The following is a 72089-nucleotide window of genomic DNA, read 5'->3' on the forward strand; positions in this document are numbered from 1 at the left end:
AGAAAAAATACTCAGGAAAAGCCAACTAAAAGTATTCACAGCTATATCATCTTCCTCATGAAAAAGGCTTACATGGCTGAAATGTTTTGATTAGAAGCCATGGAAAATCATGACCAGTGTACAGGGAGTAAATAAAGGAGTGATTCACATGTAACACTAACCCATTGTTTATTTAAACCACAATTGGTTCCCCTATCCAGTTTGTCTCACGGATGATCAAACAAACTATGGCTTGTTTTCTCAGTCCCTTGGTTATCTGTTTTCCTCCACCCACTCTATCCCTGTTATTTCAAGGCAATTCTGGCACAAATTTGTGTAAAATCTGTGACTTCAGTACTGTAGAACTGGCATGTAAAGGGGCTAGGACTATTATTATTTTACTGCTCTTGGCCTGCCAAACCAGCAAATCTGTGTTTGCATGTGATAATATCCCATAATGTAAACAACTCAACAACAAACCATGGCTACTATTCATGGGTTGTTGGCAGTTAACCCATATGTATCAACAATCCAGTTGAACAATTGTCGTTATGTGCAAACCAGGTCAATGAGTTATTCACCTTCCAAAATACACAAAGAATTGGATAATTCAGTAATATTGATAGGATTCAGACAAAGGCAAGATCTTCACTGAATTAGGCTGATACTCATTGAATCCAAATATTGTGAAACGCAACCTGCATAAATTACTTGTGATTGAGACCGATGTATTATGGTCCTAGCCTAACATGGCTGTTCTTATATTGGGAAAACGAAGGTTTTATAAATTTAAATAATGGCTATCTATTGCAATAGAATTTTGAGACATTTTCCTTTTAAGAAAATGTTACATTATTAAACAGCTTCTTTAAAATAAAATAAAAACTGCATGATTAGCATACCTAGTCTGTTTTAGAAAGAGCTAAATGTAAGGTTAGAAAAGAAATTGTTTTGCGACAAAAAGGGAAATGCTGCAGTATCTGCAAACCACACCATTAAAACACTTTTGATGTCAAATGTTGTTGCAATTGCTACAACGAATTCAATATTAACATTTTTGCAAAAAGACCTAATCTCATTCTCTCTGCTGACTGCTAGACAAGTGCAACAGGCTCCCTGATTTGAGTGCTTAGTATGGGAGAGTGTGGAGCTTGGCATTATTGAAGAAACGGACTCAGCAAGTTAAGACATTTAAGAGACCAATCAGATATTGGTACATTTGAATGTACATGGTCACCATTCATTATCGATCAAGAACGTGATGGACTTTCGTCTGCCCCGGTGACACATGGATAGGTCTACTTAGTTCTATAAGATCTGGACAGTAAGATTATCTCCAACTGCTTTCCTCGCTTTGAGACTTCCTCTCAGAACGTCTGGCACCAATGACATTCGTCTACCATGTGTTATGGGTTTGTTGAACTAGTTGTATATTCTTTGCATTACAGATTTGGATGAATTTGTACTTTTTATATATATTAATAAAGGAAATATATATTATATATAAACACTGTTGTAATTGTCATTGAAAAATCTTTTCACACGAACTGATGGAAGTTTAATACTTTTCTGATTGAAAAGTTCCCTATGCAAGAGATAAGTATGCAGCAATTTAGAGACCTAAATATCTCATGTTCCTTTCACTCCCCCAACTCCTATTTTTCACCAAAGTATGTCATATTTATGGCTGTTTTACATAAACGTTTGTCTCCAAAGATATGGCTTCAATTCATAAAAGCATTGTGTATCTTTGTATACTGACTGGATGGCCTCCATCTGTGCTGCTGGTCTTAAAATGTGTCAGGTAATACAGCACTAAAACGCTCAACACATTTCCTAGTCAAAGTCTGTAGACTCACTTATACATTTAATGTTTCGGATCAAAATGGCCTTCACTTTGTCAGTCTCAATAGAAGCTACAATGTGTTTGTGCTTCTGACCAAGCATAAAAACGTGGGGGGGGGGGGGCGGGAGGAGGGTTAAGCCTTAAAAAGTACACACAATATATGTACTTGGGTTTTCATTAAAGCTTGTACAGGTTTACAGATGGCAGGATGGTATGTATGCAATTCTCTTGGGTGCAATATGCAAGTCCCAGTTGGAGTGTTTCCAACAGGATGTATAGCATAGTCCTTGAGTTTGCCCTCTAAAAAACATATTACTTAGCCCAGTGCCAGCAAATGTTGATACAAAAATAGACTGCAGGAACAACTTCAACACATATACAACAGTTGTTTGTACAGAAAATACTTAAATGTAGTTAGGTAAAAATAATTCCAATTACAAAAAATATTACAAAATATTTATTTTCAAAAAAATGATTAACTTGAAATAATTTTAATCACAGAGAAATCACAAAAGGATTCAAAGAGCTCTAAAAATTTTACAGACATACATAATTGCTTTCAGAGATCTGGCTGCATAGGGCAGAATAGTCTTAAGAGGTGTTACTTGAGGTCTTCAACAACTCTGAGGTTTCTTCAATCCTGAGAATATTATACAAATAGGCTGGTTAAACAGGCCAAACCAAATTTGCTTCTTACAGAATAGTTACATTACATAAGCACTAAATGATTTGTTCCATCTATATGAAAGAATCAATAAGCTTGAACAGACAATGTAAATATGATAACAGAAAAACAAATTATGTCAAACACTTATTTTTTAAAACACACACATAAAAAACTGATCAGCAACTCCTTCTGAAACAGAATTATGTTAAAGTGAACAACTGCAATGTAAACTTTAACAATCGGACACTACTACGGCAAAATACAGAAAATATTATAATTTTGAATCCAAGAGCAAATGTTTGAAGGAAGATATGATCTCCTTCAGTAAAGTGTTACTAGAAATATCTAATAAATAAAATTAGCAATCTAAACTCTAGAAACTCCCACTAAATTCACCTAATGTTCTGTTTTGTTGGAAATAAAAATAGTGCCTTATCCCACAAACAAAGAACTGTAACTAGGTTTATTATCCAATACAGTCTTAAGGAAATTTCACACCTGATACAGAGACCTTTGAGGTTTGGGAAAACATCGAACAATTCCCTACTGGGAAATAAATTTTCTTGCCCCCTTTTTTTTATCCTATTACTTACATTTTGCTTATTCTTTCCATTCTTTGTATTGTTGTTTCCTGCAATTTAAAAACAGGTTAAAATGCATTCTTCAAAAACAATGCTTTTAAGTTTAAACATATATACATACTGCAAGTTTACACAAGCACGTATTTTACCAAAAGTATTTTGCAATAAAATTTTACTGCTACTCACCAGCCCCCAAAACAACAAACATTAATAAACACATTGACTCTGCCAACGCAAATGAGCTAGTATTTGCCAGTTTAACTTACTTTTGAAACCTCTGACAGTGCAGGATTATTAACGACCATGGCTTTGGGAGATGGATCTCCAGATAATAGTGAACTGTACCCAGATGACTGTTGAAGACTTTCTGGCAACTCCACCTTCTCTTTCTCTATGAAGACGTAACCATTATAAAGATGACCTTTGCCTTTTTGCTTTCACACATCAAGTCTGCTATTACATAACTTTTATATATATTGACAAGAGAAATTTAGAGAGAAGAACTAGCAAAACTCTCAAGCTATTTTGGAGTGGTACAAAGTAATTATAATATAGAGACAATCTGCTAAGGTTGTGCATGAATGTCGTGATTATTGTTCTAATTATTATCAATGCAACCTGATGCAAATGCCATTACTGAAAGATCATTTCTTCCAATATAAACTGTTTCCTAAGAGCTTAGAGCCAATATTAAATGCAGAAATTACACCCTTTTTTTGTTATAAAGACTTTAGCATTACCCTAAAGAGTTTTTACATACTAACACAAAAGTATTCTATACAAAAACATTAAACTTTCCATACAGATCATAGCAACTAGTTTTGCTCTACAGTGAAAAAACTTCTCATTTTGTAAAAGGTATTACTCACTGATGGATCTTGAAGCCAACAGACAGCAACTGAACTGTATCATATAATAAAGCAATTCTAACTTGCATAGACTAGGAATGAACTTATTGCTAAGTACTCATAAAGCATACCAATCACATAGTTCATATGTTTTAGAGAAGATGGGATTTTTAAAATATTTTAAATATTTTCTAAATATTTTTTAAATATTTTCTTCAGATCTAAGTTTTAAATGTGTCTCTTGCAGATGAGATTGGAAAACTGAAAAATGAGATGATGATGATGATGATTTCTGTACTGCTCAATAGCTGTGTTGTTTTTTGAAAGGGTAACCAACACAAGTCAGAGAAGAAGGGACAAAAGCTATAGGAACATATGCAAAGAGGAAGCAACACATAGTGACAAAAGCAGCACTTTCAAAAGTGATTATCCTGTGTAGTAAGTGAAATTTGAGATTGATTAGATTACAGTTTGATATAGCACATTTAAAATGACAATATTACAGCAAAGTTTTAGAAACAGACTCAGGAAAGCTGCATCAAACACTCACCAGGAGAAACTGGAGTAATATTTCTGCTAGAAGTAATTTCTTCACTCATGTTATTAAATTCTGTTGATAAGTCATCCTGAAATTATAAGACATTTTGCCATTTATAACAGTGTGTTCTTCAATAAAATAGCTAGCAGTCCCAAGATTTATTTAGCTAACTACTTCAGTATCTTACAATGAATGAACTATGTCATAATATACTCCGACAAAACTATTAAAATATTCCAGAATAGAAAATGGATCTTTTCAGACATTCCCTATCAGGAAGATGCCATGGGTTTATTTGCCAATTCCATAATCCTGCTTTCCTGCAACTACAGCTTACCACAGAATCCAAATTGGACAAAGGCCTTTTCTGACTTACTGCAAGATCCTTTTGTGAGAAAAGATAACTCAAATCCTGCTAGCAATTCTCTGAATCAAATGCATGGTTTAAAACACACAGAAACTCTGCATCCAGCCGACAGGTCCTCCTTGGGCTCCTTCAGGGGGCATGGCTTGGCCTCTAAGCCCCACTCCCTGGTGGAACCCTGCCCATCTCTGATCGGAGATAACAGCGGGGATGTAGGCAGCAGGGGCTCAGCTGGCACTGGGAGGAACAGCCAGTCTTCCCCGCACTGAGAGGCTTTGAACGGTACATGTTACCACCATGGAGACAGTTCATGTTCTGCACACTGAGAATAGTGACACTAGTCGAGTCCCTTTCTCTGCGCTGAGAGAGGCACAGAAATCTGTTCCTCTTCCAACATGAAGAAAGGCAAAATGGGGGAGAGGGGATTGCTGGATAACCAAAAGCTAATATGCCTTCATAAGAATACATACATATTTCACCAATCAGGTAAATTACTGAAGATGCAGGAAAAAAGAAAAATTATCCTAATCAATCCTACATAGTAAACATTACAAGTACCAACATGTATGAATATTTTCATTAAACAGCGTAACAAATGTACCCATAATGGAAGTTATTAAAAACAAGAGATAATTCTTGTACTTTGCACAGGCTTGTCATAAGGATAGCAATTATAAAGGAAGGTTCATGCCTTAGAAGGAATTAAGTTTTGATAAGACACTGCCATCATTTTCCAGTAAAAGCTATTACAGTGCATGATGAATACCATCATTTTGATCATTTGCACCATTTTGATATGAAGGTAGTTACAGATCCTCTTAAACCCAGAAAGAAATAGTGGAAGTTCGACACTCCTATTGTTTCTAGGATGCGGATGGCAAAACGTTACCTTTTGGGACTGAAGTACCAGCTGTGTTTCAAGGAGCAAGACCCTGCCCAGTAGATTATTCCAGTCCTTCTCATCTATAACAATCTTCCCCTGCAATCTCTCTTCTAAAGCTAGTAACTTATCTTCCACCCAGTTCACTTTCTTAAACTTCTCCTGCAGTTCAGCAAGTTGGTGCTTTAATTCTTCCAATTCATTACTATCTTCTAAGACCTGCAAATGAAATGGCTTCATTTACCCAAGATATAACACACAGTTTTAGACAGCCCTCACTCATTAGTCCCCTTCATGTGTTCACACAATACAGGGCCATGTGGCTCGCCCCACCTGCACAGACATCTGCACCCTGGAAACCTACATTCAGGTCACAAGGCCAGTGGTGCAGTACCATTTCCTGCATAAAAGGGCCAAAGACACCATTAATATAGCTGTTCTCCCAGCTATCTGCTTATGTTTTTCAACCAAGCATTAAATTTATTAATCTTTTCTAAAGATTATGGAAGGGTTTTGGATACCACCACTTGACTTTGCAGAATCTGGGGCCGGATCTACACTTACTGCTTTAAAGCGCTTTATAACAGTTTTATAGCGCTTTAAAGCAGTTAAAGCGCTTTATAACTGTTATAAAGCGCTTTAAAGCAGTAATGTAGATCCGGCCCAGGTTATTCCAATTGATACTTGAACTTGGATTCAAATCCATATTCAACCATGGAATCAACAGAGTTTATGGGAAGTTATTGCCTCTCACAGCACAGTCCTGAAGACTCTGGATCCAACCCAGATTACATTGTTGACAGTATACAATCTGTAGACTTTAACTGGTACACTTTAAGTCATGCACAAGCTATATTATCTAAAATGTTCTGCTCACCTCAGCATAGTTAAATGCCCATTTACTTCCTTTTGCCACAAAAATGACAATACTTTTCAATCTCATTTTAACAGACAGAAAATAGCTAAATAAACTTAAAATATTTATTTATTTATTTATTACATTTCTATACCGCCCAATAGCCGGAGCTCTCTGGGCAGTTCACAAAAATTAAAACCATTCAAAGTATAAAACAACAGTATAAACCCATAACATAAACTACAATATAAAAATAGCTTTACCTGTTCATGTACACTGCCCAAAACATCAGCACCACTGTCCAAAACATCAGCAACACAGACATCTGCATCCTCCTTTACATCCAATGCTTCACTGATTACATCGTGAGGGATCCTTGCATCCAATATACTTTTATGACGTTCTATTTGAGGTTTCTTTGCATGTAAAAGACCCACACACAAAATAAGAGCAAAGGCATTTTAACAAAATCAGAGAAGTCAATACAAGATACCCTTTGACACAAACTGCCTGTGGAATATATCAACTTGATGCATAAAACTCAAATTCAGCAGGAGATGTTTCCAACAATTTCTCACTGGTAACCATCACCGCTGGCAATGGTTGTAGAACAGCTTCTTTCTTTGTTTTCTCTAAGGGTTTGGGTTGTTGTTGTTTTTTGCACTGACACTGCAAGTGGCAACTATGTCAACTGTGTTGCACCCCATTTTGCATTCTCCACAATGCTCATATACCTAGCATTGAGAGGAGGGAATGTAGCCACCACACACACACACACACACACAAAAAAAAATACGGTGAAGAAAATGTGGAGAAAATTCTGAAAAGTGACCTGTTATTTCCAGGGTGTAAGAAAAAAAAATCTAAGGAATTTCCTGAAAGTTTTCTTTCCCCATGAAAGGGACTTCTATTTTTCTGCTTCATTCTCAGGGGAGTTTACCATTTCTTTTGAATGTGTGTTGGTGGTATTTTTGATCTTACCTAATCACTATGAGGTGGCTGAGGGTACTGATTATATTTTTCTTTCTATTACACATCTCACCATTGCTCTATTGGCTCCTAGGCTGTCTACACTTCCTGATCTGAAAACGCCCTATGGGAGGAATAAATTTAAGGTGCCTTCCCCTGGACAGAAAGCCAAGGAGGCTACAGGCTGTCAGAGTGGTGTTGTTGTTGACTGTAAAATCAACAACAACAACAGTTTATTGCTTATTAGCCAGTCAGGCCATGCACATACAGAAACATAATAAAACACGCCTCACGCACGGCAGAGGTAATACCAAAATACAAAGTATTACTAAAATGGCTAACAAGAGCAGGTTAAAACATCTTGTAATCCTGGGACAATATTATATTAATAAGTTTAGTCTTTTATGGCTGCCAGTGACTTTTGTTTCTCCAGAGCCCATTTGACAAACTTGGCAGTCCTATATGACATGCAATAATCTGTCCCAGCCAGTAGAGTTATGCTTGCAGCAGAGATATAATTGAACCCAACAATTAAGAGCGCAAGATATTGTTTCATCAGCTCTGCATACTATGGGGACTCTGCTAGGAAGTGTACCATGTCCTCTGCCTTAAGACAGCAGGCTGGGCAATCTGCTTTTACACTGTTGTGGGACCTATAGCATGCATTCACCTCCATCAGCTGGAGTGAATTCAGTCTGCACCGAGTCATAAGCCATCTCAGCTCATAGAAGGTGACAGAAGTTAAGTACGGGAGGGGGGGGGACACCTTCCCTAAGAAGGTAATAATACTTTTATAGATCATATTGGAATGACTCCCAGCATCGACAGCCATTGCTGTCTGAATGTCAATATCATGTTGCCTTTTAAAGATCTCCTCTCTCGCTCTATTGTACTCCCTTGCTAGTAGGTATGTTTGCAAAAAGCCCAGCTCAGAGATATTCTTATCTTGTCTGCCCATGTGTCTTTCCCCATATCTTCATATACTGATAAAACCAAGGGTGAGACCAGTTGGAACACTATCTTTAGCCAAAACAAGATGGCTGCTTTTTTGGACAAGTGTTCCCACTGAATGACAAGCTGTTTCTAATCGAACAATGGCCTTGGAGGTGGGGATCTAGGTACCCCGAGTACTCTGGATTGGAATTTATGCTGCGTTGACTCCAATGAGGTAATGTCTGCATGGGCCAAGGCAGGTGCCCCATATAAAATCTGGGGGAGTAATTTACTTTTGAATAGCTCTATTGAGGGGGCTACCATCTTTCCACCTGGTCCTGCTGCAAAGTGAAGAGTGACATTGCTAGTTGCATTAGCTGTCAAAACTATTGATTTCAAATGCTTGTTGTCACTCCTAGATATTTATATTTATTGACCTGATCAAGTAGCTATCTAGCTGCCATCGGTATTTCTTCCTCCTTTTGCTGAAAACTAAGATTTTAGTTTTATTGTAATTGACCTGAAGGGCTTCCCTCATACAATATGAGCTTAAGGCTCTTAGAAGCCTATGCATCCCCACCTAGGTGTATGACAGGAGAACAACATCATCTGCATATAATTACACTGAGATGCTCCTGTCCTTTAGATGAGGTGGGGAGAAATCAGGACTAGATAAGACGGAAACTATGTCATTAAGATAAGAGAAGTGCTAGCAGACATCCCTGGTGTGCTCCTTTGTTGATAATAATAGGATCTGAAAGATCTCCACCCAAAGAGATTCTCACACATAGACTAGAGTTTTCATACAGCCCCTGCATTCTCCTGAGCAACTTATGATCAACCTTTAAAAGTGTAAGCTTGTGCCAAAGGCGGGGTCTGGATATAGAATCGAAGGCTGCTCAGAGATCTACAAATGCAGCAATAAGTGAGTGATTGGGGGGGGATGTATATTTCCCTACCAAGTGTTTTAATAGAAAGAAATGGTTAAGTTTAGATCTACCACACCGGAAGCCTGCTTGTTCTTCAGCCAGGAGGTTCTCCCCAAATACCCACTTTTCTAACTTCTCTAGAAGTCTTGCATATAATTTACTAATAACATCTAGTAGACTTACAGGGTGATAATTTTGGTGGTCTGACCAGTTGCCTTTTTTATAAATAGGCACCACAATAGCCACTGCCCAATCTTGGGGAAATTTCCAAGTTCTATCGATAGATGTAAATAAGGCTGCTAACATTGGGATCCAACGTACAATCAAAGAAGGATGCTCACACACTCCTCAGCCATCTCATAAGTATGGTGGGCACAAGAAACCTGAACCCAACCCATGAGAATTTCTCCTATATGTCTTCTCCTTTGAATTTCTTTTCGAAAGCAATTTCTTTTCTATCAAATTGAATGAGAATGGTTGAATTTTTTACATAGGAGAAATTTTCGACACAGCACTAGTCTGAAATAATGCTGAGTGTTCCTACCTGCTGAAAATCTGTAGTACAGATAGTTGAAGCATCAAGAAGGTTAGAATGGTTTACTTGTGGTTGCGGTTTAACAGAATGGATTCTCTTTTGTGTTTGAAATTTCACCTGTAAAATACACAGAAGTCCCATTCACATTGTTAGCGATGCCAACATGTTTACACAGCATGGAATATGTTCTAATAAGTCACATTGGTGAAATAAAGTATAGGACTCCCAAAGCAGAAGACAAACACAGAAGGTTGTATCCAATTGTGTCCATCTGCCCATGGAACAGCATCTCTCACAGCAGATTTACCCTCCCATGCTCCAGCTTTAGCCTAAACAAACCATTGGGGGAGGGGTACTCAGAGCAGGTTATTTGGGTGCAGAAAGAAAAGGAAAAGTTCTGTTGTGTAAGTGGAAGTTCTAACTGAAGTGGAGTCAAAGCCTAGCACTATGTAATTGTAAAAGTAAAGCTGTAAATTAAGTTCACAGGCTGCAGGGGGTGGGGAGCAAGGTAGAAAGAATTATGTGATTTTAACCATTCACCTATTAACAACAGAAGAGAAAATTAAAAAAAAAACACCAACCAAATCTCAAGCCACTTCAATAAACTGCCTTAAGAGCTTAGCCAATAGGGTGACCATACATTATTAATAAAATAGAAAATTATAAAAAAAAATAATGCAAACGCAAACACTAAAAATAACTAATTTTCAGTACCTTATTTATGTTACTTAATTCTTTATGCCTTCTACAAACAGAACTAATAATGTCACAAACAATCTGAATTTTTCTCTCTGCAAAGCCATATTGGAGGAACTGCTGTTTTGATAAGACTGGCTTATACTGAAATTGATCACGGAGAAGCTGCAAGTGACACAGAAAAAGGAATTAGCTTTCAGTCATTATAACTGTATATTTTAACTAGCATGCCAGCTATTCGGAATTGGTGCTTTTTTCTCCCATTCCTGTGTAATCCCTCATCCTGAACAGCAGTGAGGCCTGGCTTAAATCATCTTCCATTCAAAAATATCTGGGAGAAGAAATGAAGGCACAGCATAATCGTTTTATTTATGGTTTAGATTCTTTATCTGAGGTAGTGTTCATTTTTGTTTTTAAAAAGACAATTTGGCTTGAAAAAGGGTAGGAGCTTTATGATTTATCCCAATTCCATGCAGCCTTGGATTTCTGTGTTGTTGTTTTTTTATTCTTTTTAAATTTTGTTTTAACTGTTTTTTTCTGTTTTTATTTTCATTTTACCTTGTACACCGCTCCGAAATTTTTCTATGGGGAGCGGTATATAAATATTCTAAATAAATAAATAAATAATAAATAATGCCCACATTGTAATTTGGTTTGTATTATAGTTGCTTGTTTATGGAATTTACTGTTGCCATATCACATATTTTGTGCTTTATTGTTGACAGCAATCTACAGCATTTATAACAGGCAGAAATGTATTGATTAATTTTTTAAAAAAAATACAGTTGATAATCCTCTACTATGCCTGAACCCACGGAGCATTCTGTGTGTTTGTTCACTATGGTAAGTATGTCACTGGCTTCTGCTGAACATAACAAGTCTCACCCCTCTTCTCAACCTCTCCATAACTTCCCTTCCTCCCAATTCATAGACGTTTGGGGTAAGACTGAGAGAGTTGTTTGGTTACAGCATTGCAGAGCCATTTGGAGTGCCATAGCAGCAGAGGGCCAAACTGGCAAGCCCACACCAACCTCTCTACCTCTGGAGCCAGGTTAAACAGGCCAAACCACCTCCCAGGTTAAACAGGCCAAACCACCCTTTTCAGCTCCAAACCTGGGAAGGGGAGCAGATAGAAATGACCTCACACAGAGACACAATGACTTGGTTTGCATAATACAACAGCCCAACATGGGTTAATTGATCCGCAGGAACTGTCGCATTGTGCCAGGGGTCATTTTTGCACAGCGCCTAAAGGTTCTTGTCTTACTGTGCGAACCCCGGCAGCAGGGGTTGTTTGAGGGTTATTTTTAAGCTTATTTGAGGGTTGTCTAACTCTCAAACAACTCCTGCTACCTTGGTTCGCATAACATGGCTAGACACATACAGCCCATCAAGGGTAAATTAACCTATGGTGGGCTGTCATGTCAAGCAAGGCAGGCTAGTACAAGACGAGGGGCAAAGATAAAAGCAGTGTCATGGAGAGCACATTTTGGCTTGGCTATCAAGACCAGTTGTGAATCCATGTGTGCATAGACATACATACTTCACATTCTCTTTCCACTTAATATATCTGGCTAGAGTATTGCTGATAAAAACTCATGACATAGTAAATGTTGAGGCGGTACAGTCATGAAAAAGCACTGTACCATGAGTGAATTAGCAATTTATGTTTGTTTGTAGTATCCAAGATGCCACAGCACTTTTTTACCTTTTCATTACTATAAGGAAGTAGTGTCACATTAGCATACTTATATTTTATTTATTTAAAACATTTCTTTGCTGCCTTTCAGGGCAAAGCCCTCACAAGACAGCTTACAATAAAATAAAGAAAATATTAAAAGCAATAAAATATTAATATCAGAAGCAATAAAACAGCAATTAAAACAGTAAGACCAACAATAAATCCAGCAGGAACAACAGTAGCAGCAATAATAACAGTAACAGCAATAACAATACTCACCATGCAAAGCCCATGGTAAAATAAAATGTTTTAAGGCCTTTTTAAAGCCTGCAAGGAAGGTGCATGGCGGACCTCCAATGGAAGTTTGTTCCAGAGGTTTGGGGCCACCACAGAGAAGGCCCTCTCCCGTGTGGACACCCAACTAATGAGAAAGGGCTCTCTTTCTGATGCAGGCAGGCTGATATGGGTGAAGGCATTCCTTCAAGTAACTTGGTCCCAAACCATTTAGGGCTTTAAAGGTCAAAACTAGCACTTCGATTTGGGCTCGGAAATACGCAGGTAACCAGTGCAGCTGGCACATTATAGGTGTTATGTGGTCAGATCACTTTGTCCCCACCAATACCCAGGCAGCTGCATTCTGTACCAGCTGAAGCTTCCAAACCATCTTCAAAGGCAGCCCCATATACAGAAAATTACAGTAGTCCAGCCTGGATGTGACTAATGTATAGACAACTGAAGCCAGGCCCATCCTCTCCAGATAGGGCCACAGCTAACATACCAGCCTAAACTGGTAGAATGCACTCCTGGACACCAGTCACCTTGGCTTCCCCAGTTAGCTCAGAGTCCAGGAGGACTCCCAGATTGCATACTTGGTCTTTTAGGGCAAGTGCAACCCCATTTAAGACCAGTTGTAAACCTCCATTTAAAGTACTTGGTTTCCCAACCCACAGTACCTCCATCTTGTCTAGATTAAGTTTCAGCTTGTTCACTCTCATCCATCCCAAAACAGCCTCCAGACACTGGTTCAAGAGTCACACAGCCTCCCTGGGATGTGCAGATGTTAACGAGAGGTAGAGCTGAGTATCACCCACATACTGATGACACTTCAGCCCACTTCCTGATGACTTCCCCCAGCTGTTTCATGTAGATGTGAAAAAAGCATGAGGGACAAGATCGAACCTTGAGTCACCCCACAGGCTAATGGCCAAAGGGTGGAACAGAAGTCCCCCAGCACCACCTTTTGAGACCGCTCCTCCATCATCAATGAAACTTGAATTATAGATACCTTATAAACGGCATCAATAAAACGCAAGTCACTCTTTGCTGTCAACTCCACACCTGATTCCACCAGAAGTTCCGTAATATATGTTGAAAAAGATGTGAAACAATAGCTGATGATAGGCAAAAATACAGATGGATCACCCTTTGCTAATCTGTAATGGAGGATAAAACTACATAGTAAATTATAGAAAATTCAAGAGCTTTGAATCATGCTCTAGTTGAATCATGAAACTAGTTGAAGTGCATGATAGTGACAGACTATCAATAAATTCGGAGCTGACACAATTTTATACTTAAAGTTAAGGGATAGTTTAAGTTTCCAAAGCATAACCCAGTCATTATCTTTATATGAGATAACTACTATTGGTAATTGTTACTGTTCTCCATATAAAAAAAACACAGGAAGTAGAAGTAGGGTTGTGTATAATCAGACCCTTCCCAAATTAGGACTTGGATTTGCTTTCCAGCTTTAAGCGAAGCATTCAACATGCAAGCAGACTGTATAGACCTAACCGCATAGTACAATTTCTGCTATTACCTCCAAACAGGGGCTCTGTCTAGGACTGCTGCATCTTTTAAAAAATGTTTTTCAATGGCTTTCACTTTATTATGTTTGTTTTAATTGCATGACTGTAGGCTGTTACTTGGTGTTCCAGGTTCAAGCCAACGAGAATAAATGTTCCCTAAATCACTGATTTACAGAAACATTACCTACTGCTGTTAAAACTTAAAATTCATTTCAATTTTTAAGAGTTATTTTGTTTCATAACAGTTTAATTTGGTTTAACAAATATTTTTAAAAGTATCAAATCTGTTGATTACTCTAATATTACTGTTATTCTAATTGCCTGCTTTAAAATGCTTGCCTCTTCTTCAGTGAGTCAGTTTATCATATTTATTATCAATTTTGACTGGTCTAAGGCCCGAGCCTGGTATTGAGAATGTATGAAGAGCCCTGCTAGATCAGACTAAAGGCCTATATTGTGCAGCATTCTATTCCCACAGTCACCAAACAGATTCTTATGGGAAGCTCACAAGTAACTGCACAGTCCTACCCATGTTCCCCAGCTACTGGTACTGATACAGGAGGTAATATATAAGCATCATAATATAGTCATAATGGCTACATCAATAGCCATTGATAAACTTATCCTTCATAAGTTTGTCCAACCATTTTTTAAAACCATCCAAGTTAGTGGCTGCTACTACATCATGTAGTAGAGAATTCCATAGTCTGACTCTTAACAGATGTTTTCACACTGTTCTGTTATGAGAATTGTAGACACCTTCCCATCAAATCATAGGAATGATTTTTTTTTTAGTAACAAAAAACAAATATATGCTTCCACTTACCCATTGTAGTCCACATCTCTGGGATAATTTAAAAGCCGAAGTTCTTGTTCTATCTTACGCAAGTTTCCTTTTAAGTCTCCTGTAGCCATGTTATAATTCTTCTTTCAATAACACAGGCTGGAAAAACAGAGAGGAGTTGCATTTTAAAAATCAGACGTATGTTACAAGTCGTATTTATATTCACATTACATAACTAGTTAAGCAAAAACTTGATTAGGCCTGGGTTGCAATATTGCATTTGCTTACCTGGGAGTAAGCCCCGCTGAACTCAATGGAACTTACTTTGGAGTTACAGATTGTACTGTTAAGGTTCATTTTATCCACCTCCTTCCTACCTTACATTTATTTAGGAAGGATGCATTTCTGATTAAAAGTAATTTTAGAGTTGTGAAAACTATGAAAAATAAATCTGTCAAAACCACCAATTTGTGACTCTGGAAACACAAGCTGCAATCCTACACACATTAACCTGGGACTAAGTCCCACTGAACTCAGTGGAACTGTGAAGACATGCACAGGATCGGGCTGTGATGGCTGCAGTCCCATGCACACTTATTCCATTGATTTCAGTGGGTGCTACTTCCAAGGAAACAGAGGAAGGATCAGGCTGCAAGAAATATAAATAGGTAAGTATGTGTAAGATGACAGCCTGGTAGTAAGTTTCATTGAACTCTGCAGTTCTTACTTCTGCAGTAGAACTATATACAGGTCGCATGTCTGGTCTGATGTAGATGGAGGTGGCCTTGCCATTCACTTACTTACTAAATCCTAGTTGCATATATGACCCCCCACCCACCCCCAAAGCACCTATCTCTTTTCTACCTCGCGTTTAGAAGGGACACATTTCCCTCTCCTAAGTATCAGCGGCGCTGGAGCCTGGTGCAATCCAATCATCTAAGCAAGAAAGACAAAAACTAAGCAACCAAACTTCAGCCAAGTTGCAGGTAAGCAAATGGCAAACCCATCCTCCTGCTTCCAGTAATTTCAATAGATTTTAATGAAATAGATTTCAACCTGCGGCCAGAGGCGTGGCTGGCAGGGCAACTGCAGAAGAGATGGGTGCAGGAGGACTGTGTTGACGGGTACGGCTGCCTCTGTGGCTTTCCATGCATTCTGTTGTGTGTGGGGTATGTGTGTGTGTGCGGGGGGTGGGGTCGCCTTTGCTCCCCAAAGCAACACCACCCCTTGGCCAGCAACTAAGGGGCTTAGAGTCTCTTGCTTCATGTAGGGTGACCATATGAAAAGGAGGACAGGGCTCCTGTATCTTTAACAGTTGCATAGAAAAGGGAATTTCAGCAGGTGTCATTTGTATGCATATCACACCTGGTGAAATTTCCTCTTCATCACAAAGTTGCAGGAGCTATACTGCAACTGTACTGTGCCCAGTTACAAAAGAGGGGCAGGGCACCTGCAGCTTTAGCTGTTGTGATTAAGAGGAAATTTCCTTCAGGTTCTCCATATGTACAAATGACACCTACTGAAATTCCTTTTTCAATACCTGTTAGAGACACAGGAGCCCTGTCCTCCTTTTCATATGGTCACCCTAGCTTCATGCCCACTACTATCACTGCCTCAGCCTGACATTTCAATAAATTCAGCAGCGAAACGCGGAAGGCTCCACAGGGTGGCTTTGCTTAGGGTAGGGTGGGGTGGGGGGGGTGGCGGTAGTAGTGCTACTGCTGGGCCTTCGCCCCCAGCCGAGCCGAGCCGAGCCGGTACCTTTAGTTTCGGGGAAGCTCTGCCCTCGCGCGCCCGGCGGCGGTTTGCCTTCCTCCGCCTGCCTCTCTTCCATTGAGCGGGCGTTTGAAGCTCTCCCGCGGGAAATCCCAACCACCTTTCGTTTCACCCCAGCAGATTCCACACCCGTCCGCGCCCCGCTGCAAACCCCACCTCCTTTCGCTCCAAGGTCCTCGCAAACGCGGTGCTCTCTTCTGCCGAAGGCCGCCTTCCTCCAAAAAAAGACAATCCTTCCGAGACCGTTAAACCGGTCGGGGTCGCCGGCGAATCTGCCGAGGCGAATCCGTCGGCGAATTCCACGCTCTGCAAGAACCAAAACGCCACTTCCGGTAACAACATATAAGCGGCGGCAGCTGCAGCAGCAGCGATCCCAAACGTCAAGATCCAGGCGCGTGTGTGTGTGTATGTGTGGCAGAGGTGACGACTCATGTTTTTGCGCAGGAACCCGGAAGCCCATTGGCAGGCTGGTTTCCTCCACCGGCTGCGCGAGGCTGCCTGACACGCTTCCCTCCGGCTTATAAGGCTCGCGCACCCGACTCCAGCCCGACTCGTCGCGGCGGCGGTTGGGACCAGAGCTCGCACAGGTGAGGTGAGTTTTAGACGCGCGCCCCCCTCGCAGAATGGAGCGGCAGGGGCTTGGACCAATTGTTGGCCTCGGCTGGTGTGCAGGTCGTCTTCGAGGCCAATCGCAAAGCGAGGGTGGGACTTGTTGATGCTCCTCTCTCTTCCCCCCCCCCGTTCCCCCTCACCCGCGCTGAGAGAATTATAGTGTAGTTGGGATCATCTCCAAGTGGGCTTTTGCGGATGAGAAGTCTCGACCTACTTATGCCCGCTCGCTTTTAAGCCCCGCTAGGCATTTAATGTGGAAGCGTCTCTCCATTACACAAACTGGCTCTTCCCGTAAGCCTTAAGGGAGCCACATGCTTGAAGTCCCACTTGGAGTGGTTCCATGTGGGAGTGGAGTGGATTTTCACCAGCTCATCTGATGCATACAGGAAATAAAATAAACCCACAGGCCTGACTGGAACTGGGGAAAGGGAATACAACTTGTATTAAAGTTAACTTAGGGATGTGTCTCTAGCCATAACAATCTGCCTTTCTTCAGTTCAATTTGCTTTACTTTGTGTTAAGGGTCTCGAAATCATTGATAAGTGGAATATGAAGATTTTCAATTTTTTTAAAAAAATACCCTTTAGGGCTTTACTGAAAGGAACCTTGTTATATTAAGGGCACCTTGCCTCAAAAGTACTTTTCAAATACCTCAGAAGTATTTGAAAATACTTTGGCAGTATCTTCAAGTGCCTCTAAAGGTGTAGACAAAAGACAAAACCTCTTATTTCATATCAGTACCTTTGTTTATTTCAGTTATAAAGTACTACTAGATTCCTACTCTACCATAATTATGCCCTTCATGTGGGGCTGTGTGCAAGTCTTTCAACCTGACTGGCATCTCTCCCTGTTCAACCTTTAGGCAGAGCTTCAGAAATCATCTCATTGGCACGATGTTGTCTGTGGACTGTCTATTCCTGCTATGAATGATGGTTTTAATCAATCTTTAACTCACCAATGCATTCATTTGTAGTTTCCAGATGGCCTGATGCATGACATGTCACCTTCCTTGTTCTTTGTCTCTTTGGGTTTGTGCATGCTTGAACCTCTGTGGCCATGTTGTCCATTATGGCAAGTGTTTAGGGAGTGGTCACAATAAAGTGGTACCTGAAATTAATTTCTGGTTTTGCTACCTTGTAGGATCCTGGACAGCCTCTGCCAAAGTAGTCTAGAGTAGGAGTATCAGGCTTGTAAAATCTATTTTGTTTTATACGGGAATCTTGAGATCAACCAAGAGCCAGTACAAAAGAAATACGCTTAGAACAATTTCTGGGCCCAAAATTTATTTCTGAGTACTAAAGCTGAACTAGACATTCCACACACAAATCCACTCATGGTTACAAGTTTTCTTCATTTAGGGTAGGGAATAATTTTGTTACTATTGTTAAACAATTTGGGGTCAAAACACCTTGCCAATCTACTGCAAATCACCCAGTTGTCTGCTGGATCCAGATCTAACTTCTACCCTCTCCTGGTCTAGTGATACCAGTGCCTTAGGCCTCAGCTGGGTAACCCACGGGCTGCATGTAGTCCTCGGTTCTATTTAATACACCTCCAGGTGGCTTCCCCAAGCATCTCCAGGATTTCCCCAAATTTTTGATTGCCTTTGTGTGTCTTGCTTGCATTGTGCTGCTAGCGGCCGGGGATGGACGGACAGACAGACGGGACACCTGAGCAGTTGGGACTCTGCTATTTAAGCATAGAATCATATGAGACTGGCAGCTCTGCCTTTCCTCCACCAGCTCACTTGTTTTCTTTGGAGGCTGCAGAGTCAGGAGCTCTTATGCTGTGGAAGAGAACCAGAAGCAGCAGCAGGAGACCCTCCTTTCAAAGCTAAGCATCGAGCTTTGCCTGCCTGCAGCCAGTCCTTGGTGCTTGATCTGCCCCTAATTTTCCACACACTTCTAGTCTCTTCTGCTTGTTTGCCTGGCTCTCACTTCTTTTTCTCCCTACCCTCACCCAACCTATGTGTCCATTGCTCTCTTGTCTTTTCTGTCTTGTTCTTTCTGTTTGTGTCCATCTGACACATTTTTTCTCTTTTTTTATTCCTCTTCCCCATCTTTCCTGCTCTTCTAACACTCATTCTTTTTATCTCATCTTTTTTATGTGATTTGTTTTTCTCCTTTCTAATTTTTCAGCTTCTTTCTCTTTAGCCCCATTTGTACTGGCAATCCTGTTTATACTCACCTTCCCTTTGTCTTTTCTCCCGTTGTGACACTAACAAAGAGCTTCACCATATTAGAACCTCAAGAAGGGAAAAATGGTTCTGGGTGACCTCTGGGTAAGATATTAAATTATAGTATTAATTAATATTAAGGTTTTGTATCTTTAAAAAAGCAAACTCATGCTTCTGTTGGCCAGTGTAGAATTGGTAGATGCAACATCTACATTTCATGTGTTACTGCTTCTTAATCTTCAGTGTTTGTTTTTCCTTCCCTTTCCATTTGAGAAGGGTAAAGGTGTGGCATGGATGCTGTTTGTCATTGAATTTGTTTATGTATCAATGCTGTGGTACAAGATGGGGTTCTAGTCCTGAACTCTTCTCTTGTACCCTTTCTTTGCTTGTACCCTTTATTTGCCCACTTCTAAGACTTCTACAATACAATTTATTTAATTATTTAAAGCATTTTTACCCTACTTTTGGTTGAGAAGCTTCCAGAGTGGTTTCCAGGACAATGAAAACCAAAAGAGGCCATGTCCTTAGGAACACAAAAGGAAAAAAGGGAAGGGGGAAGAAGGAGAAGGCGGAAAAAAGTAGTTCCAGACACTAATTCTTCAAGATGCAGAGTTCTTATAATGACCAGCCAGGATGGGAACAGTTCAAGGACAGAAGGAGCCAAAGGCAGCTCATCTCTCTGCAGAGCTGGTGGAATGGAGCTGCTTCCCTCTCTCCCTATCATAAGCCTGGTGGAATAGCTGCTGCTAGTTGAACTGATGTCCCATCTATGTTTTTTGTTTAGGCACAGTATCAGGGCTGTGTAGTTGTGTCAGTGGAAGGTGATGACTGATGAACTGTACTTGCACAAGGTTGCTTAGACAAAGGTTCCTTTCCAACTTATGCAGAGTTGACCATGCCTAGCTCTTCATATGATTGAGGTGTTCATAAATAATGCCATGTTGATTTCAGCTTCAACTGGCAGATGTCAGTTATTTTATTAAATTTGTATACCGCCCAGCTGGCAAATGCTCTCGGATTCAGTATGTAGTAGTTTGGCATGCTTTTAGATAGATTTGAGCAATCTTTATGTTTGCACTCCATGAAATGTAATTTAGGCTTGGTTGGGCTGCAATCCTATGCAACGTTACCTGGGAGTAAGCCCCATTGAAAACAATGGAGCATTCTTTTAAGTAGACCTGTATAGAATTGTACTGTTAGTCATTTAATTTTAACTTTTATTTAGCTTCTTTTCAAACTTGCCCAAGGTGATATTTAGAAATTAGACAATAAATGACCTACTAAGTTAAAATAAATAGAACCAGAATCAGCTAAACGACTAAGAAATTGACATAATTATATATTAAATGACTTAAAATAGTGGTGCAAAAACTGCATGTTACAAATGAGTGCTATAATGTTCTTTGGCCAAGCCACAATCCATCCATCCTATATGACTTGAATTTATAATTTGGTATATGTTTTCACATTTCAATAAATCAAATAAATACATTTTGGGTACAGGTGTAGCATGTGTGATATTTTTGGCGCTATTGGAGCCTTCTTCTGTGTCACAGGTAAGATCGGGAATGGGAGCTCCCATTCTAAACTTTAGAATAATGCATAATGTTGCTGTCAGAGAAGTTAAGAGGGAAAGGGTTATGACTTGTTTTGCATGCAACAAAATAACCCATCAGTTAAATAAACTATGGGCTGTCATGCATGATTGGAAAAGAGCAGATTTGCTGCCTGCAGTGCACCTGCCAATTCCACTTTTACTCCACAACCCACAATCAGTTGCAAAGTGTGACATATGAATCCAGATCAGTGGTTTGTTTGGCAGCTAAACAACCCAGCAGTTAATCCAGGGTTTGTCTCATCCTCTTATCACCAACGTAAACAGCATTTGTTTTATTTATTTTCTTTTTATTGTGAATATTAACACAACAGAACAAAAATATATCATGAAAAAGAAAAAAGTGTTACATATATAGAAATACTTTTCATCAGGTATACTATTCATAAAAAAGAGTTATACACAGGTTTCAAGAAAAGCAGACCATATAGCCATGCATTTATCCACTTGCAAGTTGCATCTGTATTACACTAATTCAAATGTTGATAGTGTTGTTAAGTCCTCAATCCATTGTGTTATGGGAGGTGAGCATCTGTCCTTCCAACATGATAATATAAGTCTTTTAGCTGTCATAAGGGCTCTGAAAATCCATTTGCGCTGACCATGTGTTAACTTCCAGGAAGTCGGTAGGTAGTTTAGGAGCAACTACTGGGCATTGCCAAAACATATGAATTAAAGAAGTATTAGGTGTGTTACATCTCCAACAGTTATGTAAGTTAGACAAATCCTTATTGAAAAGACGTTGTGGAGTCCAATAGATCTGAAACAAGATTTTTTTTGCTGAATAAGACGTAGCCTAAGATCAATGGACGCTTCAGATACAGACTCTAAAGCAACTATCCATTGATTAGGCAAAATAGGACACTCCAATTCTCTGTTCCAATCCTGTCTTAAACCAGGGGTGTCATATTTATTTCCTACTACTAAATGCTGGGTCATGGGTAGATGTGTCTGTTCAGCTGTTATAAGTATTTCTAACAATAATGGAGGCTCTGAAGCTGTAAAAGCAACTGGACCAAACCTGGATTCCAGGAAATGTTACAATTGCAAGTATTGCCATTCAGCAGTAGTAGATAAATTATAATTCACACATAAATCAGAAAATGACAAAAACTTGTTGGCTGGACCTATTAATTGATCCAAAGTCAAAATCATCCGTTGAAGAGTGTCTTGAAAGTTGGATGGCATTGGAGATGGGGACTTTTTAAAGCAAAACTGCATAAATCTACACTTAAAAAAAAACAACTTTTTTTTTTTGGCTATGTGGTATTTTTGATAGGCAATGGAGTTTTACCCAATGTATTCTAATTGTGAGTTTCTGCTTTTTCCATTTTGGGATTACTGGAAAGCTAAAAATAACTGGTAGGGAAAAATGCAGAGATAAATCTTTGGACATGCTGCAGACTATCAGTTTATAGTTTCATAGCAATCATTGGCTGACTAGTGGCTATATGTGTCAATCTGTTTTTATCTGTGTGCCTGTTCAGTTTGTACTTAATATAAAGTAGGACAGAATCTATTTTTAGTATCACTGTTAACATGTTTCAATCCTTTAAAGTGCTTTTTTATTAGAGCCTCTTGTCATATTCAGTAACCATTTCAGAAACCTTAGTTTTTAATCTTCATTTTACCTTTTACAGTTTGATCCTATGCATATTCAGTGACGCTTTCTCTAAAGTAAGTATGCATAGGATTATAGTGTTATACTCCTAGTTTCCCTTACAAAACATTATATATGATGATACTGACTGTTGGGAAAAGTGACCCTTAATAGCGGCTTCTAAGCTCCGCATTCCTCTAAAATCTAATCCTGAACACTTCCCAAAAGCAGCGCATAAGCTTTTATTTCGGCAGGCCGGTAATAATTAGTGAGATACATGTGGCATTTATCTTCTGTATATTTCTGCTTGCATTTTAGTAGGTTCTTGCCACCTAAATTTAGCAAGAGAGAATTGATTTATAAATAAAACATGATTTTTTTCTTCTGTTTAAAGCATGTTATAAAATCCTTTTGAACGCTACTGATTGAGTGCAGAAAAAAGTGGCATAGTTACTAACTCTGAAAAAGAGAAGCTTTTGTTCCATTAATAGTTGATACAAAAGCGTCTTTTGTTTCTAGACCACATATAGCATGTGATCTGGTTTTGCAGAGGATCAGCAGTCTCACAAAAATAAGTCAAAACACATTTGAATTATTAATTTCTCAAAGTACCATGGATAATAGTAAAGAACTTCACCAACTGAAATACCCAAACTTAAACCAGTTTAGTCCTATACTCAAAACCTGTTTAATAGAAGTGACAGGAAAGTGTTTTGGATATGGTGGTGATGCAAAGTTGATGATACAAAGGAACAGAAGACACAAGTTTCTCATGTGGTCTATTCATTCACATCTCCATTGTCTGAAAAAGACCTTTTGTATCTCTTCCCCTAAGAATTGAACAAGTTGTCTCTACTGTCTTCAGTGTTGCTTCATATTTGATTTTTTTTAATATTGAAATCTAAAGGATATAAACTGTGCTCTATATAGTTAGCAGTGGTTGCAATGAGTGTTTCGTCTATAAAGTCCTAGTTGGATCACCTGTTTACCTTAAGGTGTGTCTGCCTCTATTGGTGCTTATGCATATGTTTATGAAAATTATTAGAACAGTATTACAATTACATCAAAGTTCCATGATTGAAATTGGCTGGTTTGATCTGGGATGGGCAATATAAGGCTTTCAGCCTCATTAAGCCCTCAAGGCTTCACTCTTTCCTGACACATGCAGTCTGTACGACAAATGTGAGTTCATTTGCTGGTTGACCAGCAAATAAATTCAGGATTGCACTCTTGGGATTGGAAGACAAGGTCTTGGTGGGCCATATAATATAGTTTGTGAACTTCTGATTACTCCTATGCTACATTATTGGGCATCTTACTTTTTCTGTGGTGTTGATCATTTTTATATATCTAAATAAAGCTGATAGACTTGGATTATAATAACTGATTTGTCAAATACTACTTTTGTCATCTTAACATACACACATTTTAAACAATATTTTTTAATTGTCTAGGTCTGCATAGGTTGCAAGTTAGAACGGATCACTGGATTGGAGTTCTGGGATTGAATTTAGAAGGTCTGACTTGCCTGCACATGCCTCACTAAAATGATCGGATTTTATGATGAGGAACTCTGAGCTTACACAGCTTTCCTTCTCGTTTTTAGTAAATACAAGCTATTATTGAAATACTTACTGTAGGTGCCTAATTTACAAGGTGGCTGAACTAGACTTCAGGGAGGATGTTGTTTTTAATTGCATTCTGCAACAGAAGCCACGGGCAGGAATTATATATATAAGTCACACAAGTCTGCATCTGGACTCCTGGTTTTTTTAAAACTTTTTTTTTAAAAAAACTAAGTTGATGTTTGGAGTTCTTTACAAAATGTTTGTGCTGCAGTTATGACTTGCGTTGTCTCTTCTAACTCATAAGCACCAGCAGTGCAAAAATGAAATGGCTGTTTATCCCGAAATGTTGGAAATAGATCTTTAGGGTGCACAGCTAGGCTAAGGCTACTTAAATTCCATTGAAATCAACAGGATTTAAGCAACCTAGTTATATACAAAATTGCATGCTAGTGTGTATTGCATGACTCCATTCCCAGTGCAGTTTGTTTATATAAGCAATGTCATTGCTCCCTTTCTTGTATATAGTGCCAGAGAGAAAATCAGATTCCTAAACAGCAGCTTAGAAATAGCCACCAGAGCAAAAAGAATATTTTGGCAAAAAGTGTATTTGGAAATAATTGTCTCCTCTGAAAGTGCTTCTCAAACCACACACACACACACACGGTGCTATTTCCTTCCACTGCTATCCCCTTGCACCTTATGAGGTGCCACTGATCTTGGTAGGAGCTGCTGCTGGAAAGGGGAGCTGGAAACCACTATTAGAAGACCCTAACATCACCTGCAGTATTTTATTCTAGCCCATAGAAGAGAAAGAATGAGGGTGGGAATATGGTGTGGGCAGAGGGATTAAGCAGGTGTGTGTGTATGTATATGTATGTGCCTGCCTGCATGCAGATCAGCTTACTGTGACACAGGAGCAAGCATGTATAGGATCTTTCACCAGGTCGTTTCAATAAAGATTTTCCAGTTTTCTCAAACACCTCTGGTTAAAAGTGTGTATGGATATACATGCACACACTCTTTGTGTTAATACGCATAATAACAAATGTCCAATAGTTTTATTTATATACTAGGAACTCACAAATTTAAAATACCCTGTCTTATAATAAACTTGGAAGAGAGAAACATATTTCATACAAGGTCACATAGAAGTGTTCTTGGTGTCTGCCCTCAGCCTGTTAAATTTTCTTCCCCAGAGGCTTACCAAAATGCAAGTCTGAGTGTTTTCAAGAAGAATTGCAAGACTTTAGTGTTGTTTGCTTACATTGGCATTTTATGGCTTGCAGATGTGTCAAAAGTTAAGGTACCATAATTGATTTCTCAGTGTAGAGGGATGAGAAATTTTCTTTCTGATTTCTTGATATCAAGATCTGATTTCTAGACCACCTGGTGCCTGAGATTTTTTCAACTTTATTGTCCGCCTTTAGCAATAGCAGTTTCTTTACAGAACACATTACTTGGGAAAATACTTCTCATCTGCTGAACTAGTTATAGGACTAGGAAGATTCCATCACATCAGCAACAAGGCTATTTATCAATTTCCAGAGGGAAAATCATGTTAACCTATTGTAGAAAAAACAACCAAGCATCTTGTGGGACCTTAAAAAACGAACACATATTATGGTATAAGTGGCCCATGAAAGCTTGAGCCATAACTATTACATTTATAGTAACTCTTTAAGGTGCAACAGAAAAAATGTTTGTACTACATAAGCATCTCTGAGCTGTGCCAAGCTGACACGTGAACCTGTCACATTTTCTGTAGGTCAGGTTCTAGTAATATCAGACTTTAGATCAGGAGTGGTTTTTGAAAATAGGAAGCCTTTTTTGAAACAATCTGCTGAGGTTTTTCTAGATTAGCTACTTCTGACTTTGTGATTTATTTATTATTAAATGCTTGTAGAAAAGCTATTTGTTTCTTTTTCAATTGCTGTTCACACTTACATAACTGAGACTGTTTACAAGACTTTTTCTGCAATTGCGTGGATAGAGTGGTCAAAATTTGCAATTTGCAGCGGCTTAAGTGTACACAGAAAACAAAATAGTTAAGATATCCTGCCCAGCATTTTTGAAATTGTGTGCCCCATCCCTAACATATATTTTCTGTCATTATCTGGAATTGCTTCATGTCACGAAGGTTTGTTTTTGTGATTCAGGGATTGTATTCACAATTGTATCACAGCATTAGATGAAGTATTAAAGGCGTATCTGCTTCCTGGGGATTTTTGGGATTGGTAAGAGCCATGTTGGATCAGACCAAGGGTCCATGTAGTCAAGCACTCTGGTCACATAATAGCCAACCAGCTGTTAACCAGGGACCCACAAGCAGGACATGGTGCAATAGCACCTTCCCACCCATGTTCCCCAGCAACTGGTGAATATAGGCTTCCTGTCTCTGATACTGGAGGTAGCACATAGCATCACAGCTAGTAGCCATTGATAGTCCTCGCCTCCAGAAATTTATCCAACCTCCTTTTAAAGCCATCCAAATTGGTGGCCATCTCCACATCTTGTGGTAGTGAATTCCTTTTACCTTTCCTGAATCTTCCACCAATCAACTTCATGGGATAACCCCAGGTTCTGGTATTATGGGAGAGGGAGTAAAATGTCTCCATCTCCATGTTCTCCACGCTATGCAGAACTTGGTATACCTCTATCAGGTCTCCTCCTTAGCCTCCTTTTTTCCAAGCTAAACAATCCCAGCTGTTGTTACCTTCCCTCATAGAGAAGATGCTGCAATCCCTTGATCATGTTAGTTGCCCTTTTCTGCACTTTTTCCAGCTCTCTCTCTCTCTCTCTCTCTCTCTCTCTCTCTCTCTGTGTGTGTGTGTGTGTGTGTGTGTGTGTGTGTGTGTGTGGTGACCAGAACTGTACACAGTAGTGTGGTTGCACCATAGATTTCTATAAAGGCAGTATGATACTAGCAGTTTTATTCTCAATTCCTTTTCTAATAATGCCTAACAGGGAGTTTGCCTTCTTTACAGTGGCCATGCACTGGGTTGACATTTTCATCGAGCTGTCCACCACAATCCCAAGATCTCTTTCTTGGTTGGTAACCAACTATCAAACTCCTGGATAGTCCTCATTGTTTTCTAATAGTTCCCTCCTTCCTCAAATTAGTAGATGAACCTTTCTACAACACAATGACTTGGGAGAAATTGATAGCACACTCTGACCAGTGTCTGTAAATATCAGAGTTGTAACGTCAGCTGCCAGTTTGAAGTTCTGTTAAGGATAACTAGCATTGCTTTGAAAAGCTTAAGCTCTGTGGAAATTATGTAAACATTAGTTTTAACAAATACTGAAACAATTCTGAAGAGTTCTGCTGAAATTTCCTCATAACGATATATAACAAACTTTCCTTATAGAGCCATTGTTCATTTCATATTTTTTTTTAAAAAAATCACTTTAATCCTGTGCATTGTTGTGCCTGTTCAACAGGATTTAAGTTAATTGACTGCAGCCTTTATTTTCTTGCTCTTGCAAATATGACTATGAAATAGATATACATATATGTAATGAATTTGTTTGAATTCCCCCCCCCCCCCAGGTTTACAACCTGCAGGCTTGCAGATGGGTCAAGGGCTGTGGAGAGTGGCCAGGAACCAGCAGCTGCAACACCAGGGATACACAGGGCAAAGCTATCTTTCCAGAGAACATGGTAGACAGATAGCTGCTAATAATGTTTCAAACACGAATCATCGGAAACATGCCCAAGGAAGCATTGACATTTACCATCTGTTGAAAACTCGGAAATCAAAAGAACAAGAAGGGTTCATCAACCTGGAAATGTTGCCTCCTGAACTTAGCTTTACCATTCTGTCCTACCTGAATGCAACAGACCTCTGCCTGGCTTCATGTGTTTGGCAGGATCTTGCTAATGATGAGCTTCTGTGGCAAGGGTAAGTTAATGAGAGGTCATGAACACAGGCTACAACAGGCAATGAGTTCCGGGATTTCTTGTCCACACCACTTGCTTCCTTATACAAAACATCAGAAGTGAAAAATTGCTGGGTAATTATAATTAACATTAGTCAACTTTTTTTTTCTTTGAAAATGTGGACTTAAACTTGATAATGAGAGCAGAGAAAAATAAAAATTCAGAAGCAGTTATGTTATATTTTAAAACCTGATGTTACAAAAGGAATGTTTCTAGTTATACAGAGGCATTTCTAGGATGTTTAGTGTTTCTGCAGGTGATTTCCACTATTATGGAAGCTATTAAAGCTCTATTAATAAGCTAGGTACATAATGGTCTAAAGGAGTGACAGCTAAATGTTTGCTTAGGACGCTCTGAATAGTGGCTCATTAAGGCTACCTCTAGAGCTGCAATTCAGCTTAGCAATCATGACTGTAATGCCTTTGCTCAATAAAACTGAGAGCTAGCCCTGGTCTACATAAGGTTTGCTGAATGCTGTTAGTGCAAATGTTTTGCAGATCAGCACTTGGGACTATAAAGTTATCATTCCAACTGTAAAAAGCCCCCCCCTTTTTTTTTTTTTTTTTTTTGTATAGAGAACAGCACAAACCAGTAATATTTAGAAGCAGAAAACCAGTTGGCTTCATCGTCATTATACTCACAAATTGCTGGTTGTGTCACTGGAACTTGATTTGGTGTTAAAAAGGAAGGGAGACGAAGGAAATTATTTTTGCATGTACAGCTTTCAAATACTCTATGGATGTGCATTATCATATTTGCACAGAGCAAATTAAAAGCCTGAAAAAGCCTTTAGAGGATAAAAGGAAGGAGTTCAGCCACACAATTGGAATTGCTTCTGTTTTTCTCCATGGGATTTATTACAGTTAACTTCATAGCATAAATTGGGCTTGACAGTGAGGTCAAAATTTTGTTTAAAATGTATTTGACATGTTGATTGGTTGGCAAAATAAGCACTCATTGGTATCAATCAGTAAGAGATTACTTTGTTCAAATAAAATGGTTGTGCTGATGTTATTAAATTGCTGAGAGGCGCACCTTCTGGCAGATGTCCTCATATGCCATGATGCAAGGGCGTTGCTTTAGAATCTGTAACTTGCACCTTATAATATAATTTAACAAAATGTTAAAATTGTTTTACTATGAAGAATAATTTTCAATGATTTTCCCTCCAATTTTACTGCAAATGCAATAATTTAGAGTGCATAGAAAATAACTACAGTAATTGTGGAGCACAATTTATTTGTAGAAGCCCCTCAAATTTGAATGGGAATATATACAAACATCTTGCACAGCTCCTATTACTTTTAGCAGCGTTTGTGCTGAGATGTTCTCAGTGGGTGACTCACTGGACTTAACAGAATTCTGGAACTAACAGTGCTACCCTATGCATGTCAAAGGCAAAAAGGGGGAAAGCCCTCAGGGAAGATCACCAAAAAAGGAGGGAAGACCTTTTTTTGGTACACTTTGCATGCCTACGTAGAAGTAAACCCAACTGAGTTCATTGAGACTTACTCCCAGGTAAGCATGTATAGGCTTGCTGCCTGAAGTACAAATTCTAGGTTTAGGTATTCTGCACTGAATAAATACACAGTTTTGTTGAAGGGTAGAGGGTAATAGGTTGTAGGTAATGTATGAAGCATCCCAGGTGACATGTGCATAAAACCACATCCTAGATCACATTCCTTCTCTGTGGAATGATTATTCTCTTGAATAAAAGCTGCTCTCTCCTAATGCGTCATAGGTTTATTATTTTTAAAGTTACAGGTTAGGGTCAACTGACGTTTACATTTACTTACCCAGTCCGTATCTAAAATATTAATGAGACTCTTAGGATGAGAAGGCAAGTATTCGATAGCACCATTCATTAAGCCCCTTACCCAACAAAGGCAATATGGTTGTTCTACTCCTAACTGCAGAATTGGTTCCAGATGGCAGCATGTAGAGCGGGCAGCATTGACCCCATGGCATTGGTCCTGTGGGATTCTGTAGTGCTCCATCTTATTCCTCCATGTTTTCTAACATGCATATGAAGCTGCTGGGAGAGTTCAACAGGGGATCATAGGTATGCTGATGATACCTAGCTCTAATTCTCTGTGACATTGAGACAGATGAGACTGTGAAGGTGCTGAATTGGTGCAGAGATGGGCTGGATGATGGCCAATAAACTAAAATTGAATCCTGACAAGATAAAGGCACTGTGATTCTTCAGTCCAGGAAATTGGTGTTTCAGCACTTTGAAAGGAGTTTGACGGTAACTCCTAAATCCAAGCCTTAGTTTCACAGAGTGCCAGCTTTGGCTGATTGGCCAGCTGCAGTATTTAATTAATTACTTATTATTGCATTTATATCCCGCCTTTTCTCCTGCAAGGAACCCAAGGTGGTGTACATAATCCTCCTCCTCTCCACTTTATCCTCACAACAACAACCCTGTCAGGTGGGTTGGGCTGAGAGTCTGTGACTGGTCCAAAGTCACCCAGTGGGTTTCCATGGCTGAGTGCAGACTAGAACCCGGATCTCCGAACTCCCAATCTGACACTCTAGCCACTACACCACACTGGCAGTCTTTCTGGACAGGGGTATTCCTGCAGTAGTAATCCACGCTCTACTAACTTCCTGGTTGGGAACTCCATGCAGCTACCCTTAAGGACAACTCAGAAACTTCAATTGGTTGGATTTTGGCTGGTAAGGCCAACTTCATACATATTATGTCAACTTTGAAAGAACTTCATTGGCAGCCTATTTGCTTTTGCGCTCAATTCAGTGTGTTGGTACTAACCTTTAATGCCCTAAATGGCCAAATCTTCCCATATCCCATGTGCTTAAAGATGAAATGCCTTGGCGTTTCTCCAGATGTACCTTTATTGGGGGTATGTTATGCAACAACAAAGGGAATAGGTTTCTCAGCACAGGCACTCCAGCAATATCCTCCCTAAAGAGACTTGCTGGTACCTATATTGCAATCCTTTTCGTACACCCAGGCATTTTAATTTGTTGTAAACTGTTGAATTGTTAATGATTTTATCTGTTGTTCTATTGTAATGTGATATAACTGATTTTTATGCCACCCTAAACTCCTAATGGGTTGAAGAGTGGTATATAAATATTTTAAATAAATAACAGTAGTCAGTTTTTAGTTTTGGGGTAAATCCTAGGCACATGAAAGATAACTTACTGTTGGTGAAATCCAACATTACGTGAGCATACTTTTGCAACAGCGCCTTTCCTGTTTCTCCACCCACTGCAGTTCTCCATTCCCCAACACCCCATCTGTTCCAGAAGGTCCTCCAAACCTCTGGAGCAGGTGTTGTGGGCATGCATTGGGCTGCAGGGGAGAGGAGGGATCTTCCCACCTCTCTTCTGCTGACAGAAGCCACTCAGCTATTGGGCAGTATAGAAATGTAATAAATAAATTCTGTCAGTGGGAGGGATTAATTGGAAACAACCCACTTGTTTGTATCTCATCAACTATTTACTCTATAGAAATCCCATCAAAGTATTGGAGTAACTTGTTTGGGATGAATACATTAAGCAGTACTTTCAAAATATTACTGTAATAATTCATAACAATATTTGGAGAGTTCTTGGAATCCTGATTTTTTAAACTTTCCTACAGCTTTGAATATTGAATAGAACATGGCATTATATATTACATTGAATGTGCTTCTTCTGTGTTTTTTTTAGATTGTGCAAATCCACTTGGGGTCACTGTTCCATATACAATAAGAATCCGCCTCTTGGATTTTCTTTTAGAAAATTGTATATGCAGTTGGATGAAGGCAGTCTCACCTTTAATGCCAATCCTGAAGAGGTAAGTAGAACACTGATGACATTAGCAACTGTTGGCAATAGTTCTGATGCTCTTGTTAATTTTCCAAGTGCTGTGCAGATCCCAAGTTATTGGAGCACAGAAGTGTCTATGTGATGGGAGCAACTGAAGAAAATCCATCACCAGAAGAACAAAAGTGACAACTCTAAGCATACATTTTTGGATGTACGTTCTGTTGCAATCCATTTGTTCTTTTTCCAAGCAAATGTTTTAGAATTGGAACTTAAGAAAGAGAAACTGCATTATATTTACTTCTATTTCTGATTCAAGCTTTGTGGTATAGTACAGAAAGCATGTACAATTGCTAAATGCTAATGAGGTCCATTGTAGTAGAATGTTAGCTTTGATTCTTTGTTCCATTGATTCTTTGTTTTACTTTACAAAAGGACAAAGTTGTCTCTGGTAGCATTTTAATCTGGAAACATTTTTTAAAATGTATTTATTTATTGCATTTCTATACCGCCCAATAGCTGAAGCTCTCTTTGTATAGAGGCTTGATAAAATACCGTATGCATGATGTTTCTGTGTAGCGTTTTTTTATGTCTGTTTAGAGCTCTTAGTTTTTGGATCACGTGCATTTTTTATTATTGCATTTATATCCTGCCTTTTTTCCTCCAAGGAACCCAAGGCAGCATATATAATCCTCCTCTCCATTTTTTTCCTCACAGCAACAACCCTGTGAGGTGGGTTGGGCTGAGAGCCTATGAGTGGCCCAAAGTCACCCAGTGGGTTTCCATGGCCAAGTGGGGACTAGAACCCAGCTCCCCCGACTCCCAGTTCGACACTCTAGGCACTACACCACATTTTCTCATTTCCTGTTTGCTTTTTCTGTCTTGTAAAACTGTTTTGTTATAATAAACGACACTTTACCCTAAAAGATACAGTTTACATCAGCAAGGACCAATAGCAAGTTTGCATCTCTCCATAGGGCCAGGTTGGCACCTATGTCTTGATATAACGAATTTGAGTGGACTAATGCCACTATATTTTATATCTAAATATGTAGTAAAAACAATACAGAGCAGCTAGTTTTGAAAGATCCATGGTGCTTAAATCTCATCTTTGAAATTTGAGAAAGAGCAGACTGACGTATTGTGGACTATTGCAGTGACAGAAGAAAGAGAGGGGCAATAGTAAAAGGACTGAAAGGCAAAAGAAAGCAAAGGCAAAGCCTCAAAATGATCTTTGGATGATTTTATTTGTAGTGTAATATACATTGTCTATTACCGATACTGCATGGAGACATTTCGATATAAATCAAATTACAACAGAATTGCAAGTCTTCATATTAGAGCTGTGTAAGAGAAAAAAATAGCCCAATCTCCCACCCACCGACCCCCATAACTGTCTGTCTGATTCTTCACCTGCTGCAGTACACACAGTGATGTGCTGTCTCATAAAGTAGAGTCCTACACTTGGAAATAAAATAGAGCCACTGAGCTGTGATCCACTTGATATGTGAACCCGTTTGTCTATGAAATAACTGTATGGGCACTCCTGGGCTATTAAATTACTTGTTAGGTGCCACACTGTAGGAACTTCGGCAAATCTGTTCTTGTCAGCACAATGCAAGACACTTCTTGGCTTTTGTATGTTATGGCAAGGACTGCTGAGACTGGGAACAGGTTCCCGAATGAAGGTACAAGCTGTGCCCTTATGTTGGGGCTAATCAATCTATCACCGAAACACCGGATCATGGGATTGAACCATAAAACATAACATTCAGATGTTAGGTTTCATCATTTTAACTGGGGAAAAAAATTGTCCCATCCATTAAGACGTGTAAGTTCAAACTGAGTTTTATAATAATTTAGGATGGGGATGATTGTTATATACCCACATAATCTGGATTATTTCTAGTGTTTGGCGAAAGAAAAGGCTAGATCGATTTAGTAAATATTTCTCTAATACAGAAATAGTAAAAACTAAACAAATAACATTGTGTGACACATGCTGGTCTGTGATTATTCTGAAATATATTAATATTTGGAATGAGTTTTGTGGATTCAACATATGTATGCTGTACATATGCCTACATTTGAACATATAAGTCCCATAGGCCATGCATTTATTTAAATGTGATCTTGTACAAAACAGAACTTGAAAATGTCTGTTTTAAAGTAAAATGAAAGGTTAAATAATTTTGCCTGATATTTCTGCAAGAAGCCAAGCTAGGAAATTAAATATGGTTCCAGAGCAATCTTAAATTTGAAACATTGTGTGATGGTTAAAAAACAGAGGATGTACTTGTTGAAGAAGCATGATTCCTGCTGCTTTAGTACATATAAAATACAATCATAACTACACTAACATATGTTTTAATTGCAAGTGAATTTGATTGAGCATATAGAAATGTAGTTCAGAAGATAGAATTTCTTCATAATTGTTAGAATTTGTTCCATACGAAAAACTCCAGTTGAGCATAAAAAAAGCTAATTTTACATATATAAAACATCTCTTTGTCCAAGGGTGTCAACTACTTCATGTCCAATGGAATACTGGATGATTCACCAAAAGAAATAGCTAAGTTTATCTTCTGCACAAGAACACTAAATTGGAAGAAACTGAGAATCTATCTTGATGAAAGGTAATTTGATTATGAAATGGAGACATTGTATTCCCTCTTATTTAACAGACGTATTGCTTATTAAAACACTGTGGAATACTGAGACATTAGTAATAGTAAAATAAATAACAATTTGGTGATGGCAAAGCTGAGGGTATTTATTTTTATTCTGTTTTCAGCATTTTACCAAAATTTACTTAGTAGTACAAAAATGTGTTAATAAGTATCTTGCAGTGACACCGGTCTAGCATGAAATAGTCAAGATAATTATCCTACTCCTCTATTGTGCATCAAATAGACCCTTCACTTTTCATTTTATTCTTTAGCAAGGAAGAAAAGCCTCAAACTGTTCTTTGTTTATCATAACTCCTGAACTCCTCCACCTTTTCTGAAATTTTCCAACTGATTTTCCTAAGGGCACTTCTGATGTTTGCAGAGTTCAAGCAAATTGCCTACAAAACCACAAGGCGGAGGGTTGAATCTCTTCTAACTACCCACAAATTTTAAAACAGGGAAGGGGAACCTCGGGCCTGCAAGCCTAAGGTGGCCCATGGAGCTTCCCTGGATCACCACACCCCCTTATGACATCACTAGGTCGCCAAACCCACATGCCTTAAATTCTGCTTTGATTGTACAAATCACCAGCTAGCAATCGCTCCTTTCCCTCCTATGTTTTCCTTTAAATGAGATTGTGTTCCTGTGACCCCATTTGAACTCAAGTCATTTCCTGTCAATCAGCACTACCCTGCTGCTGCTCCCATTCCATGTAAAACTCCAAAGTCTTTCTTCAGCTTGATAAGTTCTTCCTTCTTCCAGAAGTACAGAAGGAGGTGGCAGCACGTTGTGGGGACTGAGCTGTAGTAGAGATTTTGCTCGGTCACAGCAAATTCACTGCATTTCTTTCTGTAATTGCTGGAAACAGTTTTGCATAGACCTTGCTGTGTATAAAATTCCACTGTGCTCCATACTGCTTGCTCTGGCCTACATCTGAGTAAGCTCATTGAGAGGGGTCTCCCCTTATACAACTCTCTCTACTTATTTGCCTTAAATTTGACAGGTTTTATCCAATTCCGTTAATTTTTTTAAAAAAGCAATAGCCATTTGTTGATGGGGACATCGGACTCAAGGCAAAGCAGGTCAGGCATGAAATGACCCACTATTCAAAGAGGGTTCTGAATCTAATCTTCTGTGTACACCCCTATTAGGCTCAAAAATAGTCGATTGAATTGGAGTTTATAGGAATCCTGCCTCATATTCAAGTGTCTTAGTGGGCATCTTGTGCAGGTGTATAATAAGTGTGTATAAGAATAAGTGCGTATAAGAATGTATGATCATTCGAAGAGCTGTCCTGTGATTCAAAATATTAAGTCAGAACTAGTGCTTATTTCTTTAGAAGATTTATAAGTTACCTTTCAAAATACAAATTATACAAAACAAATAAAATATATCAACATTAAAATTGGCTGAGGTGGCCCTTTTCCAGCTCTAGCACCTATCAATGAACTTAGTCAGCCTTAAAGGCTATATTCATATATATATAAATACAAAAACCGGTGTTGTGGGTTATCTTTTTCAGATGTCTCTTTGCATGTATCAGGTTGCATTGCAGCTCTGTTTTGTTTCAAAATATTATTCTTATGGCTTTCAAATCTGTAATCTGCCATATACTAAAATGGCACTATATAAATAGTAACTAATTCAAATTTTGCCTGGTGTAGAAAGGCTTTGTTTTGCATTATTTGTATATCTTGATCAGTCACAAAATCTACTTTTTACACAGTATACTACTGAAATATACAGATTTACTGTGGGATGGATCCAGACTAGGGCACATGCAACATGGGTGGTGGAAGCAGACTTCCCTGTCCTTCCAGCTGACTGAAAATGCTACACCCTGCTGAATGGGGTAGGCTCTGGTGCAGGGAGCTGAACAGGAAGTGGGGAATCCCAGAGGGAAGAGGGGGCAAGAAAGTCTGTATCTGCCAGCTCAGATTTACACACCTAAATCTGGATCCAGGCCAAATGCATTTTTGCCATTCTGCATTCATAGGAAATAAACTATTCTGTGTATCAGAACACCTATTAATGTTGCCTTCTTTCAGGTTATTCTGAGATTAGAAGCCCAGTTGACAAGGATCATAATACTACAGCACGGTGCTAGTCAGAACTCTGGTGCTAAATATACATTGAGTTGCATGTTGACCTGTGAACTATTTCTTCTGCTTGAATGGCATGTTCTTGGTGATTCTGCATGGACCTGTGGCCCAATTGGACCCTATCTGGAGAAGAGCCTTATTTTTTCTGTTATTGTTCACCACTCCTGAATCTGTTTAAATTTGGAGCAGTATATAAATGTAAAATAAATAAATAAATAAATGTTCTTCCTTTATTATATAATGATGAAAGCAAGCTTTTTTAAAAAAACACAAAACCTCAAAACCAAATGTTCTATGGTTGTACACTCACCTGTGAAGTACATCACACTGAACCCAGTGGGCCTTCCTTCTGAGTAAACATATGTAGGGTTATGCTGCTATGTGCTTTTTAAAATGTGTTTATTGTATATATGTTTTTAAATCAATTACATTTCAAAAGTCTTTTCTTTTTCCTTTTTTTAAAAAATTAGGCGGGATGTTCTAGATGACCTTGTGACACTACACAACTTCAGAAATCAGTTCTTGCCAAATGCACTAAGAGAGTTTTTCAAACACATTCATGCCCCTGAAGAGCGTGGTGAATATCTTGAGACACTTATTACAAAGTTCTCACACAGATTTTGCACGTGTAACCCTGACTTGATGAGAGAGCTTGGCCTTAGCCCAGGTAAGAAGGGAGAGCACGTATCCATTTGATAGACAGCTTGCAGTGTCACGTTGTAAAAGGTTAAAATTCCTCTCCTAAGGCTTAGTTACTGGCAGCAAGCGCTAAGCTTAAATATGTTGGTGTTTTTGTGGCTCCACCTCCTTTTGATTCCACCTCCTTCATTATTGGAATGTGGTCTCCAAGAGCTTCTTTGAAGTTGAATTTGGCCCTCAGGCTGGATGAAGTTCCCCACCTCTGCTCTAAGCATTCTTAACCACTGTATAACTTCTTGGTATAGAGTGACCAGCAATATTTTATGTATTTTGTTTATTTATAACTCCTCCAAGGAGTTTAAGACTCCGTACATGGTTCTCCCCCTCACAACAATCCATTTTATCCTCACAACAACCCTGTGAGGTTGGTTCAGCTGAGGGATCATTACTGGCCAAAGGTCTCACAGTGGTCTTCTTTTAAAATAATTTTTATTGATTTTTCTATAGTTACAAATAATAACTTATATACATACATAAAAAAACATATTCAATTTTTAACTATACATTATACTTCTTAAACTAACTCACATTAATAAGTGCACCCCAACAACCGGGATCTTATTCTACTTCCTAAAATTGCATTGAATCCTCTGGAGGTGTTCTTCCTCTCCCTTTTACTAATATATATTCTAAGAACAATTTCCATATCTCTTCAAAATGGTTATTTTTTATTATTCCCCTTCTAACTCTAATATTACATGTTAATTTATCATTTATTGCAATAGCTCATATTTCTTTATACCAATCTTCTATATCATAATCCCCTTGAAGCTTCCAATTTCTGGATATCATTAACCTTGCAGCTGTGAACAAGTTTGTTATTAATTCTATTCTCATTTGATTACATTTAAGTTTTCCATACATTGATAACTATGCTACACTTGGTGTTTCTTCTAACTTCATTCCAGTTATTTCGTTTATCTCTTTATACACCATTTTCCATAATTTTTGTACATATTCACAATTCCACCACATATGGATATACGTTCCTTTCTCCTGACATCCTCTCCAACAAAGTATCGAGTTCTCCTTATTAACTAAATTTAATTTTACTGGAGTTAAATATTACCTCCATACTGTCTTATAATAATTTTCTTTTATCCTTACAGACATATTTTTCAACACTCGTTGTTCCCATATCCTCCCCCAGTTCTGTTGCTCTATTCACCCAGTGGTCTTAATGGCCAAGTAGGGATTTGAACATAGGGCTCCCTAGTCCAAGTCTGATGCCACACTGTCACACTACACACATTGATTATTTAAGGCTAGGAAGACCTGTAGTTCCAAGACACTTTGGATATGCAAATTGACTGGTGTCTCTCCTAGTCAGTTTCTTACTGCAGACTGACCAGGAGAATTCTATCAGTGTCCATTAGCTAAAAACAATGTCAATGAACAGAAACAGTATACATTGGATACCCAGATACTAGGGATAAATAAAGGATGGCTGTCTCCATCTCACCCTGCTTGTGAATTTCCCAAGGACATGTGCCCAGTGACTATGCTTAGATGGATTTTCAGCCGGATCCAAGAAAGCAGTTCTTAAGTTTTGGTTTTTTTTTATTTTCTGACTCTTTGTATGTAAATAAAATTTATTTCCAGAATCATACCCTGAAGAATCAAAAAACTTTTAGTGTAAAAAGTTGCTTCACTTTCTTAAATTATAGTCTATTTTATTAAAGCCATGACTCCCCTCTCCTTTTTCTTTTCCTTAGATGCCGTCTACGTACTATGCTACTCTTTGATCCTGCTTTCCATTGATCTTACTAGCCCTCATGTGAAGAATAAAATGTCAAAGAGAGAATTTATCAGAAATACGCGTCGTGCTGCACAGAACATTAGTGAAGATTTTGTTGGGCACCTTTATGACAATATCTACCTTATAGGCCATGTGGCTGCCTAAAAAGCACAATTTGTTAGGACTTAGAATTTATTGTTTAAAAAAGAAATTAGTTACCCGAGGAGTTCTCTTATTTTGTAGATATGGGGGTTATATTAGTGCTGGTCATTCTAACCTCTTTCTGCAATCAAAATGTACGCAAATGACTTTTTTAGCAATTTACCATGGGAACGGAAAAGGATTTTGCAATTCTTTTTTAATTTTTGCTTACGGTTTGCACAAAACATTGCCATTCGTCTGACACATTATCATTTCTGGATGTTAAATTGACATTATGATTTTAAACTGACAAGGTGGTGGACTTGTGCAGTAGATTTGCTTGAAAACGTTAACCAATTCATTTTTTTTAAAACGCCACGTAAAGTGTACATATTTAACTAAAGAGATTTATAACCATAATTATTTTATTGTAAAATATTTTAACTAAAGTTTTTTTTCCTGTTTCTCTCTACTAGGCAATATCTCTTGTATTTATTTCTTTACATTGTGTGGCTGCACTTGTTCATTTTGTTGTGTTTGATAAGAGAATTTAGTGTTACCATGTACAACCAGCAGCTTGGAAGAACTGGGCGTTTGTTTGTCTTTGTGCCTCAATGTTTAGTGCCTAGAAAAAAAAAAATATCCAGCCAGGTCTCAACGGCGGTGGGTGAATTCATAATTGCTGTTGCTGACTAAAAATACAAAAGGTTCCTAATAGTAGAAAATGGAGATTATGCAAGAAGAGAGTTGTGCACTCACATAAATCTCATTAATTTCACTGGGGCTAGAGGAGGAAGCATTCTTGGTGAGTTGGTTCAAGCTGGTGGCCAGGATCCAAAGGGTTCCTTGTGTGAACAGAAGGCATCTCTGTTTGCACAAACCCCCTCCCAACTTCCACCAGATTCTCCTGCTTCATACCCAGTCATTTTGGAAGGGTCCCTGATCCTCAGCTGTGGGGAGGGAGAAGCAGAAAAGCCCCATAGCAGGAGTGGAATTCCATGCTTCTTTCCCCAATATTACTTTCCTCTGGTACTGCTATAGTTTCTCTCAAATCGGTAGTGAGAGCTGCCTGAGCTATAGTTCAGCAGTAACAGTGCAAGCAACAATTTGAGAGGGTACAGCTGAACCACAGTCCTCTGCCAATGGGAAAATACCAATTGTGCTGATGCCAACTCCACCCCTCAATCAGTTATAGCTAGTGTGTCCATTTGTCCACAGAATTCCATCCACTAGGGATGGTGGGGGGCTAGATAAGTCTGTGGAATTGCAACTAGGAGAATGAAATGCCAAGGGGGTGGGGTTCTATACATTTAATGGTGATGAAAGATGGAATTCCAAAAGGTGTAGGATCTTTCATTCCTGCCTAAAAATCTGTACCTGGCGGAATATCCTCTTCTGTAGAAGTATGAAAAATAGATCTGTTCTTTATATTTACTCAACCTGTGTTTGAGTGTGATGAGTGGGTTGGGGCTACTTTAATTTTGGGGAAGAATATAGTTTCTCATACAAAGTTTATAGGAATATGGAAGTATTTTGTGTACCAGACTGTGACCCTCCTGTCCTGTTTAAAACAAACTTAACTAAAGCTAGCTATGAGTTTGGATACAGCACATGGTATACTGTAGATAGGCCTCAACTATGAAAGAAGTTGAGGTCCAGTCTAAAAACTTATCTGAGGCCTTAAAATTTCTGTAGAAAACCAGAAGCAAAGAAATGTATTTGTGTAAATTTTAATTCCGTGTTATGTATATGTTAAATATATCTTCAATCTAGTTTAGGTAGTGTGTGATTGTCTGTCTGTCTGTCTGTCTTGTGGAGCTATTTTCTTGATTCCAAGTCTGCCATGCATCTTCCTCAAAGCAGACTGAACCCATCATATGTTTTGGTAAAATCAGACACACGATTTGAAGTGGGCGTGCTAGGAAATTTCTTACAGCTTCAAATAACAAATTATTTAAAAATCTACTGACTGAAAGGTCCTCAACTGAAAATTGAGAACCGTGTTTTGAAATATACATTTAAAATGCCATTTTGCAGTTGACAGTGCTTGATAATGCTATTTGATTAATTTATCATTGTTTTTCCCCAGTTAGTAGTATTTATGCTTTATAGTTATCCTTTTGAAATCTAATAATTTTTGTTTGTTGGCTTCACAAAGAAATCTGAAGCTTCTCAGCCAGCGTAATTGCATTGCTAAACCATGCAGAAGCTCGAAGAAGAAGAAATTGCACTGCAGATTTTTTTTCCTAAAAAAATATAGACTTGTTTCCTAGCAAGTTGCAAATGAAGATTTAGTAAATTTGTGGATCCCCCCTCCTGCCCCTTGCTTTTATGGTTATCATTATTTTAAAGAAATATCTCACCCAATAAGCTTTAGAGTCGATGGCCAGCTATTTTTAATTGCTTGTGGGAAATCATGCTCTCTGATCTCCAAAGCACTATTAAAATGAACAAAGGACAGACTTGAAGGATTTCCTGTTTCTCCCACATGCATGTCTTAGTTTCATTTTCATTTAGAGTAATAAGATAAAAACTTCAAATTCTACATGCAAATTTGTGCTGTTATGCTCAGGTATGGTCAAAAACCCAGTATCACATGAGCAGACTTCCACTCATGCAATGGGACTTTCCCAACATCTCCCTACTTCACCCCCCAAACTCTATTCCTCAATCCTCTGGAAGAAACTTTTGAGGGTCCATTGTGGGCTGAGGGGAAATCACCTCCCTGCTGGAAGCTGTTCCAGTGGCATAGAGGTTAATTGGTTACACAATCCTATGGATATTAACTTAAAAGTATGTCCTGTTCAGTTCAATGGGACTTGCTCCCAGATAATTAACCAGGTTCTTATTAAGAGGATGAAAATAGGTTAAGACTCCTCTTCAGGTAGCAGGCACATATCAGTAAAAATGCAGAGATGTCCCTTAAGGACGTGAGAGATTTTGAATGTACTACTTCTCAAAAGTTCAGCTGCAATGCATTCCTGGGATAAAGCAGTGACCCACCACCACCACTTCACCATGTTGCACTTTCTGTTCCTCGGGAAACCATGTTCTCAACGAGTCAATTTGCTTGTAAAATTAGGCGTTATCCTCTTTCTGTTTACAATGAAACAAGTCACATGTGGACAGAAACAGACATCATGGTGAATATGTGTGGATCCATGTTCACTTGTGTCCTCCAATATAACCACACAGAAGTTGAGTGTTTGCAAATTTCCAATGATCTTATGTAGAGTTTAGGGACAGACTATAGTGCACTTAACATCATCTATTCACGGAACAGAGATAGACTGATAAGAAATGCTTCATCTGTTGATTTCTTCCTATTGTGCAATTAATTACAAGGAATCCCTTTAAATAATAATAACAATAATGGTAGCCATATTGACCTTAAGAAAAAAATCCAAAATCCATACTAGTGTAATACTTTGTTTTAGGTTAACCAAAAGATAACAAAAACTGCTGACAAATATGGATGTTACAGTGCAAATACGTTTACAACAGCTTTCCCTAATGGGTATGCTGTTTGGGGAAGATAGGAGTTGTAGTCTAACATACTGGAAGGCATGAGGGTGGGAAAGGCTGCACTGGGGCTTACACCTTTTGGGCAATGTTTGAGGTACTGATTTTAAGCCTATAAAGACTTAGGAAATAAGTCTACAAAAAATTTAGCCCACAAAGAAAAAAAAATGTTACTGTCTCATCTGTTTATTCACATCTATGCTAGCCATTCGTAACTCCGAGAAAAAGAGCTCTGAGTTCTTTAGTAAACTGGAAAGCTCTTTTCCAGTTTACTAAAGTTTCTGATTCTTACCAAAGGCAACCAGCCAAGAGGCTCTCTGCAAGTCTTCCCTTAAAAAATGTTTGGTTCTTAGTGATTTTTTAAGATCATCTGCACTCATATGCTCCATCACAGTTTTAAAATGAACCAGAGATTCCTCTTGACCGTATCTGTGAAATGCAGAGGGTGAGAGCACATAGAGCATATTCACACAACTGTGGAACCCCTTTCCAGTGGAACCTCAGCAAAGTATGAATCTGGGCATTTTCTGAAAAACTTCAGGTTGATGTATAGCAGATGTCCCCAACCTGGTGGTGTCCAAATGTGTTAGACTACTACTCCCATCATTCCCAGCCAGCACCTGGAGAAGGCCAGGTTGGAGAAGTCTGGTTTATAGCTTGGATTAAGCAAGCATGAGTACCTTTTGGAAACAATAGTGTGTGGTGTTTTCATATTGTATATTGATGGTTTTACCACACTTGTTTTACCAGCCCTGAGCTCTTGGGTTGGAGTAGATTAAGAGTCTAACGGTGCAATCCTATGAATGTCTACTCAGAGGTATGTCCCATTGAGTGCAATTGGGCTTATTCTCAAGCAAGTGTGTACAGGATTGCAGACTAAATGAATTAAAATCTGCAGAAATGGAGGAAAGTTCTTGCTGTGCCTGAAAATCAGGCCCGTCATCAGGTAAGGTTAGAAATAACATTTATTTTATTTCCTCTGTGTGTCCAGCTCAAATCTGTTTGTTTGGAAAGCTACACGGCTAGGGTATTGGATCTTTTTCTTTCTTTTTTCCAAAGCCAGTTTCATTTGTAAAACTTAGCCTTCTCCTTGGCAGCATTGGAGAGGAATGTTGGATTTAATTTAAAATGATTAATGAGATTTTGTCAGACTCCTGCCCTCTACCGCCACTGCAGTATGTCAGCACAACAACCTGGAAAACCCGGACGCCACTCTGTCGCCCCAAACAGTTTTCCAGGAAAAAATAAAGCTGAATAGCCAGCACCAGGTACTTGTCAATGGTATTGTCTTTTGCCTGCTGACAGTTAAAAGCTACGTTCAGATATTTCAGGACAGGGGGACCGACATTAGTTACTTAAGCAGTTCTTTATTTGATGCTGGAGATCAATATTCAGTAAAGGGTAATTCCTTTCCCCTGCCCCTAAGCAAACTTATGAAAGCTTATGTTGTATGTTAGGGGAAATAAGACTGCTCACAGATTTTGATAAAAGAGAGGAAAGGGGGAAATAACCTGTTGTTGAGGCAAGTTTCATATAGATTTTCTGCAACTGTGAATGTGTGATCTGATCTCGGGAAATAATATGAATCGGAGTATGAGACCTTGCAGATGGTCTCTGATGCCTCGTCATGGTGAGTGTGATGCTCTGATCAAAGGCACTGTGGAAGCAATGGAAAAGCACTGCAGCCTAAAGCCATTCTGTTCCCCCTTCCCTGGGAGTAAGCCCCACTTGAACTCAATCGGACTTACTTTTGAGTAGACACATATAGGATTGCACTGACTAGCTGGATGTGTCTACATAAATATTGTTTAACAAAGCATTTAAAATAGCCACGCGAGGGTACTTCCGAGCCATCTCAGAATTTTAAGCTTCCAATTCAAAAAAGAGTTATGTCTCTAGACCTTTCATTTTCTGGTAAATTTGCAGCTACAATTGTATCCAAATAGTAAGAATTAACCCTGCAAACCACTTATAGGGCTCTCCCATTGAGTACAAGCCCTTGGACTTTTTAAAAAAGGGGGGATTAATTGTATCTTAATTAAATTATAGTTAAGTATTAAATAATGTGAACCATATTTGCCTACATGAAATTTATAATGTTGCTATGTTTTGCTGAGGGAAGATTTGAGCCATTACATACACTATCTACTGGGTCTATGGTACTGTACAAATCCTGTTCCGTAGTTAACCATTTTAATGTTAACTGGAACTGGAATTTAAGCACACAGGAAAAAATCCATCAGTTTACTAAGCTTTATTTATTTTGCTTGGCTTCAGTGATGCCTTATCTATAGGAAATTCACTCCATCTGCATAATAAAGCCTGGATATTATTTGAGTAAGGTCAAGATGGTGAAACTTACAAGGAAATGTACAACTATAGCCTTATTTTAGGGTTTCCAGATCAAAATTGCACCCCCAGTGAAGGATATGTAATGAGATGCCTCATTTTAATATTTCATCATAAAGAGAGAGAGAGAAAAAGCTTTTAGCTTCGAAGGGCTCCTGCCCTTTTGAAACTCTTTGGAGAATGATTGCAGGCAAGCTCTGAAGGAAATCTAGAAGCCAGGATAAGAGCTCAGGGAGGAATGCAATGCACCCACAAGAGCTTAGTGTCTTGTACAGTTGTAGTATGGCCCTATTGGGGGTAATTTAAATACCCCCCATTTTTAAAAAAAAACTTCATAATGATAATTAGAGCTGTGCAAACCTCACAAAAACATAAATTAGCTTGTTTTCGTGTTTTTCAATGGTAATATTTATAACTAAAGCTGCAAATTGCTTGAGCTGAAGAGAGATGTAACTACAGAAATAGTAGGATGAGTTTTTTTGGATTAAGCCAAATCCATATTCAGACAAATGCAGTAATTGGCCTTAATTAAGTCTGTCTGCCTCTCTCCCTGGATACATCAAGGCCAAGGGTACATCTTGACTAGCAGTTTGCCCCAGGGTAGATTCAGAGTGGCGGCAGGTCATCTACATGACCCCTGATGCTCTGCTTTTAAAAAGTTGGGCACTTACCCTGACTTTTTTTACTTGGAGCGAGGCGACAATGGCTTCTGCCATCTGTTGCCTTGCTCCGGAGCTGCAATGGAGGCATGCCCCAGCCAATGATGACCCCTGATTGGTCACCATTGGCTGGATGGAGGGGGCAGCCAGCAAGCCAAATGGCTACTTACCATCACTTAAAAAAAGAAAGTACCAAAATTAAAATTAAAGAACTGGGGGAGTGGGGAACTGAAGGGGCGGCCCATAGTCTGGGCAGGAAAGGGGGTGGACCAGTGAACTGAACAGTCGCTGGGCCACCTCAACACCTCTGTGCACCATCGTGCAAAATAAATACACAAATAAATAAATGGGGGTGGATGTTTGGAGCGGAGTGCCCTGTTCCTCCCACCCCCCGGTTGGTGTTTCTTTCTACATTTATCTGTAAATGTGAAGCTTCGCATTTACAGATTCAAAAAACCCAAAAAAGCTGCCCCGCTAGTGTCCAGGGAATTAAGCCAGACACACACACCGAAACCCACCTTGAATGACGCATACGAGCTCGGTGGATGGGCGCAGCGGCCTCTCCTTCCCCAAAGTCCACAATTGCGCTCCTTCCCATGCAGCTAACTGGGAAGAGTGCCAATGAGGGAGTTCAGGCCTTGCGACGACACCGGGGCACAGACGTGACGCTGTCAAAACACACAGCCCAAGACCTTTGCTGCATTTCATCTTAGTTTGGTCCCAGTTCTTATTCCTTCCCATAACCCACACTCACCCACACACCTACTTGTTGATATAACTTGAATTTGTGCTAGGGTAGCCATTTACCCAGGACAGTCCTGTATTTGAAGGGCTGTTCTGTCCAATTGTGGTTTTAAAATAACGAACCGTAAGAACTGTTGCCCAGGGACAAATAGCACTTGCGCAGCAGACTGAACAAGTCACCTGCTCCCAGTCTTCTACCCTATTATGCAATGTACTCTCTTTCTATTTAAATTATAATTGCTTATATACATATAAATTAGCATGCACACATTTTATGCACGTTTCCCCGCTTTTGTTGTGATGCATTTTCTCTTTCTTGGTGATTTATAAGTGGCCACCCTAAATTGTGTTATCCTTTACATGCACAACATCATCACATTGTGATGCAATGAAAAGGGGAGAAAGATCCAGGAAATAAAGGATGGGTGGAAAAGAAGTTGCCAGGCTGAGGTCCTGCTAAATTTAGCCTTGGGTGTGGTTAAATCCTTTGCCTCCCACTGTGTTCACAACCCTGATCATGCTGCAATTTGCATTAGAAAAACAACTATTCCCATCCAATCCAATGGGAGGTGGGTCCCCACCCCTACCCTGCATGCAACCTGCAGGCACTGGGGACTTAATCTGGTTTGGTACCACCACAAGGAGCATAGAGGGCCTGGATGGGGATCCAGTCTGGAGCTGCAAAGTAGAGGTTCCTTAACCCTGTGCTAAGATAAATTAATGGGTGCACATGCCTGGCAATGGTGAATGGATGCAACAGCATACATTCTTAGGAAAGAAAAAGTAATCTAAGCCAGGCAGATTTCAAGCTTGCCTGCCTATCATGATATTTTAAGCTTTGTTTCCTTACTCTTTTCACATTTTTCCCCTCTACTGCGTTCATGAAAATAAACTACTTTCATGACTACCAAGTGGCCATGCTCCTTCCAAATCCCTCCCTAAAGCTGTACTAATCTCTCACTGGCACTGTCTCATGCTTTGAAGGCACCAGATCTCAAAGATAAATAGATACATTTTTTAACACAAGCAAGAACTACGTATTTGACTTCCCCTGTAAAACAATGCTTTCCCTAGAGCCCCATTAAATGACTGTTTCTTATGCTGTCTATTCAAGCTGTCCTATAAGCACGTGTGCATGTTGATGAGGGCGGTGAGAGGGGGAAGAGATTGTCAATCCTGCTGTATTAATATCAGTGAGAACTTTGGTTTCAGAGCTCCCAACCCTAAGAAAGTTAGTCATGCCAAAGTCCAATTGAAATCAATAGGACAAACTAGTTGTGACTAATTTCTGCCCTACTAATTTTGATGGAACTTTAGTATGACCAAATTCCTTTTGATTTGGGATGAAATCAGGTGCAAGCTTGAGTCTACTCTTGATTCTAGCATCTTGATTCTAAGTATATTCAGGGTGCAATCCTATGCCTGTTTAAACAGCAAAAAAGTCTGGGGAATGCTTGGAAATGTGGGACTTTTTTCTGTCTAAAGAGGCATAGGGTTGCACCTTAAGCCTAGTGTATAGATCCTTGCCTGCAGTGATGGGCTGTGCACACAGTGCTATGTGTAAAGATCTCCACATTACTGAACAAATATTTAGGAGGCTTGAATCAGTCCCCACCCCGTATCACAATCTCCCTGCCTGTGGAAAGCTCAGATGTCAAAGAAAAGGCTTTATGAGTGTAGCAATTTGGAGACGGAGCTCCAGGAAAAATATAATATGTTTTGGCACCTGAGGCAAAAATCTGAATTCACTAAAATAGTCTTAGCATCTGCCAAGAGCCTACAGTCCAGTCTTGCCTTCTGGCAAGAGCCCCCTGGAGTTGTGCCTCCTTTTCACCATGGCAACAAGCTTGTTCACCTGCCTCTCGCTCTGGCCAGACAATGGCGGTGGTGCTAAGGGGGAGCATCAGATGCCTATGTGCTTACTGACTCTCTGCCTGTCAAGCAAGCAAGTGGTAGTAAAGGTGAAAAGAGGATGAGGAGCTATAGCAGCTGGATGGCCACAGACCTCCTTAGGAGCTCCGCGGCTCATGCCTGGTTCCTGGCTCCTCACAGTTACTTGAGAGGAGCAGGGACGAAAACAGGATGCTTGGCCACACATCCTGCGGTCTCAGGATCATCTCTGGACCACAGGAAAAGTCCGGATTAAAGGGTAGGGTGGCATCCTGGGGAAAGGGAGGGCTCATCCCTCCCTGCTCCCGGGATCCCCTGTGTGTCATGTGGATGCACAGGGATGATCCTGTGGCGATCCCTGGGATATCATCCCGTCTAGCCATGCCCCAGTTTACTGATTTCCAAACTCTGTTCCTCCTCTGTAAAATGGGTATAATAATGGCCTAACTTTTAAACATGATGCGAGATTCAATCATGTAAGGATCATAAAGCATTTTTTTGTACTAGGGCCATGATCCTGTGCACACCTTCCAGGAAAGCAGGTCTATCGAATGAAGTGGGAGTTACTTCTAATTATATGTGCAGAGCACTGGGCTGTGCAAATACTATTTAAAGGATTAAGATGGATGCTTTAGAGAGGATTATTACAGGTTTTAAAGGTTGAAGTGGTCATGTTGCAGCATGCTGCACTCTATGCTAATTAATCCAAAATAACTGCTCCTCAACAGTTCAATACTCACACACAGATACAAAACTGGATTGGAATGTCCACTACACCCATCAGCATTCACTGAAAAATGGGGTGGAAAATCCATCCTGACAAATTAAACACTCCCCTTAATCATCCTGACTGTGAGGTTAGGAGACTAAAGAGTTAAGTAATCCTGTCACACATCGCAGTTTTAATATTTCATGTAGAACTCACCTGTGTGTGTATACACACACTTGCCAACTGAGGGCAAATGAGCCCAATAAAGTTGATGTCACTCTAGCTATCATAACAGAAAAGACATCACCTGTTGGATTTCTGCACTTTACGTAGCTGTAAAAGTCACAGGAGCCTTGCCAGGAGAACCCTAAGTTCCTGTTGTTCAGTAGGGGATCCATGCCATTTTCTTAAAGCTTGCATGTCTGCCAAGCTTAGCTAGTACAGGGTAATGATTAAAATACCTATCGAGTATACCTGCCCCTCTCTTTCTTTCCTTTTGTTGTCAGTTGAATTCATCTTGCAAGTTATTCCGTGATATTACAGCAAATCTTTCCACCTGAAGCCTCCAATCAAGGGGAGAGGTCTGCCTGCTTCACTTTCTCAGAGTGCCTGCCAGTTATCTGTAGTAGCATCAAGGGCATGAGTGGCTGCCATAAAGCACAGTTAAGCAAAGCAGCCTCCAGGGATTGCAACTCTGCCCCAGGAAAAATTAATCATCCTGTCCTTGCTCAGACTCTGAGCCTGGGAAGGGCCTTTCCAGTTAAGAAGCTCACCAATGAAGAAGGGGAGAGGACCATTTCACTCTTTATCTGGAGGCCATTGGAAAGAAACACTGCGCTTTTCAACTTTGATCAATAGAACCAGCAGTTGACAGCTCTGATCCCCAAGTGCAATTGGGAATGATTCACACAACCGTCACACATGTGGCAGCCACAGGAAATCTGATCCAAATGAACTGGGTGTATTGGTTTCTTGCCTGTGGTATGTACGAACCATTATGCACATAATCAGACTTCTTGGGAAATGATTGGAAAATGAGTTCCTACAGGGCGGGTAACTTGTGGCCCTCCAGATATTTTTGCCTACAATTCCAAGCAGCCCTCATCATTGGCTATATTGGCTGATGGGAGTTGTAGGCCAGCAATGTCTGGAGGATCACAGATCCCCTGCCCTTGTCTGGAGGATCACAGATCCCCTGCCCTTGTCTAAGGGTCTGCTCTTGACAGCTAAGGGATCCTTTAACAGCTATGGAAGAGGAAATTTTACAAACCAGGTTTTCATCTGGAGTGATGGCAGTGATAGGAGAAACTGCACCTAGTGAAATTCTCTCTTCTATACAAAAATCTAAGAGATCTGTCCTCTTTTACTCTTCATCATGCCTTTTCCAGGAATGGTGATCTTGGATTTCTGGTGGTGGTGAAATGTATTGAAATTATTATCATTATCATTGCCACTATCATATCTATTGGCTTACTAAATTGTACAATTTTATGCAGATTGCTGCCTTTAATCTTCCCCTACTAAGCCTTTATGCATCAGCCGTTTCTGATTTGATCTGGACTTTTATTCAGAATTATGATATTGGCAGGAATGATCTGGTATTCATTTCTTTTTAAAAAAGCAACCCCCAAACCTCCTGCTACTAGAAAGCTATGATGCTTAACTCCAGGGCAGCCTTAAAGCAACCCTCAGATTTCCGCTCGTTTGGCCAGTGTCACCAGCACATAAATCTTTGCCTCTCTGAGGTCCATGTTCAGTTGCATCAGGGAGAGTCCACTAAGCACAGCAGTTGGTATTCAAGGAGCTAAACAATGCATAACATGCTAAAAAGAAAACACACACACACACACACACACACACACACACAGAGAGAGAGAGAGAGAGAGAGAGAGAGAGAGAGAGAGAGAGAGAGAGAGAGAGAGAGAGAGATTAAAAACTAGGGATGTGCTCCGCTCCGATTAGGAGCGTAGAAGCAGTAGCGGATTGGCCTGCTCCGCCTTACCCAGAGGCGGAGTAGGAGCGGACCGCGGACCCCCTAGAAGCAAGGCGAAGAGAAGCGACCATTTTTCGGAGCTCCGAGTTCAGTCGGAGCGCTCCGGTCGCCATCTTGAAAACATTTCGCCATAGGATTGCATTGCGGCAAATAATCGCGCATAACTACGTTGTTTTTGAAGCTATCGTTCTGGAAATTCTTGTGCACAGAGAGTCGTGGATGGGGGTCATTTTGAGACCACTCTCACCTCTCTGCGTGCTGTGGTTCACGTGCAATATTTTTTTAAAAATCGGGTCAACCGCGGGGCTCAAACTGCGTTTCGGCTTTTCGCCCATAGGATTGCATTGAGGGAAAGAATCGGGGATAACTGGGGGGGGGTTTAAGCTATCGTTCTGAAAATTCTTGTGCACAGAGAGTCGTGGATGGGGGTCATTTTGAGACCACTCTCAACTTTCTGCATCGTACGGGTCGCGGGCTAGAAGTTTTTTAAAAATAGGGTCAACCGCGGGGCTCCGTTTCGGCTTTTCGCCCATAGGATTGCATTGAGGGAAAGAATCGGGGATAACTGGGGGGGGGTTTAAGCTATCGTTCTGAAAATTCTTGTGCACAGAGAGTCGTGGATGGGGGTCATTTTGAGACCACTCTCAACTTTCTGCGTGCTGTGGTTCACGTGCAATATTTTTTTAAAAATCGGGGTTTGGGTTTTTTTTTTTTATTATTATTATTTTTTTGGAAGCGATGACAGGCACATTCAACTCCCAATCCTGATGAGAATTCATCTCCTCAGAAAGCATCCTCCTCCAATCCCAGCGTTGGAGGGGGGACTAAGGCAGACCCACCCTGAGAACTTTCTGTTTTGTGTCTCTTTGTGGGTTGGCGTTCGTGGAGGGAACACTTACTTAGCTAGTGCTCCTGCTTTGGAGATAGATTAATTTAATATAGGTTTAGTTTGGCGCGTGTGTGTGTTTGTTTGCTTCTTTCTGACTTGTAGCTTAGTTTGCCCTGTGTTTTCCCCTTACTTTGATTTAATATAAACTTTATTTTTGAATTTTGGAGTGTGTGGTTGGGTTGGTTGCCCCCCCCCTTCCCTGTATTAAAGCCTGACTGTTCTGCTTTTGTGAAAGCTTTCTTTTGAAAGCATACACACACTTTTTGTCCCATTTCCCTACATTTATATTCTTAAACATATTTTATTATATTCTTTCACATAGTCCATTAGTATATATTCTCATACATATTATATTAGTATTCATATTTTGTTCTTCTTATAGTAGTGGTTGGTTCTTTTTCCCCCTCCCCTCTCTTAAATCCTGATTGTGTTTCCTTCTATCTTCTATATACCAAATATACCAAAAAAATTGGATTCTCTTTTTCTTCTCTGTGTAACTTCGACGGAGTGGGCTGCTTTTGTCAAGTTCAACAGGCAGCCACAGATTGAGCATTTTGGGGAAAGCATACGCACACCATTTCCCTATTCTTAAACATATTATTATTATATTCTTTGACATAGTCTTAGTAGTCTATTAGTATACATTCTCATACATATTAGTAGTAGTATTCATATTTTGTTCTTCTTATAGTAGTGGTTGTCCCATTTCTTGTCCCATTTCCCTACATTTATTAGTAATATTCTAAAACATATTATTATATTCTTGTAGATATTCTTAGTAGTATATTCTCATACATATTAGTAGTAGTATATTTTATTGTTCTTGTCCCATTTCCCTACATTTAAACATATTATATTCTTCTTATACATATTCTTAGTAGTACCTTATACATAGTATTAGTAGTATTAATATTTTGTTAGTCATCATGAAAAGAGAAAGCAGGCGTGCTGAAAGCAGCAAGGCTCAGTCTGCCAGCAGGGCTTCCTCTCCTCCTGTGAAACTCAAACGGGCAACTCCTTGGCTGACTGCTCCAAAACAGAAGCAGGACAAGCAGCAGGCAGAGCCACTCTCTTCTGCAACTTGTGCCCGGCGTTCTCTTTTTGAGGGTGGGAATGGGAAAAGTGCCCGTTTGCAAGAGGCACGTGGCAGCAGTGCCATTAGAGGAGGAGGAGTATCCCCAACTCCTTCATTCTCCTTTCAGCCCACGAGCCCGCTGATGGACCTAGACGAGGTCCTCAGCACAGTGGAGGGGGGGGAGGAGGAGGAGGCGGTGGGCCTCCAGGATGTGGGGGCTGAGGAGGAGCAGCAGCAGGCCGAGGCTCTCTCCCCAGTCTCATCCCACACCCCTGTTTCTGTGGCAACACCAGAGAGCTCAGGCGGGCAATTGGTGGTGTCACCACAGAAACGAAAGACAAGCATCGTGTGGGACCACTTTGAGTTGGGAGCGGATCCCCGCTTTGCTGTCTGTCGCCACTGCAAACTCAGCCTAAGCAGGGGTTCATCGACAGGGCATTATGGAACCAGCAGCATGAAGATGCATCTTCATAGGCAGCACCAGGCGATCTTGCTGGGGAAAGAGGCGGGCAAGGCGACTGGTTCCAGGGGAAAGCCGAAGGCTGCTGCTGGCACTGCCACTCTAAGCTCTCCATCTCCCATCCCCACAAGGGTTAGGCAGGCAACCCTGCAGGACATGGGGTGGGGGAAGTATTGACCCACAAGATGGCGTTTTCCAATGCCCACCCAGGGTGCTACTGTGTTGGGGCATCTGCCGGGACTGACTCCTCCCCAATACTAGATCTATGACATGTCACTCTGCCTGCCCCTCTGCTAGCCTGTCCTCCTCGGTGACCGACTCGCTGGGATGGTTTGCGTTTGCAATGCGTGACTAACTGCAATGCTGGCTTAGAAACCAGCCATCACTTCCTTGTGCCCCCAGAAATGCCCGCAGCCTGCCTGCCTGCCTGCCCGCCTCCCCCGGGGTGCTGCTGTGGTGGGGCATCTGCCAGGACTGACTCCTCGCCTACTCTGCCTGCCTCTCTGCCCGCCTGGTGCCTGGTTTGCTCCCAATCGTCCTCCTCTGTGCCCCTCAAGGCGTAACTGCTGGCTTAGAAAGAAACAACCAGCCATCTTTGCCTCACTTTGCGCCCACTTATGGGTTGGTTTGCTATGCGTTAGTGCTCAAGCCATCCTTGCGGCACTACAATGCATGCTGCCTGCCTGCTTTCCATTGATGGTGCTATATAAATAAATAATAATAATAATAATAATTCTCCCCTTCCCGCCTTGCAGCGATGGTGTATGTGTCTTGCTTTGACTAAGGGGAGAAGTCCTTCCTGCGCTCACTTAGACTTTATCAAATTCAATAATCCCTTTTTCAAATGTGCCAGAAGATTTAGGGTTATCTCGTGGCATGTTGGGATTGCCTTGGAACTGGCCCCATTGAGCTGTCTGCAATTGCAACTTTAAATCCCTGACATACTGGAGTGTTCAAATTTCAAAAGTTCCCCTAACATCAGGGGATGATGGGATTGCCTTGAAACTTGGTGTCCATGGGGACACATGGGTAAGCTGTCATGGGACCAAAGGATAGGTTTCTAACGTGCAAATTGACGTAGTTGTAGAATGGGACTTGATTTGGGGTGAGTTAAAAAGTTTAAGCCGCGCCAAAAATCAGGGGATGATGGGATTTGCTTGCAACTTGGCGTGCATGTGGACACATGGATAAGCTCTCCTGGTGCCGAGTTTGAGGTTTCTAACATGCAAATTGACGGAGCTATCCCAAGGGGTGTGAATGGGGTGCCCGATTTTCATAAATTCCCCAAAAATCAGGGGATGATGGGATTGCCTTGAAACTTGGCGTGCATGTGGACACGTGGATAAGCTATCATGGTGCTGAGTTTGAGGTTTCTAACGTGCAAATTGACGTAGTTGTAGAATGGGACAATTTGGGGTGAGTTAAGCCATGCCAAAAATCAGGGGATGATGGGATTTGCTTGCAACTTGGCGTGCATGTGGACACATGGATAAGCTCTCCTGGTGCCGAGTTTGAGGTTTCTAACATGCAAATTGACGGAGCTATCCCAAGGGGTGTGAATGGGGTGCCCGATTTTCATAAATTCCCCAAAAATCAGGGGATGATGGGATTGCCTTGAAACTTGGCGTGCATGTGGACACGTGGATAAGCTATCATGGTGCTGAGTTTGAGGTTTCTAACGTGCAAATTGACGGAGCTATCTAAAGGGGTGTGAATTAGGGTTATGGGAGGTGCGTTAGAGGGTAGAGCCGCGCCAAAAATCAGGGGATGATGGGATTTGCTTGCAACTTGGCGTGCATGTGGACACATGGATAAGCTGCCCTGGTGCCGAGTTTGAGGTTTGTAACATGCAAATTGACGGAGCTATCCCAAGGGGTGTGAATGGGGTGCCCGATTTTCAAAAATTCGCCAAAAATCAGGGGATGATGGGATTGCCTTGAAACTTGGCGTGTGTGTGTATACGCCCATGAGGTGTCATGGTGCCAAACGTGAGGTTTCTAACTTCAACGGAAAAAAAGTTGTTTACTTTTTTAGCTTTCAATGCAAGCCTATGGGGGGGCAAAAACGGAGCTCCGGATCCGATCCGGAGCTCCGGGCGGAGCGGAGCGGAAGTGGGCGGAGCGGGGGCGGGGCGGAGCGACCCGCTCCGAAAAATGGCGGATCTGCAAGTGAAGCGGAGCGGGGGGTCCGTGCACACCCCTATTAAAAACACCAAACTCAAACGAATTATAATGGTAAATGATAGCATTGCTTGCAGTTTATGGCCCCATGATTTAAGCTCTACACTAGCACTTCCTCTGTCCTTCCAGTGTTTGTGCATGTGCACATATGCATGTGTGGGGCACACTTGCTTGTGAGCCTATATTAACTCTCTGGAGTTAACAGGTCATGCATCTGATGAAGTGGACTCTAGTTACTCCACCTTCCATAAAAGGCTTAGAGCCTTTTAGGGTGCGATCCTATGCAAAGAAAAAACACCATCCTACAACTCCCAGCATTCCCTGGCTGGGGAATGCTGGAAGTTATAGGACATTTTTCTATGGAAACATGTATAGGAATGTGACCTTGGGTACCATCGAACTGCAACCCAATACACATTTACTGGATGTAAGCTCCATTAGGGGTGGGGAGAAAGGAGACTGACTTCTACGTAGCAGATATGTGGAGGCTTGTCCTGATTGCTCCACCAGACTAACAAGGCAAATCCTTCTCATATTCCATATGCTCTTTTTGGGTGCCTTTTGTCTTTACCAACCTGCTGCCAATCAATTCCATCCAGCGATGTCCAGTTCTAGTAGAGAGAGGGAGACCTAGCGTTTTCTATCTGTCCTCACATGCCATACATATTTTTTATCAACCCCTCTGGTGCACTCCTTTTCTTTCTTTCTTTCTTTCTTTCTTTCTTTCTTTCTTTCTTTCTTTCTTTCTTTCTTTCTTTCTTTCCTCAGGATGACTTGCTCACCCCAGTCAAAAACATCTGTTACATTCCCCCGCCTGACCCATCCCTATTTATTTAAACGATTTAATTCATTATGCCTCATGCACGCGATTGCAGCCTTATAGCGCAAATCCCCTGGGAGTTTACTTGGGAAATAAATTCCACTGTGTTCAGTAGGGCTTTACTCTCTAGTAAGCGTGTTCAGGGAAGATTACAGCTTGAGTCAGGGCATATCCTAGTGGTCCGAAATAACTTCTATGCCTCCAGTCTACACAATACACTGATCAATGTATAAATGTAATAAATGTAATAATAAAATAAAATAGATCAATGCTATGCAGACTGGAATCTGTACAGTTCATAAATGCACATTCTTTCACACATGAAAGAATGGGGGGGTAATGAAAAGGGATGTTCTAATTCTGTGGGTTTTGAAACAAGGTGTGTTGTTTCTGTTTTTAACGTGTGCTCATTTGTACACAGAATGTTGCTTTTATAGCATTTCAATCCCTTGAGTAAACAGATCTGTTGGTGTCTTTCAAACAAAACTCCGAAAGATTAAATATTCAGTTTTCTCAGAGACAGGATCCTTTCCAAAAAAGAAAAGAAAAAACAAGTTCAAAGCCTTTGAAGTCCACTAAGGGGTTGGATTTCAAAAATGTTTTGGATTCTAAGTATATAAATATTTATGCATGCAATGGAGCGGGGGAAGGGATGTCTATTAATTTTCAGACTATCTTTCAGATAGTCAAGAACTTTCCCCCTTTCTCCGAATTGCATCGGTATGTTTACACAAAAATATTTGCGGAATAATAGTAACTTATTTATAGCCTCAACAGTATATTGTAATTTTTCTTGGGAAAGCGCAGCGCTATCCTCTGCACGTTAACTCAGAAGTAAGTCCTGTTGAGTTAAATGTGTCTTACTCATAAGGTTAGAGCCTCCCACGCCAGTCTTATGCATATTTTTCTGGAAGCAAAACCCAATTAACGCAATGGGAGTTGCTCCACGTAAACGCGGATACGACTTCGCTGTAAATCACTCTTCAACGTTTCTGCTGAGGCTCATTCTTTCCGTTCGCTCAGGCTGTTTAAATCCCATTGACTTCAATGAGACATGCAACAGCCAAACTGTGTATACGACAGGAAACTGCAGCCGGAATCGGTAAATACAAGGGGTGGTATTCGGATAAAACAAAACGGCAGCCAGATGCCCCAAACTGTTCAAATATATTAGTTATTCCGGAGAGTAAGTTCCACTCAACTCACTGGGACTCACTTCCAAGTTCGCATGCACTAGATTTAGGATGCGCAAGATTAAGGATCGGGATACAAAGACCATGCAGTCGTGCAATCCCACAGGATCGCAGCCTTATGGTGTTTATATCCTATGCCTTTTTACTTGGTAAGTAAATCTCATTGTGCCCAGTGGAGTTTAGTTCCAGTTAAGGAAGAGAATGTAGATCGCTATGAAATTAAATGCAGTTTTAAAAGCAGAAGGGGGGGGGGGGATGCGAAAGGACCCTAAAAACTTGAAGATAACTTTTTTATTATTTATTTTTTTTAAAATCGTGGTTTTTTCGAATTAGAAGGAATCGAGGACTAAAAATAAATCGCAAGAATCCAACCTTTTCCCACCTCTGACTTTCTGTATTGTTCTCTGAGACATAACAAACAAACGATTACAGGTTGGAACACACGCTTGAAAGCAGGAAGGTCACATTACGACAATAGTCTGGGCAGCATTAATGTGGTGTCTGGAAAACGATTGACAGTGTGTGTGTGTGTGTGTGTGTGTGTATGTGTGTCTCGCGTGTGTAAATGTTTAATAGTCTTAAAAATACACATTTCCTCTTTAAGAAAATAAATAAATGGTGTTTTCAGAAATTTGCCTAGAAATAAATCCATATATATATATATATATATATATATATATATATATATATATAAAGTCTGATGTGTTTTTGTTTTTGTGTATGTTTGTTTTAAAGTTTCTCGTAGATGTGGAGGAAGAGCGAAGACCGATCCCCCCTACTTCGATTTTCTTATTTAGGGCTCTCGTGTGGAAGCCTCCGCTTTCGCATGAAAAGTGGAAACGGACAAGAATGGAACCCCGCCTTGTTCCCACACAAGTCAGTTTGACGGAATAAATCCATTTATTTTCCAAGATTGATTATAAATGGTCTTGTGGGCGGTGGGGGGGGGGGGGGTAACAAAGAAGCAGGTATTTATTTATTTTTTATTTATTTATTGTCCATTTAGCAGATAAGGTAATTGCGGCGGTCAGTTGCAAATAACTAACCCCATAGGTTTAATTCAGTCTTCATCAGATCTCACTATGAATTGATTAGCGGATCGGAGACGACGGTTGGTCCGTTTCTGCTCTGGAAATGATTGATTTGAAGAAATGTTCTGAATTTAGGCTACAGCCTACATAGGAACGTAGGTACTTGGAAGTATTTTCTTTTTCTTTAAAAAAAACAAAAGCAAAACAAACCACACACAAAACGAACAGGATTGAATTTTCTCTCGAGTAAATATTCATGGATTCCGTCTGCGCACGAGTTCTCTCTTTTCCCACCCTGAAAATCTTATGTACTTGAGCAGAAGTTCTGCTCCTGCTTCATTCATGAAGAGAATCCCATTTGGTTGGACTTTGAGCAGGTTCTTTAAACATTAGAAAAGAAAAATTAGTCCGATTTCTCCTTTGCCGAAAGATCTTGCCTTTCAAGTTGAATCGCTCTTTAGTCAAGCCTTCTAGTCCACAATTCCCAGAGGGATGAATAATAACCCGCGTCGGTCTCTTGCGGAACCTTAGATTAAGGCTGTAATCCTATGCATACTTACCTATTGCAGTCACTGGGATTTACTTCTTAAATTCATGGGCTCATAACCATGGCATAAATTTCCATATAGATCTGAGCCTGCACCAGATGCATACAGTGGCAATCCTATATACACCCTTACCTGGGAGTCAGTCCCACTAAACCCAAGGGGTTTACTTCTCAGTGAATATGCTAAGTGGGATTAAGGGATAATTGTGCTTATTAGTTGGTGGATTAATGGGTTTAGAGGAAGTAAAATTGGTGGTCCCTCGCCGACCCCTATAAGCGAAACGTTTACTGCCATCCATTTCAGTGGAAATAGCATTACATGGAACATCTTTTGGCTCGAGGTCTCAAAGTGTTTCCATGGTTTTACAGGAAAAATATGAAAAATGTATTAAGCTATCCAGCCTGCGCTCCAAAGAGTTCAAGGTGGTCCCCTCTGCCTTAACACACACACACACACCACCACCGAAGTAGGTTAGGCTGAAAGAAAGTGACCACCAGCCTAAAGTCACCCCACCCCTTTGTTTTATCCTTTGTTGATGAGTGAAGATTTGAACCTTCATCTCCTCTGGTCTAGGACCAATACTCTATAACCACCACGCTATAACGTAAGAGGACCACGTGCATCTTGCGTTATTTTTCTAAGTCGCTTTTGAGACCTTCCTTAGCCCGGAAAGCGGCGCTCCACGAAAGCTTATGCCATAATAAATGTGCCACAAGGCTCTTGGGCAGGATCTACACTACTGATTATAATGGTTTATAATGGTTATGCCAACTGTTCAGGCCCAGGACACATTACAAATACCGTTTTCATACCGTTTTTAAAGTGTTATATCCTGCTTTGTGTAGATCGGCCCTTTTGCAGCAACACACTAACACGGTTACCTGTCTGGAACGAACACACGCACACATCCATCCCAGTGTGGTAAAATCATGTTGTGATTTCCCTTTATGACCAATGGGGTTTTTGGAAAGAAGAGGTGTGTGGGTGGGAGACAGGAGATATATATATATATATATATATTCACACGCACACACGCCAATTCCTTATCTAGAATCTCTGCCTGCCTGTACTGAGGATTTGCTTAGCACGTAGCACCAGTCCGCGCCCATCAATTGACCAGCCTGGAATTCTATCATGGACATAGAATCATAGACTAGTAGAGTTGGAAGGGACCTATAAGGCCATCGAGTCCAACCCCCTGCCCTGCTCAATGGGCATCCGCGAAATCCTATGCATCGACTCAAAAAGTCCGTTGGTTTTTATTGATTGGAAACGGGCTACACCTCTGCGGCTTCAGCCTAGAATGGCAAAGTGGGGCGAAAGTCAACGGAGCCGAATGTCAATTTCACGCATGGCTTTTCCGTATCCGCGTCTGGGGAGTCCAAACTGAGTCCTCTTCAGAGTGGCCCTTGCTTAAAGACCCCGCTGTCTAGTAAAAAGGGACATATTCCTGTTACATGACGTGCCTAGCAGAGAATTTCGTCTTCTTTCGGTGCGGAAAAAAACAGCCCTGCTTGTAAATGTCAGGGCGGACGATTGGGATTCCTTTCCTCCTTGTCCAGCTGCGCAAAAACCCGGCATCAAACAAAGGGTTGTTTGCAAAAGATCGGCTCCCATGCCTTGCCTGTCTCTGCCCCACCCCCACCCCCACCCCTCCCGTGTGCTTTCCAACCCCCCCATCGGTAACAAAGGGAAATCGCAAAATGATTTTACCACACTGGGATTTTTAAAGAGTTGGGGCGGGGGGAGAGAGGGAGGCTGTTCCCTGATCCCGATGGTTTTATTTGTGGGCCAAGAGGTGGGGGGTGGGTGGGTATAAATGTGCAGCATACACCACTAGCCAAGAACAACATGACCACGTAAGAAAGCCTGAAGTCTGGCAATCGTTTCTTCTCCTGACGGTCAAAACTTGATCTAGTCGACAAACAGCGCGAAAGGTTTGGGTTGCCCTGCGCTGCTGCTTCGGATTAAGATTTAGTTTAAGCAAGGGATTAGCACAACATACAGGAAAACCAACCATCAGGCGAAAGCGGTGTGTAATGTATCCTAAACTAAGCATTTCTTTAAATTCAGCAAGCTATTTCATCGGGAGAGTGAAACGATTCTGATTATACACTACATTCTAGGAGGCCAACTGTATAATTGTCAGGTGATCATTATTTTTCCCGTTAAAGGAACAAGAGAGAGGCCACAGTTCAGTTAAAGTTAGATGAAAAAGCCCACACATATGCCCCTACTCAGATGTATGTCTCTTTGAATTCAATGAGGCTTACTCCCAGGTAAGTGGATATCGGATTGCAGTCCCATTGGGGCTTACATGCAGGTAAACACATTTGGGTTTGCATCAGTGAACCAGGTTGAACACCATGAAAATGCTTCACGATTAATAGGTTACAGGATGGACTATTAGGCTGCAATCCTATATGCTCTCATCTGAGAGTCAGACCAACTTAATTCAGAGAGACTTATTTCTGAGTAGACATGGCACAGGATTGAATTTAGCTGGCTTCAACAAGTTCAACTCCCTTGAATTGGGGTCGGTGTCCCCCTTTCTATGCTGTAATTGACAACCAAGTAAACAATGACGTTTTAAAGTTTCTCCTTTGCCCAGAAAGGCAGGCTTTATACTTTCCATATTTGACTAAAGTTACGAATCAGGCATATGGTTGCTGATTATTCACATATGCACCCGTTTTTATGCTGGCAGGGTTTAAGTTTAATTTCTAAAAGGGAGAGGCAGTGTCCTGAGTATGTAGGTTATTAAAATCTGTTGGGATTGGGGTGCTTTTTGTAAGCTGGAGGCTTTAGTTGGTGATGAATTAATTAATGAATTCATCCCCCATTGCAGGCTTTTAAGTCCAAACTGAGCATTTTATCATGGATAGGTTAGATTACAAACCTTCCTCAGGGCATTCCTGAAACCAGGCTAGGCTTTCAGAATTGCTGTTTCGAAGGAAGAGTCAAAAGAATGGTCAGCCACTGATTATTCCATCACCTGACGCTAGCTGAGGTTGTATGCAAAGCAAGCATGCCTCCTTGGAGAAGTAAGTACCCTTGACATAGACAATTATTGTTGTGGTCATGTAGACTTTTGTCTAATTTAACAAAAAAAAAATATTTAGGGGCTGTCTATATTTGTAGTAAAATTCAAACTAAATTACAAACTATAACAATGTTTATTATCACCCTAATCACTAATCTCAGTGTAGTGGATATAGTTCACAAACTACGTATATATGGTGTATAAGTATATAGTGGTGTAAATCTATTTTAACTATAGAAAGAATTGCTATTATAATAATTATAAAAACCACTGGTTGATCTTTGGGCAGTCACTATCTCTCAGCCTAAACCACCTCCTAGGGTTGTTGAGAGGATAGGCTTTATCCTTCCAACAATCCTGTGAGGTGGGTTAGGCTGAGAGACAGTGACTGGCCCAAGCCAACCAGTAGTCTGTGCAATTATTTTAATAGTAATTCACTGTTTGTATATAGTGTCCTTGCAAATGTCGAAAGCATCCCACATTTATTTCCTCATAAATGTTTACAACAGCCGTGTATGGTAAGCCGGTACAATTCTTTTCGTATTACTGATATGAGGATAAAAAGGTAGCAGCATGCTAACGTTACATAGCAAGTTTGTGGTTCAGACAAAAATTGTACTGGGCATTTTCTAATCCCATCTCCTGCCTGTAATCACTATGCCACCCACAGATACCATCGATTATAAAATCTGACCACTGGTCAGTAACTGCTCAGTATAGTTTAGTTCTTGAAGGGGGGAAAAAATCAGGAGATTATAATTTACAGATGAAGCACTAAGCAGTCATCATATTCAAATCTACTGATTTTTCCCCCTTTAAGGACTACATCAGATTGAGCAGTTAGTCATTTGTGGTCAGACCTTATCATTATATTCTATGGTATCTGCGTGTGGCAGAGTGATCACAGAAAAGTCCCTTCCTACTCATCCCCATGCGGTTGACTGCTAGGATTTCACTGCAAATTAGTAGATGTGTGGCAATGATTAGGACGGCACCATCCTATAGAGCCATTTGGCATTTGCTTGGTTTGAAATGAAAGGCCAACCCATTGCAATGGACCTTCCAAGTTTCCACATGTTCAGCCCGGCCCTTTTTTTGACTCTGTCTGGTTAGACGTTTGGGTGAGCAGCACTGTCTGCATGTTACGCTCCGTCCTGATGCTGGCATTTGATGTGAAGCTTGCTTCATCAGAAATAAAAATAAATAACAAACATGACCGCAGACTGACATGAGCTGCAGCTTAAGATGCTGTGCGTGGATGATAGAACTACAAAAGTAAATAAATCTTCGGTACCTAATTGAAAGGAAGAAGAAAGCTGTTTGTATAAATAGTGCTTCAGACGGAGGAAAAACAGAGCCCAGTGACATGAGACAACTGGCGGTCCATAGGCCTATGTGTAGCTATGCGATGTCTGGGTGCACTGGAAAGCTCCCTTGGCCAGCTGGGATGGGCCCGGTCTGTTCAAAGGGAATAAGCCGGCGCTGCTTTTCCTCACATACTGAAGCACTGTCAGGAGAGAACCCGCAACGACGTTGCCATCACTGGCTGAGGTAGCATGAATAATTAGGCCAATGCTTGCTTACATTCCCCCCCCCCCTCAAAATTTGACATCTGAGGCCGTGTTCAGACATTACTGTTATTCTCAGGTTTGATTCCCCAAGGTTCAAGTGAGGTGTCTGTGGCGTGGGACCTCCCCCCACTTTTTTTTTATTTTTTTTAGAAAGACCCACATGAGGTTATACCCATCAAGAACTGTTACTCTAGCTCTTGCACATGTCACTGTGCTGAAGTTTGGAGGTCCAGGGAAAGAAATGTGAGTATGTGCATGATATCTGGTAGATATTTTTATTTATTTATCTGAAGTATTTTTATGCTACTCCTCAGTCAAAAAGACTCCCAGAGTGGCTCACATATAATCAATTAAACAAGATATTTCTTGCCTGCAGGCTTACAATCTAAAAAGACATGTCACACACGGAAAAAGGAATGGGGAGGGGAAAGGGGGGAAATTAATTCTTTAGCAGGGCTGGTGGAATGGCCCTGCTCTCCCTCAGCTCAGCCTGCTGGAATGGCTTTTGCTGGTGGCAGTTGAGGGAGAAGGAACCCTCATGAGGGAGGCTTTCAACAGGTCTGTGGAATGGGCCTGCTCTCCCTCTCATTTCCCTCAGCTCAGCCTGCGGGAATGGCTGCAGGCGACAGATATTGCTTAGCAACCCCCAAATGCTCCTTTCCTGCATTGCACATGGATTGTATGGGGAATTTGTTTCTTTTCGTTTTTCACCAGATTTGATCCAATTCACAGCTATTGGATCCAAATGTGGACTCCTGTGGACTAAAACACACACACACACACACACACGTGTTTGATAACATGCGTACATTTGAAAAATGCATATGAAAAACATGCATGCTTTTAAAATATGCACATAAACAAAATTTAATCAATGGGAGAAGAATCAGCTTGACTTTTGCTGATCCTCACATCACTAGTTCAAGCCTTAATTTTTGAAAGAGAAATTGTAGGGGCCAAGACCAAGAAGACACGCCTCCCTGCCCTGGAAATTCTCACCTTTCGTCCCAGCAGCGTGGAAGGCAGTTGAAACTGCTCAGGACTGAGGGAAATGCACTCTGCATATCCTCAGAGATACTCTTGCCTATGCTATTATTTCTTCTCTTCTGTTTCAACCTTGGCACAGAAGAGCGGAATGCCAAAGAGGGGTATCTCCACACTGCAGCAATAATTTTATTTTATTTTAAGTTCATTTACAGCCCACCTTTCTTCCATTATGGATCTCAAAGAAGTACACAGGGGGTTTCCCTAGGTAGTCACCTATCTGGGCACTGAGCTCTGTCATGAGTTCTCAAAGCACACTGGGAAAGTCAGTTTCAGCTACTGGTCCCATTCAGAAGACACCTTAAACCACTGCTTTAACCACCGTGACTAAGGCAAAAAGCCTTATCCACTGTGGTTAAAGCTGTGGTTTAAGCCTGGCTTTCAGGCTTAAGCACCATGGTTAAAGTCATGGTTTAAGGTGTCTTCTGAACATGGCCACTGTGTCCCAAAACTACATAGTGATAGTGCTGTGACCCCACATTGCTCAGGACATAGATATATTCATATAGTTGGCCTTGAAGTTCCTTTAGAAAGGCAGGATATAAAGTTTGGTTGTTGTTGTTGTTGTTGTTGTTGTTGTTGTTGTTGTTTATAGCATTCCAAATTGTCATCACTCTGCTAGACAGATAATTCTCAAACAATTTCCCCAAGCCTTTCCCAACTTGGTATCCTCCAGATGTTTTGAACTAGAGTTCCCATAATTTCTGACCATTAGCCAAGAAGGCTAGTGCTGATGAGAGACAAACTCCAAAACATCTGGAGGACACCAGGGTGGGGAATGCTGACATATACAATCAAAGTCCATTGATGTTATACTCCCTGTACTTTAAATGCCTAGAAGAGAGTTCCTACAAATCTCAGTGTTTTTGATTATCATGAGTGGTAAGTTGGTTGGCATGCGTCAAATGAAATTTATGGATCTCAATAGATTTCTGATGGCTCTTCAGGATTTTCCTGCCTCCATGACTGACTGGGGGGGGGGAGGGGCTGGTCAAAATCTGGAACAGGGACAGGACCCCAGCCATTGTCATAATTGATCATGAGCACCCTCTTTCTGGTCACAAAGGTTCATCAGACAAGCGTTTTATCACATGCCTGCTACTGCCCACTTATGGATGTGCGCACGTCCTTTAGATGATGTCCACCTCCCGCACGCCTCCCACTCCTTCCGCTCGTTTTTCTGTAGCAAAATAGACCCCTTTTATTCTGACTTTTTAAAAACGTGGAATGTGCCATGATGTTCTGCTGTGTGCAGGAAAAGTGGCACGATTAAAACAGCCCTGGAATGGGCCACGTGATCTTTGTTTACTTCCTCTTTCCCCTCCAGGAAGAATGAGGAAGTGTGAAGAAGCGACAGTAAGGAAACACAATTTCCCCTGTGTGATGACGCTGAGAGAAGTGAAATTCATTTTCTGGTTTTCTGGGGTGTAGTAGAAAAAGAAATGAGTGGGAAGAATTATGGTAGAGTAAACTGTTGGTGGGAACACATGATGACAAGGCCTTTTCTGTGGTGGCATTGAGAATGTGGAACTCCATGTCCTGGGAGGTTTGGTCGTCTTCTACATTGCAGATGCCCCATTGCTCCTTGAAGACTTTTATTTTTCAGAAACGTATCTGTTATGTTATCAGCTGTATAGAGTTGTTTTACTTAATTCTGACTCCTTTGTGGGTGTTTTAATTTTTTTACAGCTGTTTTTTGTCTAGTCCCCCCTTTAAATCAGGAGTGGGCAGAAGGTAAATCTCAAGATGTTTTGGACTTCAACTCCCAGAAGGCCCTGCCATCATGGCCAGTGATCAGGAATGCTGGGAGTTGAAATCCAAAACATCCGGGGATCAACTTTCTGCACACTACTGCTCAAATATTTTGCTTTGTTAGCAACTTTGGGCAAAGCCATTGCAGGCAAAACCCAGGATAGAAATCCTTTCCTAAATAAATAAGTTATAAATCTCCTGATTTATCCTTCCTGAAATCAAAATATGAACACTGAATAAAATAGCTCTAGTATTATTTATTGCTGCTAGTGGTCTTCGGGCACATATTGCATATGAGCTACATCATTGTCAAAGAGAAAACAATGCCAAAGTCAGCAATTTGATAGATGCTATACAAATTGGATGCTGCAACATTACATCACTGATCCAAAAGCAATGTGACATAGCCTACCTGCCATTCATTTCACTCCCAGAACAATAGTTTCATGGGAACTCATAGAATCAAAGAGTTGTAAGGGATTCATTGGATTATTTTATTATTATTATTAATAATAATTTATATAGCACCATCAGTGTACATGGTGCTGTACAGAGTAAAAATAAAATAGCAAAACCCTGCCGCATAGGCTTACATTCTAATAAAATCATAATAAAACAATAAGAAGGGGAAGAGAATGCACCAAATTAACATTAAATTTTGTCAAACGTTTTTGAACATCTTTCAGCCCAAGGCCCAAATTCAATTTCAGAGACTGTTGTAGGAAGCATTTCAGTAGCGGTGGTGGTGGGGCAAAGTAAAAAGCGTCAGGGCTAAAAATGCCAGTATATTTCTGCTTAAAGATCTTACTGCCAGTAACTAAGCCTCAGAATGGGGAACCTTTCAGAATAGGGAACCCCCCAACACACAAAGGCTGGGGAACTACTGAATGATTGGTAGTTGGGGGAATGGGTGGGGCCAGAGACAGGGGTAGGGCCATCTGGGGAACCCCAGAGCGCCAGAATGGGATCCCAGGTAGGCTGGATTCGGCCCGTGGGCCTGTGGTTCAACACTTCTGTTTTAGTCCCACATGGTTTATAGCCTTTCTCAAAATTCAGCCCTGGAACATACTTCAAAACATCCAGAGAATGAGATTCCACAAGTTTGCTAAGTAGCCTGTTCCACAGCTCAAATGTTTCTCTAGTCAGACAGTTTGTCTGATGTTTAAATGAATCCCTTTCCTGTAGTTCAACTCACTATGCTAGACTTTGTGGACTGCTTGAGCAACCATTTCTACTCTTTTCTGAGGATATGTTCCATATTTGAAAATTAACATCGTATTCTACAGGTGCCTTGGGGATGCTACTTTCATCTTTAGTTCAGCAAATGGGTTCAGTGCTAGATCATAGGACACTGGGGTCCTTTGCAGAATGATATCATGGCGCCCAATACAATGAGTACATTCACAGAGACACACATACAGGCAGTACATTTTCTGTTCTCCTATGACTGTGATTTGAGCTTCTTCCCTCCTGCTAGGGAATGTAGGATCAAGTGACATTATTAGAAGCTGTGCTGAATTTGAAAGGGGTCTACAGGGCTTTGAATTAATTGCATCACAGCAGGTTAGTTTAGCCTTGGTAGAATCAAACTGTGGAGACGTCTACATACTCCAAAACTTCTCTTTTACTGAAGTTCAGAGGTGCACTAGGGCTGTACCTTGGGGCCAAAGTCCAGGGTCCTCCAGCCCCCTCCTCAAATGACCACCCAAAGAGCGGCAACATGAGCACCTGAATCAGCATGGGCATGACGGGCCCACCAGGTCTGATGCTCATCACCACACCCAGATACATGCATGGTTACAGATGCTCATGGTTGGAGGATGGCAAAAAGGGAGAGGGCCTTTTCAGTGGTGCCCCCCCCTCCCAACTATGGAACGATTTCCATGATGAGGCTTGCCTGGCACCAACATTGTTATCTTTTCGGTGCCAGGTCAAGACTTTTTTCTTCTCCCACGCATTTAACAGCATATGTTGAGTTTTTTAACTGATATGTCTGTTTTTATATTTTTATGGTTTAAAATTTTATATATTGGTTTTTAAATGTTCAATGTTTTTAATCTTTGTAAACTGCCCAGAGAGCTTCAGCTATGGGGCGGTATATAAATCATCATCATCATCATCATCTTATTATTATTTTTATTTGTAAAATATGTTATCCTTTTGTACAAAGGAAAGTCTATCCCCCAAATTCAGGGCAGCATCAGGGCATCAGAAGCAAACTCCATTGTTTAAAATGCAAAACTGCACATGCTCAGAGTCTTTCTTTCTCTTAAAATCAGGGATTGGTATATGGGGCACTTTGTTGTTTGGATTTTTGTTGCAGTTGTAGATCATGGAATGTAGAAGCAGTTGTAGAGCATGGAATGGCAGGGCTGTGTGTGTGGTGCTTGGGAGAATAGAGAATAGAAATATTAGTTGTGTTTCACAACGGAAATAATACACATGTTCATCTAAAGCCACCTCCCCTGGTAAAACTATTAAGTCCAAGGTCTAAAATGATGCAACTCCACCATTGCTGGTGTTGTAAATCAGCCCTTCAGACAAGGAGAAGCAGGACTTGAGCAGTTATCAAGCCTGCTAAAGTATTTTGTCTCAGCTAACTCCTTACACTGCTTCTTGTTGAAGCATTGACCCACTTCGCACAATCACAAGGTGTTTAATAAGCCACCATGGCTTGTTAAGTACCTTGTGTGTGCTGAGAAGAGTAACTGTTGTGGTTAACATGCCACCCAGAACTCATGGGCTGTTGAAGAGTTCTGGAGTGGGTTGTTGACTACAACAACAAGCCACTCTGGCTGGGTTTGTGCAATATGGGAAGCCGCACTGCCGAAGGTAATTATGTCTCCTGGCATGTGACCAGTACGTGCGACTGTGGAAAGAAGCCACCATGGCTTATTTTCCCATGGCTTATTTCATACGAACCAGGCCATAGTCTAGGCTCCCCAGGGTTGCCCTAGGGCCTGTATATCCTACCTCTCACACCCAGCTCCCTTCATCTCATTGCTTGCGGCTCCACGTCCATTACCTGGGTCTCATCTGCCATTTTGGCAAAACTTTAGCCAGTTCGGCAAAGAAAAGCTGTCTTTTGTACTATGTTATTGTACCACCCCCTCCTCTCCATGGGTTTTAATGGTTTGGTTGTTTCGTTATTGACACTTAATAATGTCTATCACTGTTGCTAAAGATTGTGTGAAATATCCTACCATTTCTCCTCTAATAAGGCAAAGTGGCAAGATATAGATTTAGTAAAACAAATCAATCAATGTGCTTCTTGAAACACAATACTTGTGCTAAATAAATATCTCCAAGTGAATCAAGTTTGTCCGATTCTTAGACTTCCTTAGGATTTTCTTTTACAACTTATTACATGCATATTGAAAAAATGTGCATGTCGCAATCTAATTCTGACATGGGCACAAATTGCCCACGTGCATGTAATGAGATGTATGTATTTCATTAGCAATTTGTTTTTGGAGCACAATGATGTACATAACTCACTGTGCCTTTGATCTGTGCACATACTGTAAGGTGCCCTGAAGATGGTTCTTATGAACTGGCCCCCAAAATCTAGGCTTTACCATCCTGTGTTTCAGGAGTCTAGCTGTATTTTGTGATCAAATCAAATTCTGTCGTAAGGTTACAGGTCTGGAGAATGCTGCAGAGCACTGACAACAGCTGTAGAAACAATTGGAGTCCATATGCTTGAAATGGAAGGCAGAATGCCAGATGGCAACCAACCAGGCAAGGATCAAATAAATACTGCAAAGGAACAAGGGACAATCCTTCAGGGAGATCCGTATTTCATTTTATTGTATCCCAAATCCACTCTTGTGCTCTCAGACTTCCATATTCAAAATACAGCAGAATGGCTCTTGGCTATTTCTGAACAAGAAAACTGATCCACTGAGCCTAGCCATGTTCATAGCACAGGTTGATGGGCTGTTTAGCCTCCACTGTCATTTTTCTTGTCTCTCTTCATAATCTCTAAGTAATCCAGAAACAGCCAGTAGAAAGAGAGCATTTCTGTTTGTTTAATTGCTTCCTGATAATTTGACAGTTACTGCTTTAGTTTCATTGGTTAATCTATATTTAAGTAACCTTACTTGTCAAAGACTGCATAATTGTTTGACTCAGCTTACTTCCCAAGGTATATATCATCCCTATCATAATTAAATGCTTCCAACAGACTTGTGTAGGAGGCAATTCCCTTTCATTTACTCCAGTAAACCAGTATGCCAGCAACACTACTGAGGTTAATGGAATGATTCCAGGATGAACAAATGAGTCCCATACAGTTGCTTTATCAATTCACAACTCCAGCATTAAACAGTAAAAAAAAGAAAAGAAGTCCTGTGTTGGCTTTGTCAAAATCTCCCCCCGCACCCCACTCCATCATTGATAAAAGGCAGATTTCTTTTTCTAGGTGTCGAAAAGAGAAGAAGCGTGTTACCATCATTTTTAGAATGGACAATGTAAAGTTTTATATATTTCAAAAATCCACATGCAATAGGATACTGAAGCCTATTGAATGGATTTGCATCTTTTTATGGCAGGGTTGGTGTGGCCTTTTAGATGGTGTTGGACTACAACTCCCATCATCTGTGACCACTAACTACACTGGCTGGGGCTGATGGGGGTTGGAGTCTGACAACATGTGGAGGGACACAAGTTCCCCAGCCCTTTTTGTGGCTGGAGAAGTCCTGTGCCTTGAAATCAGCAGCATTTGGAGAAGGTGTTCATGGATGCAAACACACCTGGAAAGGAACCTCACTCAGCTGTGGATCTGAATAGAAAAATGGCCAGCAAGGGAAATATTAAGTTAGCTTTCCCCAACCTGATGCCCTCCAATGTTTTAGAATCCAAATCCTATCAGCTCCAGATAGCATAGCTAATGTCCAGGAATGATAGTCCAAAACATCTGGAGGGCACCAGTCTGGGGAAGGCTGGTAAACAATCCTCCTAATCCCAAGTCTCCATTCAAAATCACAACTTCCTGAGCTGCTTCTAGTTGTTGTTGTTGCTGTTATTAAACACACACACTGTGACTTTGTTACACTTATTTGGATACAACAGGTTGGATCCAGAATTAATCACACTTGTGATAGACTCATCAAAATCAATGGGACTTCAGTTAGTCATGTCAGGATCCAACACAATGTGCAGTTTGCTCCTGGATGAAGAAAAGGTTCCTCCTCTTCTGCCCTACATTTTAAATCGCTATGCGTATAATTGAAAATGAGATGTCGGAATAATTACAAGACTTAAACTACATGTCTTTATCTGCAGCAATCATTAGGACTTTCCTCTTAA

At 40.5% G+C, this 72089-nt stretch overlaps 2 protein-coding genes across 4 annotated transcripts; one reads left to right on the forward strand and one right to left on the reverse strand.

Moving 5' to 3' along the window:
- Positions 1–2266: 2266 nt before the first annotated feature.
- On the reverse strand, positions 2267–15053 carry CEP44 (centrosomal protein 44). Of its 2 annotated transcripts, XM_063135166.1 has the most exons (10): positions 14937–15053; positions 13588–13735; positions 10640–10786; positions 9935–10042; positions 6823–6975; positions 5713–5922; positions 4472–4547; positions 3340–3464; positions 3086–3123; positions 2267–2465 (listed from the first exon to the last, which is right to left on the reverse strand). In XM_063135166.1, the coding sequence occupies exons 1-10, from the start codon at positions 15023–15025 to the stop codon at positions 2417–2419; spliced, it is 1143 nt and encodes a 380-aa protein (XP_062991236.1). In that variant the 5' UTR covers positions 15026–15053; the 3' UTR covers positions 2267–2416. The 2 variants fall into 2 exon arrangements, with proteins under 2 accessions (XP_062991236.1, XP_062991237.1); XM_063135167.1 differs by lacking the exon at positions 9935–10042.
- A 1949-nt stretch (positions 15054–17002) lies between these two features.
- On the forward strand, positions 17003–39779 carry FBXO8 (F-box protein 8). 2 transcript variants are annotated; one of them, XM_063135536.1, is made up of 6 exons: positions 17003–17262; positions 27792–28143; positions 31863–31989; positions 34476–34594; positions 37200–37396; positions 39144–39779. In XM_063135536.1, exons 2-6 carry the CDS (start codon positions 27815–27817, stop codon positions 39329–39331), a joined length of 960 nt encoding a protein of 319 aa, XP_062991606.1. In that variant the 5' UTR covers positions 17003–17262; positions 27792–27814; the 3' UTR covers positions 39332–39779. The 2 variants fall into 2 exon arrangements, with proteins under 2 accessions (XP_062991606.1, XP_062991607.1); XM_063135537.1 differs by having other exon boundaries at positions 17003–17257.
- The last annotated feature ends 32310 nt before the right edge of the window (positions 39780–72089 follow it).

This window comes from Elgaria multicarinata, chromosome 10 (genome assembly GCF_023053635.1).
Source record: "Elgaria multicarinata webbii isolate HBS135686 ecotype San Diego chromosome 10, rElgMul1.1.pri, whole genome shotgun sequence".
Taxonomy (NCBI): domain Eukaryota; kingdom Metazoa; phylum Chordata; class Lepidosauria; order Squamata; family Anguidae; genus Elgaria; species Elgaria multicarinata.

Bases quoted from the DNA above. Each gene is read 5' to 3' on its own strand.
- CEP44 (XM_063135166.1), bottom strand. From the start codon at position 15,025: ATGGCTACAGGAGACTTAAAAGGAAACTTGCGTAAGATAGAACAAGAA. The intron at 13,736-14,936 runs GTAAGTGGAAGC...CCTCCATTACAG, and splicing joins AGAGATGTGGACTACAATGG to ATTAGCAAAGGGTGATCCAT. The intron at 10,787-13,587 runs GTATCTATAATT...TGTCACTTGCAG, and splicing joins TTATTGATGCCGTTTATAAG to CTTCTCCGTGATCAATTTCA.
- FBXO8 (XM_063135536.1), top strand. From the start codon at position 27,815: ATGGGTCAAGGGCTGTGGAGAGTGGCCAGGAACCAGCAGCTGCAACAC. The intron at 28,144-31,862 runs GTAAGTTAATGA...TGTTTTTTTTAG, and splicing joins GATGAGCTTCTGTGGCAAGG to ATTGTGCAAATCCACTTGGG. The intron at 34,595-37,199 runs GTAATTTGATTA...TTAAAAAATTAG, and splicing joins AGAATCTATCTTGATGAAAG to GCGGGATGTTCTAGATGACC.